Source organism: Dermochelys coriacea, chromosome 1 (assembly GCF_009764565.3).
Source record: "Dermochelys coriacea isolate rDerCor1 chromosome 1, rDerCor1.pri.v4, whole genome shotgun sequence".
Taxonomy (NCBI): domain Eukaryota; kingdom Metazoa; phylum Chordata; order Testudines; family Dermochelyidae; genus Dermochelys; species Dermochelys coriacea.
The window spans coordinates 266,498,415-266,556,790 of record NC_050068.2 but is presented as its reverse complement, the minus strand read 5'-3'; the positions used below and the strand labels follow the sequence as shown (position 1 = coordinate 266,556,790).

Here is a 58,376-nt window from a genome sequence, read left to right as displayed (position 1 = left end):
AAAGCCTTTCAGCCAACAATCCCTTCTTCATGAGGCTTTATTTTTTTCGGTAAAAGATGTCTAATTAATGGCAAAGGAAGCACATACCTTATATGAATATGAAGGTTAAAAAAAGCTCATCTCAGATTACTGACTGGCCTTTTAACAACTGAGTGAGACTCTGTCTTCCAAGAGGTATCTTCTCCACCAACTATGAGAGAAGTTTTTGAGGCATTCCATGACTTGCCTCAGAGATTATGGGCCTTTAGTCATCATTTGGCACCTAGAGGCTTTAATAGAGATCAGGGTCCCATTGTGCTAGTCATTGTACAAAGAGTGAGAGAGAGAGAGAGTGCCTGCTCCAAAGAGCTTACCGCCTAAATAGACAAGACCAGACGTAGGACAGGAGGGGAAACAGAGGTACGGAGAAGTGAGGTGACTTGCTTAAGGTCATATAGCAGGTCCATGACACATCTGGGAATTGAAGTTGAACTTGGATCTCCTGAGTCCCAGACCATTGCCCTGTCCATTTTGACCACACTGCCTTTTGTGCTACTCTTTAAACGTGGGCAAGATCTAATCTGGAAGTTAATTCCCTGTCTGCCGATCATCTGATTCGGCATCTACCATCAGTCACAGAGGCTGCTTATTTAACTTTATATCTCGAGGGACCAGGGGAATCTTGGAAAGTATAAATCCACCTATTTTCCTATTGATTGTGAATTCAAAACCAGGAGAGTTTTGGGTCTCCCCACCCCACCATCACCAGGAAAGCAAAATATACTGGCAGCATCCCAGCACCAATCAAAAAGAGGCAACATTTTTGCCTTTATTTCCATAACCAAAGCTTGACAACTAAGGCCTTGCCAAAATCCAGGCTGCCTCAGGCCACCCCAGCTCAATGCCCACAATATGCAGGCGTTAGGGATTTGCCAGGTAGTTGCATTTTTACAAGAGCTTTTGTTAAAAGTCTGAACTCAATGCTAGAAAAGACATTTTGTCCTAGCAAAGCCATGCTGAGTGGGAAAGGGTCATCTCCCTCATCCTCTTTGCCTGTAAATTGGGTTAATTCTTTATTTTTATTTTAACACAATTTTTCATTGCCTGTTCAAAGAGCAGCACTTTAGAACTCTTCTGCATCTGCCTGCCTGAGGCCCTAGTGATATCAATAATAAATGATATGTCTTGGAAAGACATTTCTGAGCCCAGATCAGGCAGGTGCATGTGGGTAGGAGGTTTATATGGACCGGGGGATAAACAGTGACTGGGAACTGTAGCCTGTAATTCCCATCCTGCATCAGAGAGAACTTGTAAATGTTTAATAAACTTTGCTTCTTCCCGTTGCTTTGGATGAGATCCTATTAATAAATTTGAGTGGCTTGAGGACAGGTTTTGTGTCCGTTACTATAGCATCACCTTGCATAGGATCTCAGCATGAGAGAGGCAGCGGGAGGAGAGAGGGAGGGAGAATGAGACTGAGCAAGCCAGCGTAAGGTGCAGCAACAGCACCAGGTCCAGAAATACAAACCTCAGCATCTCCAGCTCCTCCAGCTGTAGCCCTTTGGACTAGCCTCCTTCTTGCCAGGTGCCAGCCCCTATAGCACATACACAGTGGAGCTGCAGCAATTTTGCTGCTGAGTCCTTACTACTTAGAAGATTTCACACAGGAGCTCTGCCTGTCTGACTTTCTTGTTCTGGAGGATCTGCATTGAATTTTGCCTTCTGAGCTACTTTCTAGACCAACTGGTTGTTGTCCCAGAGATCAACAAAGTGACTAACAGGGACCCCCAAGTTTGAAAACAGCAACTATGACTGCAGCAGTGAATAACTGTTAAACAAAAGGATTTATTTAGAAGACAGACAAGATGCCTTTTGAAGGGTTTAGTTCACTGAAAGACAGATTTTTGAAACCAGGAAAGGAAGAGGTGAAGACCACTGTTAGTGACTCTCTGGGGAATCTGCAAAGGTAAAATCTTATGGAAACATCCAAGAGGGATTCATATTTTGTTCTAGTTAAAGAAATGTTAGGGTTCTGTTTATTAAAAAGGAAAGATGTGAAGAAAAATCTGTTAAGGTTGCAGAAAAAATAGCTGAGCACACATGAGAAGATACAAACGTTAGCAAATAAAATAATGTTACAGCATTGAGTCTATATAGACTATAAAGTATGTTATGCTGAACAAGAGTTGAAAGTAAATTTATGAAACATTACTCTAGTGTTATGTAGAGCATGAAAAAGGACCACAGTTAAACACAGTTTTAAATATTTAATGGAAATGATTTCTATTTTTGGTTTGCATGAGAAATGATGATCATTGTGCAAATTACGACATGCAAACTGTATGGGTAGATGTTTAAAAAGATTTAGGGTAAAATTTTCAAAAATACCCAGTTGATTTAGAAGCCTAGTGACTTTCAACGAGATTTAGGCTCCTAAATTGCCTAGGTACTCCTGAAAATTTTATCCTTGATCAATAACAGAAAAGCCATCCAGTGAAAATCGTGTGTGTGTGTGTGTGTGTGTGTGTGTGTGTGTGTGTATTTTAGCTAGGGCAAACAGGAGTTTGAAAGACAGAAAAGAGAATCGGAGGTTTATTAGGGGCAGGAAAAAAAAGTTCACCATTTTCACCTTAATTTGGAAGTTTAAAATAAAACAAAAGCTTGAACATTTTTACTTTTGAATAATAATTAAAAAAAAAAAAAACTATACACACAAAGGAATCAAATTGATAAGTAAAGAGAAACATGGATATTAGTACAAAATAGTATTATTATCAGTAAAGGCCTCTATCCTGCAAACCTTTACACACACGCTAACTTTAAAGACACGGATAGTTCTATTGACTTCATTTATTTATATATTTTATGCATAATAAAGTGCCAATAACTTCAATGGTCCTACTCACATGCTTAATGTTTAAGCACATACTTAAATGTTTGTAAGATCAGGCCACTGTTTACAATTTAATTTATTTTTAATTTATTTTATTCTATTCAATTGATATGTGCTTTTACATACAAAGATCAAATTTATGCTTTTTAGTTTTGGGAGTGCTGGTCCAGGTATAATTCTTGGTGCATCTATGCTTGTCTTCTATTCAGAGAAAGGGGGAAAAAATGAATTCATTTATATTACATTGTGGTACATATATGCAGAAGAGTGGGAGAGAATGCTTTTTTTTAAGGAGCCACTAATATATCTCTTGCTATAGTGAGGACTTCTACACCAGGGGTGGGCAAACTTTTTGGCCCGAGGGCCACATCGGGTTGCAAAACTGTACGGAGGGCCGGGTAGGGAAGGCTGTGCCTCCCCAAATAGCCTGGCTCCCACCCCCTATCCGCCCCCTCCCACTTCCCGCCCCCCCTCAGAACTCCTGACCCAACCAACTCCTCCCTGCTCCCTGTCCCCTGATTGTCCCGACCCCATCCACACTCCTGTCCCCCAGACAGACCTCCCGGGACTCCCATGCCTATCCAACCCCCCCACGAACCTCTGCCCCCAGACAGGCCCCCTGGGACTTCCATACCTATCCAATTTCCGCTGTTCCCTGTCCCCTGACTGTTCCCTGGCACTCTCTGCCCCTTATTCAACCCGCCCACTCCCCGCCCCCTTACCATGCTGCTCAGAGCAGCAGGAGCTCACCGCCTGGCCAGAGCCAGCCACAGCGCCCACGCTGCCCAGCAGGAGTGACGGGCCAGAGCACTGGCAGTGCAGCGCGCTGAGGCTGCGGGAGAGGGGGCACAGCGGGGGAGGAGCCGGGGGCTAGCCTCCCCGGCTGGGAACTCAGGGGCCAGGCAGGACGGTCCCATGGGCCAGATTTGGCCCGTGGGCCATAGTTTGCCCACCTTTGTTCTACACCTTGTAAACACACTGCAGCATACTCAAGAGTATTTATTCCCTGGATAGTTTCTCCTGAAGTTTTCTCCATCTTTTATACAAAGCCAGGCATTTGCTTTTTGACGTGCAAGATATATAAACAGTACGTACACACACACACACACACTCACACTCACACTCAACCAAGGAGCGTGGTTGTACAACTAAATCACAAGTCATTTTGCTGTGAATCCTGCTGGTCCATATGAACAAACGTACTTAGGGTTTATAGTGTAACATTCAGGTGGCCTATCCATGTGGCTTGTTGGCAGTGCATTTGGTTGCCATGTGGAAAACTCACTCAAGCTTAGAATTGTCTTTGTTACCCAAATGTTGCTGAACTCTAATAAAAGCTGGCAAACTGGTTCAAATACCCATCAGTAGGAACTGGTCTCAAGCTTTGCCCAGAACTTGTTGTGAGCCAAACCAAGCCCTATTTGAGGTAGAGAAAAGTCTGTTAGACTTTTTCTTTTTTAAATGTTCACATGCTTCTGCCCTTCCCAATTTTAATGCCAAGGGTGAATACAATGCAAGGCTATTCTCATTGTGTCTACAACCAGGCCCAAACCAAGAAGCATTGAAAGTTTAATGACAAAATCTGTTCTTGGGAGATCTGGAGCCCAAACTAGTTTGTTTATGTTTGAAAAAGTTCTGTAAACTATTAAAACATAGCTGTTTACTTGAGGTTCACCCACAGCTATTTAAAACAGAAACTAAAAATATGAACTTTGCTTTTATGATGGTAATTGTGCTGGGCCAAATTCAACCTTGACTTTGTTCCCCATCCAACCACACTGACTTCAACAGTATGTAAATCAGCACAGAATATTACACATTTTCTAATATTTGGTTGATGACTGATTACAGGTTGCTATTTAGCCCTGTAGAAAAAATTACAGGCATTGGAAAATATGATGGGTTAAAGGTGTGATTTTTTTTTTCCAAAATAATTGTATAAACGGTATTCTTCTACTTGCCATTCAAATATTTTAAAATGATCCTTGCAATTTAAGATCCATTGATCCAATAATTCCCTCCTGTGTGATCTTATGGAAGCTCAAGTTGCTGTTTGTCATAGGATGACCAGATGTCCCGTTTTTAAAGGGATAGTCCATTTTGGGGGACTTTTTCTTAAATAGACCCCTATTGCCCTCCCCACCCGTGTCCAGTTTTTTCCACAGTTGCTATCTGGTAACCCTAGCTTGTCATCAGTTGGAATAACTTAGCTAGAGGTTTTAGAAATTGCTTTAACCATTCCAATTTACAGCAAGTTTAAAGTGCAATAATAGCACATTCTTGATTAGCCTAATATAATGGGTCACCTGAAATTCATTCAGCTGATTTTGGATTTGGATTAATGGGTGTTGAGGCCAGGATTCTGCAGGCTTTTCTGCATTTCCCAGGAAAACAGGCTTTCTCCTGCAAAACTTCTAAACTCTGCAGACGTATGCGCTTAAGGATTTCGGTGTAGAAAACATACGCTACAGCACAATCTCAGGACTTGTATATCATGAGGATCTTGGCTGTCTTTGAGCAGCCACTTGTGTAGCTGCACCCCTAGTTTAGACAACCAAATCTACTATTGTGCCACTCCGTGTAGTTTACCCCTGCTTGAAACGGGGTAAACTGCTGTGTTGCAAATCACAGTTTGCATAGCGTTTGCCTGTCTACACTAAGGTTTTTGCATTGGGGCTGCTATTTCAAGAGTTGGCCATCAATGACTAGAACCTGGGCAAATCCCGAGTGATTGAACAAGACCTCAGAAGGTGTGTTCATCTTTGGATAAATGAGGGTTTTAGTTGACTGATATTTGAATCCTTGAGGTTACACTGAATCTGCTAATTCTTGCTGCCATGATGAAACTGATGAGTGTGTTGGGGATGGTTAATGAAGTTAAAGAGAAAGATGTGAGATTTGAATGTTGTGTAATTGTCTCATGTTGCTACAGCCCCCTTGTATCAGGTAATGGTTATTCTGAAATGTATCAATCTGATCTAATTTATTGTAGATATTTATAATTTTTCCATCACTATAACATCTATGCAATTTTAAATAATTAAAAAATGAAACTGTTTAAATTTTGCTCTATCCTTGTATGTAATTGCCTATCTTTGCCAAATGTGGTTTAGTTTCTACACCAAAATTAATTAAATACAGTGAGGTGAAGGTGCACTTACTCTAAAAATTATTTTGTTAGTAATTTTGGGACTTTTTAAAAGTTCATTCAGGCTGTTTAATCAGTAGTTTTAGTATGAAAAATCCAAAGACCTTGTTCAAGATGAAAGCAAATGACTAGAGAAAGCAGCAAAGGATAAACGAGTACCGTGTCTATGAACACTAAATATAGGAGCTCTACTGAAGTTCTGTTTTGAATAGATTTTCAAATATTTAGTGTATGAACTTTAAGGTGGGATACATATATCCTTAAAATTCCCAGGTGGATTGTGTCCAAAAGTTTAGATGGCTATCTGCGGGGTAGATGAATGTGTAATAAATCTGAAAGTCTGTGGATAATGTCCCTGAGAAGTACGCACACACTAAAAGGGGACATTTCTGAACATCTAAAACTAATCCTTCATAAATGATGAAAATAAGAAGGCTTGTAGGAAAATCCAAGAGACTTTTGTATAGTAAGTCTGACCTATCCTGGCAAATGCATCCCAGCATGCAGCATTAAGCTCTCCTCTGGCTTGGACCCATGTGCAGACCCAGTCGAGAGGAGTGGAACCTTCCCACAGGAGAGGAGATGTGGAGTGTTCTTTGCTTGCTCCTCTCCCCATATGGGACTACCTACCTGTATGGAAGAAGTGAGTGAAGCCTAAGGCCTGAGGCTCTGCATGGGGAGTGGTAGGGCAGAAGACAAGGCAAGATAAGACTGCTGAAGGGGTGAAAGATTGGCAATCCCTCAAGAAGAAACATGATCAGATTCGAAGATAAATAATTTACAGTGCACAACCGGAAATAGCCTTAAAATCCAGGGGCTGTGGAGAGAGTGGCCATGCATGCCAGGTGGCCATAAATGTTTTTTAAACAAAGCCCTATTTTAAATTATTATTGTAACCACCATTTTGTTTTCTTGTTTCTGAATTTTAGGAAGTACCAGTGTAAAAAGGGCGAGCAAGTGTGTGAGGCCATGCCTTGTGGAGATCTGTTCATCCGTGCTTGATGTCCAAATGTTCATTCTCATATTTTATTTTTCAGAACTTAATACCAAAAAGAAAAAAAAACAGTGTGAAGGGCAAAGAAATGGCATGTTATACAGGATGATCATGGCCTGTATGAGCACAGGTGAAACAATGTCCTATAGCACTCTGTTCAAATTAAACTAGACAAAATTGCATGTATTCTGAAGCATCTTGCAATATGCCTCAGATGTAAGGCATACACATTTTTAATTGGGTTACTATGCTATAAGGGAGATTTGAATATTCGACCTATACCTTCTTAGGTCCCAGTCCAGCTCTCATTGAAGTCTATAGTAAAATTGTGACTCAGTGGAAGCAATACTGGGCCCAAGGTCCTAGTTTTCCTGGTTCACCAAGCACCACTTTTAACACCAAGTCTTGGGTCAGAGGAATGTTTTCATGTCTATGTGCATTGTCAGTCAGCTGAAAATGTATAAGTGTGAACAGATGTTTCAGCTTTGCACAATCATCTCATCTATGCCAGCTGCCCAAAATGCTCTTGTTACTTAAAACCTTACTTCTTCCAAGAAAGTGGAGCGAGAGGCAGGCAAAAATAAATTAAAGAACAGTTCTTTGAAATATTTACTTTGTTCATCAATAACTTCTGAGTTAGATTGTCAAAGGAAGATAATTACATACTTTGGCTTACTAATTACATATTTTGGCTTACTAATAACTACTTTTACATAACAGCAGTCTTAATAATTTAACCTTTTCACTTTCTATGGTTGTTTACTTCTGGCATTTCACTCAGCTTGGACAATGAAACCAGATGGATCAATTTCACTTTTACGTACAATTTCCCCAAAGAAAAAAAGTAATTAAAACCAGTTGCTTAAAGGGCAAACCAACCCACACAAACCCTTAAAAGCAAGAAACTGTCCATTGAATGTGTCCTCTTGTAATATATCTTAATTTGCACCCATTACTTTCGCTGACAAACTCTGATCCTTTGTCTATAAGTCCAACATTTATACATCCCACATTCTTTGTGATAGTACTATAAAATGAAATTTTAACTCCAACCTCATCAAGATGTCTTAGAAATCCATGCAGTGGCAGACCGTATGATATGTTGTTTATGATGTGAGGAAGTCTGAGGCTGGGGTTAAACTTTTGTGTTACAGTGAAAACATGAGACATACAGCGTGTGATGTATCAGTTAGCATTGTCATTGCAAAGTGTAAAGACTTCAGAGCTTTTAAATGAAATCTCATGTTTGAAAGGATATAGTAAAATCAATAGGAAACTGCTAAATCTATTATTTTTGCATTATGGATTTGCACAGTCTTTTGCGTGGGACACTACCTGCTGGTTAGGGAGGGATGGTAGGTTACAATTATAGTGGTCAGGAGGATGTTATGCTTAAGGCATTACAGCTCTCCCAGGATGCTTCAGCTAGCTACAGGTAGATCAGCTGGAGACAGCCCAACTGCATGTGCTCTGGCAAGATTTCTCTGAATCTGATTTCAGTGTGGTAATGGAATAGAATCACTCAGTACTGTTACAGCTATGGTGCTGTTAAAGCTTTGGCAGGACTGAAGGTTCAAAAGGGGCCTTGAATTTCTTCCAAGATTTAAATGTGTTGTTTCTAGAACAGCTTTTCTGCCACACACCCAGCTAAGAGATGCTATGGAGGTTCCACTGGCAGACAGCTATATTTTAATTGTGTTGGAAAAACAGCTTCATATTGTCCATATAAGTGACAAAACCATTTCTTTTAAATGAGCCTAAAATAATCAGGAAACAAAATCATCATTTAAATACAAAATATGTAAGATCTGCAATGGCTTTGTTCAGGAATCTCCACTTTTTAAAACTCTGAATTCTACTTTTGTGTCTATTGAAAGCAGGGGGGAAAACGCCTGCTTCTGATCAAGTTTAGTAACTTTTGAGAAGAAATGAGTATTTAAAAAAATGTAGCAAGCTATAGTTAAGTCTAAGTTGCTTTGTGCCAGCAGGATGGCCCTCAGCACAGTTTTGTGTGTGAAATTATTTCTGTTTTAATCATATCCCATAATTACAGCGGTTATTTAGACTGTGAGTAAATAGTTCTGACAAGCCCCTAAAGGCTACGGAATGGTGTAAATTAGCCATTTCTTAAGCAACCAGACCAACATCACTGTGACATCTTATCAGAGAATTATGTGAAAACCAAAACTTTTTTTTTTTTTTTTTTTTTTTACTGTTTTATATGAACGAACATCAGCCAAGGGTGAATGTGACTATACAGCAGGAGATATTAACAAGGGAAAATAGTGATGTACTGCAAATATGCTACAGGCCGGGTACCTGGAAGAAGGAAATAACTAGCTCTTATCAGAAAAAGTTAAACCATTTCATAACCTTGCAAAGCAGTTCAGTCTTCCTCGGAGTTAATAAGTAATTCTGCTCATCATTTCACAGCGATAAAATCCTTCTATAGTAATTCCTCAGCAGATGCAAAGAGAGTCGCATTCTGAGTCTGTCATTTCAAAGCTGATTTCCAGGTGACAAATAACATAAACTGAAAGGCTTTGTAATGCAAGGGCTGTCTAAGGGCTCCAGGCTTCATTGGATTAAGCACATGCTTAAGTGTATGAATTGGCTATTGACTTCAATGTGGATATTCGTATGTTCAAAGTTGATCATGCTTTTAAGTGTTTTGATGAATTGAGGCCTACGGCCCAGATGCACAATTTTAAAGGAATGAATAAAAAGTTAATGTTGGGAAAGGAAAAATTTAGCTTATGTACAGAGAGTGCACTTAAAGTTCATTCTGCTCTTAAGGTTACTACCAGTTCTACCAGCGACATTCTTGTAGATTGGGCATGATGAATATGAAATGCATAACCACAGAAAAATGAACTTGCTGTGAAAAGACAAGAACCTAGATTGTTATGCTAGTTGGTTTTGCAACTTTTTAGTTTTGTTAAAATGAAAATTCTTGCTTAGCTAGACTTTAAGATTCAATTTTGCTATGTATAGTTTTATATTGGGTGAACAGCAAGAGATGCAGAGCTGTGATGAATCCCCCAAAGCAGAGATGCTTTTCCAAAGCTTATTCACACCTCTTCAGTCTGCAAAATGTGGTTGGAAATCTCACACTAACAGTATTTTTTTTTTCAATATTTCTAAAAAATCCTGCTTCTGGTTGGATTGGAAAGCAACGCCCTACATAACAGCATTGTCTAAATGTAAGAGATTTGACACATCTATTGCTAGGACCAGGAGTAGTATCAGAAGTAGGAGAGTGCTTTGAAAGGAATAATACTAACTATAATGATAGTTAATGTAAATACAATCAAGAGCTAAATGAGGTTTGGTTTTAAAGACATTTCTTTTATCAATAATTTAAGCTGAACAGGAAATGCTCTCATGTCTTAATGATTTCTGATAGGTGGGTGTCTTAGGGCAGTGCTTCCCAGAAATGGAGGATAGGCCGCCTTGGGGAAGAGAGGAAGACTTAGCCCCCAATCAGCTCCAACTCTCATTGCAAATGTGCTCACGTGATGACAGTTGAAGCAGCAGCTGGCTCCTTGAAAGTCACTCAACTTCCTTCCCTACTTCCACAATGACCCCTAAAGCAACAGGCCACAGGAACAGTTTGCATGTAGAGAACTAGTCTCTCACTGGCCCAAGGGAGCACATATAGTCTGGCCCCAGGCAGCCACCAATAGCTTCCTCTAAACCAGATAGTATGTTGCCTTCTAGTGAATGAGGATCCAGGAGGGAGAGACAAAGCAAACGAGCAGAGGAATAATAATTAGAATGCACATGCACACGACACACACATGCATGTAAAAGATGCAAAGGAAAAAGAAGGACTAGCGGCCAGGAGACAGAAAATGAGATTAGAGGCATGGTGCTAGAGCGTAATGTGAGGAAGCATAGTAGAGGGAGTCACATCTTCCAATCAATCCAGTACAATGGGGGCTCAGGAAAAGTCTGGGAACCACTAGGTTTAAGGAGATTTTTAAGTGGGCTGTAGAAGTGAACCTGTTACCACTAGCTCACTGGGTCAAATCCAGGCCAGGACAGTACATTGTTACTATTTAGTGGTGATTTATTGCCCAGTGTGAATGAAATTTCAATCTGGTTGCAGTGGACAGTGTTTACATCAGAAAATTTATCACCACAACAGGCAATTTCAGCAAAGAGGCTAAGACCAGGAGATTAAATTATTTTCTTACCCTTCAAAGCACGCTCAAGGCATGATATAGGAACAGTGAGGGAGAAGTTTGCACTGTCACTGCAGATGCTGGATCTTTCATGTGGATAAACAGAAGGCTTGGGAGTTCCAGGCTGCCAGTATGGCACTTTTCACCAGGACTGAGTTCACAGGAGTTCACTATTATTCTTTTCTAATACTTACATTCAGAGGTGAAAGTAAGCCGATATGGGCCGATACGGTGTACTGGTAAGAAAGTGGCTACCGGTATGGGCCGGTACACAGCTGACATTAAAGCGCTGTCGTGGCAGCGCTTTAAGCACCATACCGGCAGGGCTGCTGGGAGGGGGGGCACAAAAGGGGCAGCTGCCCCAGGGCCCGGTGATTTAAAAGAGCCCTGAGCCCTTTAAATCGTCACCAGAGTCCCGGGCGGTGTGGGCTGGGCAGTGCTGAAGGGCTGGCTGGGGGAGTCTGGCCCCAACCCCACCCTTCTGCCCGAGGCCCCACCCCTTCTGGGGTCCCAGAGCCACCCCCTCCAACCTTGCCCAGGACCTTGGCGACCCTGATTATTGGTAAGTACTTTGTTACTTTAACCCCTGCTTACGTTACTGAAGAACCCAGAGCCTCCATCAAGACAGGGGCCTCATGGTGTTAAGTGCTGTAAGCTGGAGCAGTCATTGCCCCGAAGAACTAATACTTCTGATAGCTATGAATTCATTAAGAAGAGATGATTGCACTAAATAAAGCGAAGTTGCTTTTGTCTGATCAAATAGGGGGATAAGAATTTATTAGAGCAGTGTCTCTCAACTGTTTGGTCATGACCCCTGAGGGGTCAGGAGGTGTTAACAATTGAAAGCAAAGAAAATCTTGCTTGCCCACTCATTCTTATCCTTCAAATTCTAGTATTCCGTCAACCTTTCAAAACATGCACACAAATAAATTATATAGGCTTATTGTTAGTATTGATACACTTTTTACTCTTACTTTTATAATACGTTCAAGGACGTCATGAACATTTTTGTTTTTGAATAAAGGGTTGCCCACCTGAAAATGCTGAGAGACACTGTATTAGAGCAATCTGAGTGTGCCCAGAAAGGTTGTTAATAAGAGATGTTACAACATTTTTATATTAAACAAATTGTGTTCCACTTGTATTGGGATGTTTTTGTAAATGCTGTCCAGATATTTGTATAATAGTGTAACCTGAATACTCTGCATGCCTCCCTTAAAAAAAAATTATTTGAAACTGAAACAGGCGCAGAGATCTGAATACCCCTCTGTCATTCTGTTTGAGAGTGCCAATCTCAGGGACAACTGTAAGAAAACAGGGCAGACACCCCAAGCAGGTGGTGCGTTCTATAATGAGTAGGGCCCTATCAAATTCACGGCCATGAAAAACGCGTCACGGTCTGTGAAATCTGGTCTCCCCATGAAATTTGGTCTTTTGTGTGCTTATACCTTATATTATAAAGATTTCACAGAGGAGACCAGCATTTGTCAAATTGGGGGTCCTGACCTCAAAGGGAGTTGCAGGGGGGGTCGCAAGATTATTTTAGGGGGTCACGGTATTGCCGTCCTTACTTCTGCTCTGCCTTTAGATCTAGTCAGCTGGAGATCAGAGGCTGCTGGCCAGGCGCCAATCTCTGAAGGCAGCACCCTGCCAGCAGCAGCACAGAAGTAAGGGTGGCGTTACCATACCAGACCACCCTTACCTCTGCGCTGCTGCCTTCAGAGCTGGGCAGCTGGAGAATGGCAGCTGCTAATGGAGGGCCCAGCTCTGCAGGCAGCAACACAGAAGTAAGGGTGGAAATACCCATGGGTGATGTGTCACATAGGCTGGGGAAGGCTTTGCCTTCCCAAACAGCTCAGCATGGACCTGCGTACACTCCTCCCTGAGTGAGCCACTTCCTGCTTGCCCTTCCCCCTGCCCCAGCCCAGGCAGGCTGCTCCTGTTCAGGGAAGCCAGCTGGGGTAGCTTGGACTTGGGGTGGCTGGGGGATCCCGGGTGCTGGGGCTGGATTGCCTGGTGCGGGGAGGGGGGCTGGAGGCGCTGGGGCCAGGAAGGGGGGCCATGAGCCCTATGCTTTGGGGGCCAGGGGAGCCCACCCTGTGCTCAGGGGGTGGGGCTGCATGCTGCCTGCCCTGCGCTCTGGGGTGGGCACACACTACCCACCCACCCTGTTCTCAGTGGCTGCACCGCTGGCCAACCTGCCTGGTGCTCTGGGGCTGGGGTGGCCGCAGGAAGGGGAAGGCTCCTGCGGGGGAAGGGGGCAGGTCCTCAGGTGGTGGGGTGGGGCCAGCTGGGGACTAGCCTCCCCCATCTGGCGGTTCACCAGCTGCCCATGGCAATACCATACCATGCCATCCTTACTTCTGCACTGCTGCTGGCTGCGGCTCTGCCTTCAGAGCTGAGCTCTCGGCCTGCAGCCACCGCTATCCAGCTGCCCAGCTCTGAAGGCAGTGCCCCTGCCAGCAGCAGCTCAGAAGTAAGGGTAGCAGTACCACAAACCCCCCCCCCACACACAATAACCTTGCGACCACCCCTACAACTCCTTTTTTGGTCAGGGCCCCTACAATTACGACACCATCTGTAAAATGGGGCTGCTAATACTCTCCTTCTGTATAGCACTTTGAGATCTATAGATAAAAAGAGCTTTGTGTGTGCTTTCAGTATAATTTAGAACATTTGGTAATTATAGTTAAACCAGAGAGCATTGACAACGTGGAGTTTATTTTCCTTTGTGGAGTTCGTTATTTCTGATAACCTCAGCACAGCTTCCATATTTGTGCTTGCAAACAGCAGTTGCATGAGCATCTGGCCAGTTAGATGTCCAACTACATGATGTGGGTCTGTGGACTTGGAAGGTTTCACATGCAAAAAATTTCAGGCAGCTTTTGAAGATCTAGCCCTTTAAAAGTATAACTGCTTTTTAATTCACTGCATTATAGCAAGAGTTGAATCTCTTCTATGGATTTAGTGTGTTGTGGCCGATTAGAGTGTGTTGCTGCCATGCACATATGAAAGAGTGTTACTGACAGAATAATATATTTTCCTTTTCTCCTTCATATCCTTTTAGAAAAATTGATGGAACCAACACAGAAGAAGATCACATTGAATTGACTGAAGAGGGAAGGCCTGTGCTGGCAACTACTCACAAACCTCCCCTATGTGACTGCTATTGCTGTGGACTACCCAAGCGCTACATCATTGCCATAATGAGTGGTCTGGGCTTTTGCATTTCTTTTGGAATTAGGTGCAATCTGGGTGTTGCCATAGTGGAAATGGTTAACAACAGCACAATCTATGTGAATGGAAAACCAGAGCTTCAGGTAAAGAAGCATCTGTTGGTCTTCGTTCTTATCTGGCCTCTACCACCGCACCATCAAAGTACCTCACAAATACTTATCTTCATAACACCTCAGGGAGGTAGGGAAGTGCTATTGCAGATGGGAAAACAGAGACACAGACAGACTAGCCCAGGATCACACAGGAAGTCTGTGGCAGAGCCATAAATTGAATTTGGGTCTTGTGGGTCTCAGCCCAATATCTTAACCACAAGATGGGCCTACTTATAGAAACCTACATCTTTCATACAATGCATGGGCATACACTGGTCCAAAGAAGGTGCTGAGCACCCTCTACTTATAATGGCTTCCCCTCAAAAATTGCCTTTCAATTCCAGAGGTGGTCCCCTCTGGGTCAGGGTTTGGTCCCTCTGGGTCAGGGTTGAGCATACCATGGAGCAGCATATAGACAAGGTTGCCTTGCTGTGGCCTGTAGAGGGCTTGTTCTGAGTCCAATGGGCTTTTTCTGAGTTCCAAACTGCTTAGTTTAACATTAGATTAAGCTGAGAAATTGGAATGCGAAGATTTTTAGCGTTTCCATGCAAGGTACAATTAACATTTTTTGGATTGTTTTGCCTTTAGCCAGAAGTATTTCATGACTCATGTTTTATTTAGACTTGGGCATTTTACTGTTTAATAGCCAATTTATTGGTTCCCTTATAGCTCAAGGTATATTGTCAGAAAAATGCATGGGGATTCCTGTGCATTGCCATGGGAAGGGGGGCGCATGGAGGTAGAGAAAACAAATCTAATAGCATTGCTTCTAAACTTCTCCCCACCATGCTTTAAAAAGACATTGTTTTTGCAGCAGTCACTCCCAAAACAAAGGGTGTTCTGCATCCAGGTCTGGCAGGTGAGAAGCAACAGAGAAGGGAAGTTGAGTGTGCAAAACCTAGTAACTCTCGGGAGACAGGGAGCTAGTTGTATACAAGGAGCAGCAACCCATCCCACTGATTTTCCCTCATTATCCCTTTTGCAGAAATAGATAAGATGCTAAATGGGGAAGAAACATAAGGGTTATCATGATCAGAACAAAAAAGAAAAGGAGTACTTGTGGCACCTTAGAGACTAACAAATTTATTTGAGCATAAGCTTTCGTGAGCTACAGCTCACTTCATCGGATGCATTCGGTGGAAAATACAGTATCCTGGCTCTGATAGCAGCCAATACCAGAAATATCCAAGGAAGATATAAGAACCTCCATAATATACAATTATCAAGAGTATAGCTAAGGGGGAAGGTCTTTCCTAATCCTCAGTAGTAATTGGTTGTTTTATGTTCTAGAGCAAAAGGTTGATATGCCCTATACATTTATCCTAACTAGTGTAACTCCGGATGATCCTATTATGCATATAGGGCCAAAGTTTTAAAAAACAGGTGCCTAAAGATAGGCTCCTAAATCCTAATTTTTGAAAATCAGGTCATTGATGAATTCAGTGCTGAGAACCTAGCAAAGGGGAGCGATAGGCAGATATGCCAAACCAGTGGAAAAAAAATGCAGAAATTGGGCTTGTTTTTGGCTTAATTAGCTTGAGAGTTGCTTGTTGGCTAGTTTTTGGCTGTAGCTTGTTGCTTGTTTGGCTTGTTGCTTCTTTTTTTTAATCCGGTCCCAGCAAAGGGGGCAAGCAGGGGCAAGTGGCAAGCTGGGGCGAGGGAGGGAGAGAGTCAGGGGCGCACAGCGGACCCACCACAGTCCCAGACTGTATGCCAGGGGGATCTAGTCACATAGAGTGTTGGAGCTCTTAGGGATTGACTTGTTTTGGCCTTGTTTTGAAATGGGATTAGCTTAATTTTTGGTTTATTATGAAAGTCGGGGTGCTTATTTACCATGTGAAAGTTGGCAACTGTGGCAATAGGGTGCCCAATACTTTTGAGAATCAGGCCACTGCCTCAGTTTGGTTTTAGGGGCCTAACTTTACAAAAACTCATTTAAAAAAAATTTAGTCAGCAATGTCTGATTTTTTAAAAAATCCTACAATTATTCTTTACTGTTGATGTCTTCCATCGTTCCATCAGTGGCTGGGTCTTTAACTTAACTGCAGTGGGGGGGGGGAGAAGTTTGTCGTCATCAAGTACCCCAGGATCAAAGTTGCTGGTCCCACAACCAGAGTGACTTCTTTAAGACCACACATCAATGTCTTTATTTAAGGAGAAAAATAGTCCTTTCTCAGGTGTATTCTGTTGACTTCTTGACTTCTATGGGAGAAGTAGTGAAGTCCAATAGTCAGGGTTTGATTCTGCTCCATTAACATCAATGAGAGGTTTTCAAGTCCTTAGAGCATGTGACTAATACCTTAGGGCCAGATTTTTAAAGAGATTTGGATGCCTTCAGGTGCAGATTTATGCCTAGTGGGATTTTTAAAACCACTTAGCCGCCCAACTTCCATTCATTTCAATTTGAATTAAGCATCTAGATGCTTTGAAAAATCTCACTAAGCACCTAAATTCCTGTAAAAATTTTGCCATAAGAATTTTGGGTCTAATTCCTGGCTCTGCTACTGGCTCCCGGTGTGAACTTGACTGTGTTACTTACCTTTTCTATGTCTTTTGACTGATTTTCTAAAATGGGGATAATAATAACCTACTTCACAGGAGTATTGAGCTTTAACTTACATTTTTAATGTGCTTTGTGCTCCTTGGACAAAGGCCATTCGCTAGGAACTGCAAAGCATCATATTACTCCCAGACGTAGCAGGAGAGCATAGCCTTGCCTGCCTGCCTATAGATAGCCTTTGTTTTGCCATTGTACGCACTTTTCCAAGTCATCAGCTCAGCTCTAATGGGAAGCAGGCACTTCCTTGCTGCTACCAGTTTGTTACTAGAGCTGCTTGGAAAAAAGTCAAAATCTTCATAAATTTTTTTCAAAATTGTCACCAGTTTTTAGAAAAATGTAAAAAGGGCCCACAGTATTTTTCAAGACTAAAAAATCCTGATCAGTTCTACTTGTGATCACAGGGACATTCCCACCGCTATGACTCTAAAGACAAGAAGCTTCTTTCTTATTGTTCTATGTGGAAGATGGGAGCTGGATAAACCCTTCCTATCATGCTGTGGCTCCACAACCTTTCCCATTCTTCTCCCTCCTTCTACTCCTATCTGCTAAACAAACTGATCAGATTCGGCAAGCACAAAATGAGCCCCCCAGAAGTGGATGGAAAGCCTACTACTTCTTCCTCTCTGGTAGTCAACATTTGCCAGTCCCTGAGCATGGAGCTGCATGCTGGCCCTGGGTTTATTCTGTCTAATTCCTGATCTCTAGGATCCATCCAGCCTATGCTGTTTCTCACAATGAGGCAGGACTTGGTAAGAAGCAGAATATATCTCCTACACAGGCCAGGGAAGAGAGGGAGCTCCCAGACGAGAAGAGGCAGGTTGAGATTGGATTGCCTGTGCCCACAAGTCTTGATTTAGTCCTTACCCTGCTCTGGGCACAAATCCTCCCTTCTTCTTGACCAGGTGCCCTTATAGGTCTCCCAAACACCAAGACACTGGTCAGTCCTTTTTGCTTTCAGGACTGACCATTATTTTAAGCTTTAAACTAGAAATCATTAATAGAAAATGGGGACATTCTGCAAAGTTAATTCATGCACTTGGAAAAAATAACCATAAAAAATACTCCAGCTAACTAGCATGATCTCATCTGAGTTTTGTATCGATGACTGAGAGCAATGTTTTCAGCTCTTTGTTAGAGTGACTGGCTAATTAAAGTGTCTGATCAAAATGAGAAACTGTTTTGCATTTTGTTTGAAAAAATCTAACAGGGTGAACTGAGTCTGCCTTGTAGCATACAGAAAGGCACAAACATAAACCAAAATGTCACTGCTAAGGACTCTCTTTAATTTCCATTTTTTGGGTAGTGTTTTAGTGAGGCTTCCTGATTCACAATACAAATGATGGTGCTGTTTTCGAAAGATTCATCTGAAGGCTAACCACCCCTCCTCTCTGTTACCATACCATGAGGATGACCATGAAACAGAATGTCACACTTTTCCAATGCCCAGCAATAGAAGGTTGATCCAAACAAAGGATGTCACACAGGCTCATTTAAGCATTCTTACAAAAAACAGTAACAGCCTCGTGCGGGGAGAGCTTTGAGAGGTAGACTGAAAATATTTCCTAATATAATTACATTAAAAGGGACAGATACACACAGTTCAGGCATGTGTCTGTTCATCAGATATTTGTAGGCTATGGATCATCTGTGTTGATTGCGCTGGTACCCAAATTTAAAACTAATATAATTCTTATCACATTTAATCTAATATAAAATACCTAGCTAGCTATTTTTATCCAGGTTTGTTTTAAGGAGCCATCTCTCCCCTCTAGCCAGCAGAGTGTCTACTCTTTGGGCATTTCATCCCCATCTTCCCACCTCCCTCACACATACACACACATACACACACACCTGAACACAGATGGTTGATGCTAGGACTCTAAGGGCTCAACAATAAAAACACTGCAATCAAATAAAAAGGAACCAAATGGTCCAAATATGCATCCCACCCAAAACAAAGGATGTGTCACAGGGGCAAACATGATAACTGCCAGGGACCTAACTCACCAGATGAAAGAGATCAGTTCCCTATTAATGCAAAGAAAAGGAATTTAAAAAGGGGATTGCTATTAGGGCCTCAAAAATGGTCAAGGCAGATCAGCGGCAGGAGGTAGTTGCACAAAGACTTGACTGAGGAAGGCCTGTCCTTGGTTTTATCCTGCTTGAACCCCAGAATCAAAACTTGACTGCTAAAGAGATTAATGAAAAAAGAAAAGGAGTACTTGTGGCACCATAGAGACTAACAAATTTTAGATTAATTTGAGATTAATGTGCTCAAATGTATTTCGAGGCACTATTTAATGAGCTAGTTTCATACCCCTGCTGTAATGGGTTGAGAAGTAGTCTGTACACGTCCAGTGTATGGCATCCATGGTACTATGAAGTGTGGCTCAAATGGTGACTTTTAAACAACTTCCAAACAGGATTTATCCAGGAATCAATATGTTAAATATTCACCTTATAGTTAAAATGCTGTTTCATTTGCAGAAAGCTCAGTTCAGCTGGGATCCAGAGACAGTAGGACTTATACATGGCTCATTTTTCTGGGGTTACATTGTGACACAAATTCCAGGAGGGTTTGTCTCGAACAAACTAGCTGCTAACAGGTAAGATAAAATAATGGGGCATATAAATATTTTTTTCATGATCACTGTTACATCATTTAACATAATATTTTATTGTGATAAATGTATTTCAGGGATATTATGGGTAGTAATCAATATGTGGTATTTATGTCTATTATGAAGTGGTGCTACTCCCTCTGTAGCTAAAATTGGAGCTAGTTTCCCAATCTAAGCTTTATTTCCGACTCCGTTCTAACAGGTTACTACATTGTGCTCATCACAATAGTACCCGAGTGCATTCGAGTAGCAAATTAAGTGACGAGACTACCATCTATCACATGTTGTTTGTTCTCTTGTGGGGTTTCCATGTACTTGTATTGAAAAAGTACAGAATATGTCCATATCAGCTGGTATATGTATTCTGTGGCTCATGAATCTAATTTATGGTCCCAATATGCCTATTTGATCTAATAACCAAACTCTACCAATTCAACAGATAAATTGGTGCTGGGATGGGAACCTTAAATGGGTGTATCACTTACTGTACATCACAGACAAGAAGTCAGTTAGGTTTTATGCAGGAAGTGGCAAGCTACTGTTATGGTTTCTAGCATTAATTATTCTACTTGGTTATCATGTTCACTTTGCATCAGAGCCTCCAAATCCTGTTTCTAAGTTGCAGAATAGATTCTCAGAGAAACCAATACAGACGTAACAATTTTCTCCAGTTTTTACTGACTTTTTAAAAAAGTACGTTGTACTTTGCTCTTTGGTCAAATTTAATTTTTGGTTCTGTATCCTCTATTTTCTTGTAAACAACAAAATCATAGGTAATTGTGACATAACTGCATTTATTATATCCATCCATAGGCACATATTATGCTATTGATGCACACAATGTAATACTTCTGTGGCCACATGATTTTCATAGTCGGCATCTATGCAGTATATTGTGGCCTCAAGGACTTGACCATGATAAGTATGTTTAGAACTCAGGATGTCTTAAGATAGACTTCAGAGTAGCAGCCGTGTTAGTCTGTATTAAAAAAAGAAAAGGAGTACTTGTGGCACCTTAGAGACTTGCCACAAGTACTCCTTTTCTTTTTAAGACAGACTAGGTCCTTGAAAATTCTCTAAAAGGGAAATTTCTATTTGCAGTAGTAGTATTAAGGTTTATATCTAGAGATACTCCAAACTCCCTTGTTTTCACTCATGTGTTCATGCAACCATTTTCTTCAGATTCAGTCCCAGTGGGTTCACCATCCATCCCAAGTTTCTCTTTTAGAAGAGGAAGGATGGCCTTGTTGTTAAGGTCCTGGATAGTATGTAGTAGATCTGGGCTCAGTTCCTGACTCTGCTACTGACTCTCTTGCAAACTTGGGGTGATTGTTTGATCTCCCTGTGCCCCTTCTATAAATGGTGATAGCATTTATTTTTTCCCCCCTACCCTTTGTTGGTCCTGTCTGCTTACACTCTAAGCTCTTTGGGACAAGGACTATCTCGCCACATGTTTGTATTGAGTGTAGCACCACTGTAGAATCTCGAACTCAGCTGAACTCTCTAAGCCCTACTATAATGCAAATAATTTATAATAATAATTTCAATTCTCAGTGCAAAGCTCAGCTGAAAACTCACTGGGTAACCTGGTTTTGCACTGGAAGTGATTCAAAACCACTCAAACCCACAAATTTCCCTTCGTTATGGTGTGAAATCATAAATTACCCAACATTTTTACAGATCCACATTGACTTGAAAAGTTCACATCAACCATTTAATGACAGTGCCCTTTAAGTTACTGATCACCATTACAAAATATGTCTGACTACTGTAAAGCACCATTTTAACTTGTCCATTGTTATTTCCTAATAAAGAGACACTGAAGCTGAGGTGCATCCTGATATCGGCTTTCAGGAATAGAACACCATTGGTCAGCAGAGTCTATCATTTAAGAGCTCTGTTCTGATTTCACAATGGTAGCTTGCCAGGGACCCAAATAATGAGGCAAAAAGAATACATGAATGAATTAGAAACACTGGGCTATTTTTAGCCAAGGAAGAGACTAGCTTATGCTAGATACAAGGTACTACACTGCTGGCAAGATGATGGCTGTTTTTGCAAACATGCCTCACCCTCATAAAGAGTAGCAAAACACTACTACTGGCTCAGCCACTCTTATTTATATCTTTGGCATACAAAGAAACTATATGGAATGAAACAATACAGAATGTAAATTCAGTTATTAGAACTGTGCAAGTGGAAAATAAATCCTACTCTTTCCCTGTAGATAATTCTTTCCCTTGCTTTTTTACCTACATTCTATGTAATGCACTGTAATTCCCTGAAGTGTGAGAACTCCTACCGCACTACAATAAAGAATACATTTCCCTTGATGGCAAGGCGTGGCCAGTGTAGCCAGCTTCCTCACCTCCTTTAGTGATAATGGATGTAGCACAACTAAATATTCACTCAGCTTTGAAAATGGCCCCTTAAATGTTTGTGGGTGACCATTTGCTTCCACCGTCATTTTTTGGCATTCTGATTCTTAGAACACTTTTCATATTGACTCTGTTCATTTTATTGTTACTGTCCCCTCCCGCCCCTTTATTTGTTGTGTCCCTCAGCTGAATCCTGCTTGTCACTGAAGCGGTCAAAGGCTGAGACTGTCATCTTTGCTGATGTATGTACAACACTTAGCACCCAAAGGAACCTTGGGTTCGTAGGCACTACTGTGATTGTGGAGAATGAGGGAGTGATGTGTTTTAATTTTATCAATATCAGATGCACTGCAATTTACCTGTTATCATGCCAGACTACAAGGAGCTAACTCAAAGGAGTCTGTTTCGAGATGAACAGGAAACAAAACAATGGCAAAGATAAGGTACAGTCCAGGTAATAGCAAAGATCCTTGAGGAGACAATGGGGAAGTTATTAATTGGGCAATACACCCTGCATGGTTACAGCGAGGCAGGCAAGGTTTATTTGTCCAGACATGAACCTAGGACTAGTGGGGATGCTAAAACCTTAATGATGCTGGTCTGGCAAAGAAGGTGGGGAAGGAATTGAGTGCCCAGGGACAGCAATTGACAGAGACATTGAGAGAGAGGGAGAAATGGCAGCAAAAGGGCTGTCTTTCTTGGATAGAGACAGGGGATAACTGGGCTGAGGGGAACTTACAAAAGCTGGCAGGGAAACAATACAGTGTAGGTAAGACCCCAGTCAGATAAGCCTTTTTTTGTTTTTGTTTTTTGTTTGATCCCTTTGCTTTGTGTGCTCTGTACATGTGGGTGAATAAATAAAGCTTTGTTTTGAAGAAGTTGTTTTTGAGCTACTTTAATCAGCTATTGTCACAGGACAAAAAGGGCTGACAGGTGCCAATCACAGTTGGGCCTGTCAAGTAACATGGTTGGTAAATGGGGGAGGAGGGGATGCAGCCTAGAGATCAAGTCTGAGAGTGGTAGAACTTGTGGTTCTACCCAGAGAGGGGTGAAGGCATGCTGGATATAAATCTAGCTTTGGCATGCGGGGGAAGAACTAGAGGACCTCTTGAGGTCCCTTCCAGACCCACATTTCTGTGATTCTAAGGTAGCAGCCCTGGGGGGCTGCTTTAATGTCTGCCAACTGGCTATGGTCCCTGTGCACCAGGGCCAAATATGTGCATGAGTGGATGATGTCACAGGGACCTGATGCTTCAACTTTGCACTAGGTGACAGCAGACTAGGATAATTCTCAGTGACCTGGATCTGGCTGATTTGAGACTTAGGCAGTGCAAAGGGCACAGAACCCAGCCAAGAATCTGGCTCATTAAACTTAAAAAGGTGGCCTGCAATGTCCTACTGTAGACATCTTATCGGGGATCACTACTGTGATATGATCATTAAGCTGGTTCTTGGTGATATCAAGTTTAATAATTTCCAGAAACATTGGATTAGTGAACCTAGGAGATGCATAGTATATGTAATGCAATTCACAGAACTGATTTGTTGTGTACAAATGAAATTCATAGATTTTGTCAAAAAGGTATGAAAATTTGAGAAATACAGTAAGTTTTAGTTAATTCTTATATTAATAATACTAACTAAATAAAGATTCCCATTTTTTGTCAGGTACCTTCTTTCCACCTTATTATTTCCACTGTCTGTTTTTTCTATTTTCTTTCCTATGGCACTGTGGGTCCAGTTTTTCAATGAATTCTTTAAGAAGGCATCCAAATGCCATATATGAGGACTCAGACAGACAAGTAGGTGCTTCAGCTATGCCATGGCCCTAGAGATTGGCAAGCAGTGCTCAATTTGTGCCAGGGCTGAGCCCCAGCACCTCTGGGGCTTGCCACATCAGTTATAAAAGTAAAAAAAAAATTGCTTGAGCATTGGCACCTAATTGCTTGAACCATGGCTCTTCTTTCATTAGAAATTAAGCATTGCTGGCAAGCATCCAGTTTATGCCAGGTAGAAAATGATTGTCATATGATTCAGTTTCAGACACTTTTTCTGTCACTTCTATTGTTACTGTTATTTACTATTTTTATGGTGCAGTAAGTGTTGAACTGCTCTCTATTTACACTCAGAAAACCCCAGGCTCCCCTGCCTGAAAGGATTCACAGTCACTCAGGTGTACTAGGTAAACCGGCACTGGAAAGTTGGGTTGTCCTGTCCTTCAACTCCAACTATGTTGGGCACCCAAGAATATTGCCTATATCTGTAGTCATGCCACAGACCTTTCTGCTACTCTTTTCTTTGCGTCTGAAATCGAATATATAGTTTGGGTGACTGCAGCCAACATAAATAATTTTCAGAACTCATCTAGCCCTATGTGAATTCAGATTCTTGATTAATTTGAACATAGCCGTGCCCTGCCTTATTAAGAATTCAAGAGTATGGATTCATAATTTTTCTGTAGAGTGCACCATATCTTATTAAAGATGCTGCCTCTTAGACATGTCCCCTCCCAGTCACTATCACATAAAATCCTCATAGCAATTGTTGATATGGAAAAGTAATATTAGGAAAGTAGTATCTTTTATACTGTTTTCTAATGCATTTAGCTGCTGAAAACTAGCAGAACCAGCAACATGGCTCAGGAAAGCACTTAAGCCAGTGCTTCACATTAAGCATGTGCTTAGGTTCCCTTGAATTCAATAGGATTTAAGCATGGGCTTAAGCACTTTCCTAAACAGGGATGCTTTCCTGAATCAGTACTCATGGAACCAGTCAGTTCACCATGAACGTCCAGCAAGTGCTCTAAGGACCCCAGTTTGAGAAGAAGAAAAATACCAGTAGACTTTTCTGTAACAATTTTTGAGTTTATGCAAAACTCTTGTTTTAGGTAGAGGACTCATCCCAGGGATAGATTCAGCTCTGGTGTTTGTAGCTGCAACTCTGTTGACTTCATATTGAGGATTAACTTTGGCTCATTGTGCAAGTCCTTTGCAGGTGAAATGGCACAAAGTATGGGCCAATGTCTTTTCTGCCTAGTGAACAATAATTCTATCCACTTTTATGTTGTTTCTTTCCACAGGGTATTTGGAGCAGCTATTTTCCTAACATCTACACTGAATATGTTCATCCCGTCTGCTGCAAGAGTACATTATGGCTGTGTTATGTTTGTAAGAATTTTGCAAGGTCTCGTAGAGGTAGGAGCACTCAGCATTTTTGGCCTGATTATGTTTACTCATTTTGGGGGGTTCCATTTTATAATGTCGGAAAAAGATTCACTCAAGTTTTCTAAATCTTATTTTCTAAATAATCTTATTTTCCTTATTGTTCCTTATAATTTCCTTATTGTTCATTTTTATCAAGTGATGTTAATTTGTTTTACTCCTACCAAGTATTATTACTGGGGAAAAGCCCTATCTTTATAACGTTTTTTATGCTTTTTAAATTGATTAAATTTTAATTATACCCATTTACATATTTTAATTAGTCTAAACTATAAAGGCAAAAGACCAGGATTATGGAATGGAAAGTAGATCTACCACATTTTAATACTATGATTCACTGCATGCACTATATATGTAAACATTTCCAACACAGCACTTTACCACTTAAATTCTTGTTCAAAGCCATTTACAATCTTCATAAGCAACCAACAAAGTTCTTCATAGCTCTCCTCAACCCCTCCTGTACCTCTTAATATTGAAGAGCAATTATAGCAGTTGAAAATAACAGCAACTGTATACAGTAAAAGCAAAATCATGTGATGTGTGTATGAATTATTTGCTAGGGTGTGACCTATCCAGCATGCCATGGGATGTGGAGCAAATGGGCTCCCCCGCTGGAGAGAAGCAGGTTGGCAACCACATCTTTCTGTGGTAAGTTTAGTGATTTCTAGATTTTCTGACCCTGTGTTTCTAATGTATTGGAGTTTCCATTTAGAAATGCTTTATTGTATTTATTCTTGTTGGTTTGCAAGTGAAATATGGAGGGGGAGGATAGTGATGGAGAGGAGAGAGGCCCAAGGACGAGGTAGAACTGGTGGGTCGGTGGGTGGGGAGAGAATGCTGCAGAGAAGCTGGGACAGAGAGGTGAAGAGGAGAGTGAAAGCAATGAAAGTAAAAGTGGACAGTGGGGGGGAAAAACAAGGAAGAAAAATCACAGAAAAAAATAGCCTGCTAGCAAATGCAGGCATTGAGGGACTAGGGGGTCTATAATATCAAATACAGGATGAAAAGAGGGAGTCTAGGAAAAGGCAAAAGTGCAAAAAAGGGAGACTTTTTAAAAGAATGTACAGGAATTTTTCTCTACACATGTTTTGAATCTACAATTTAATGGATGGGAAAATCCTGACAAACTCCCTCAGACCCCCAGCCACTTTGGATGCTGTGGAACACACCCCATTTTATATTTGAAAAGTGAACTGGTATGAATGAAAAATTAGGAAGCCACAATATTTCTGAGTAGCTGCCAGATTTCTCTGACTAAGCGTCAAAGATCCACAGGACTGATGCTATGGCTCCAGCTTTGGAACAGTCTCTGGGAAGATCCCTTCAATATGCTAGGCCCCCCTAGGAGTCTCACTTTTCCTCTAGGGTAAGCCACACCGCTTCACTGCCTCCTTAGATTGGACCTCTGGGCCTTCAGCTCTGCTGTTTCACACTGTAAGCTCTATTTGATGAGTGCCAATGAGACAGACCCCTGAGGGAGACTTGTACAATCTTAGGGAGCAATGCACCTCTGCAAGTATCTGCAGTGACACTCAGCCAGCGTTGTCAAACAGTAGGGTCTATCAGTCATTTGGAACACAGCATAGGAAGTCCTTGGTTAGCACAGGGAAATGAAGGTTAAAGTGCAGTCCATTCTGGGTAGCCAGAGCCCAGCCAAGCTGCAGCAAACCCTGTTGTTCAAGTTCTGTCAGCCCGTCCATCTGATCTCTTTTGTGTGCTCCCAACTGTTTCCCCCAGCCAACACCTACCTTTTATCTTTTCCCCCCGCCCACACACACACAGTCCTTTGTTCCCAAGCTGGGGAGATGAGAGGCAAGGGACGTCCATATCTCTCTGCATCATTGGTTGCTTGGTATCCATGTTCAGGCAAGTGGATTTGCCACTTTCTTCTCAAAAGCTCCATTGATATGGGACCTAAGAGCCCAGATAGCTAGGCACCATTCACACCTGTGTCTTAGCCTGCCCTGAGAGCACACGGTCTCTTTGCATCCACTCTGTAACAATGCTGCATGTAGGGGAAACTGAGGCACACGTGGGCTTCATAAAAATGCTAAAAAATTCCACACTTTGTCATAGCAAATCCTTGCATTCAGCTTAGTTAATCCTGCAGGAGTAACTTGGGACATAGACATGAAACTGCAGTCTGAGTAGTCACCAGTGAAAAGTATTTGCAAATGAGTTATTCCAAGAAATTAGTAGAGTGAGGTGTTCTCTGCATGTCTGACAATAGTTTGTTCTTAGGTCAAAAGTCTTCATTAACAAAGTATGAACTAATGTCAAACAAACAGTGAAGACCTGAGTCTGCTCCTTCCTCAGAATAATTCATTAGCAACACTTGTTACCTATGCCAGAGTTAATCCAGGAAGACCTCAGAGCCAACTGGCAGCAGCCCACCGTACAATAACTCCTATCAGGCCGGACACCCATTCCCCCCAACGCATTGTTGTCATAATATGTATCTAAAAGGTGCCATGTAAGGCATCATACATAAGGTTATGATTTTGTCACGGAGATCGCGGAAGTCATGGAAGCCATGACTTCCAAAGACCTCCGTGACTTCAGCCCACGGTGGCTGGGAGCTGCAGGGTTCCGCTGCAACCCACAGCAACTGGTAGGGTCCTCCCACAGCTCCCAGCTGCCGCAGGGGCTGGGGTGACCCTGGAGTTCCTGGTCACTCTGGGCAGCAGGGGGCTCCAAGCCACTGTGGAGCTCCGAGCGGTGGGGGTTTCTGAGCCACCATCAGGAGACCCCGCAGCTCCTGGCCGTCCCCCACAGCTGCCCAGCAGCTCCCCATTTTGTCATGGATATTTTTAGTAAAAGTCAGGGATAGGTCATGGGCTTCAGTGAATTTTTCTTTATTGCCCCTGACCTGTCCGTGACTTTTACTAAAAATATCTGTGACAAAATCTTAGCCTTAATCATACGTAAACTGGTGACACACTGGTCCCAAATATCATCCGTGATGTGTGTACAGGTTGTAGAGAAAGAATATGTGTGTGTGTGCTGGAAATATGTTCTTAAAATGTGTTTGGAAGACAGAGCAAAAACTCAGCTTGCCTTAGACAAAGGAATGTGGACTTACCTGCCTGAGCAGCTTGGTTACAAGCAGAGGACCATGAAAGTACATTTACATATAGGGTAAACAAAGCTATCAAGCAGCAACTTAGAGAGCATACTAGGGGACAGAGTCTGCACCCCAGGAATCCTTCCTGGCTTTTGAGGCAGAGACAATGGACTTTGGGTAATACAATGGGAGCAAACAGGTTTTTTAATGATCTTTGGGAGCAGCACCTTTTGATTCTCTCAGTGCTGTGTTCCTTAGCCTGGAGTTGCTGATAACTTGATGTGAGTAACAAAACTGCTTACGCAAAGATTGTAACTTGTGAGGATTAAATGTTTTTGGTCACTAGAAATCATGTTTTTTGTTTGTAACCATACCTGTCTCTTTTGTTCCTGCTTAGTGTCACTTAAATCTCTGGTCTTTTGTTACTAAACTTATTCTTGTTTTATTACAAAACCATCTTAGTGCTGAGTATTACAGTGAAGTGCAAGACTTCAGCTAATCTACCAAGCAGCATGTGTGCTCTGTGTCTTTGGAGGCAGCGACCCTAATAATTTCTGTGAGGGTCCAGTAAGAGGGACTGGACACAGGAAACATCCCCGGGCAACGAGGTTTTGCTGATTGTTACCTGCAAGACAAGATTTAGACTGGCAGAGACTTGAACGGTTTCAGAGTAGCAGCCGTGTTAGTCTGTATTCGCAAAAAGAAAAGGAGTACCCGTGGCACCTTAGAGACTAACAAATTTATTAGAGCATAAGCTTTCGTGAGCTACAGCTCACTTCATCGGATGCATTTGGTGGAAAAAGCAGAGGAGAGATTTATATACACACACACACAGAGAGAGAGAGAACATGAAACAATGGGTTTATCATACACACTGTAAGGAGAGTGATCACTTAAGATAAGCCATCACCAGCAGCAGGGGGGGGGAAGGAGGAAAACCTTTCATGGTGACAAGCACAGAGACTTGAAGACTTTGCTGGTGAGGCAGACAGGCTGGTGTGTCAGGGAACTGACCCACAGCTTAGCAGGTGCAAAGCTCTCACTCTCGCTAAGGCAGTGGGGTAACCCACTGGTTCACAGTTCTAGGTATTCTGACTAGAACAGGTCAGATACCCACTTGCCAATGCTAAACTAGAGTTTCATCATTAATCTACATAAGTTCTCAGTGGAAATTCCTTGTTCAAACACTTAAATGCTCATGTCCTTTTCCACATCCCTAACCAATACATCACACACCTCTTTTGGTCTGGAACTCAGACTTGTTAACCTGTTGCCATGTTGAAAATTGACTCTTTATTTTAACCGTTTCTTCATACTATTGGTATAGTCCAGTAGTTCTCAAACTTTAGCAACCTGAGGACCCCCATTTTGATTTACAATTTTTCAGGGACCCTCAAGTCCTCCACTCATCCCTTGCCCTGCCCCCTTCCCTGAGGCCCTGCCCCTCCTCTGCCCCTTCTGGGAGGCCCCTCCCTTGCTCACTCCATTCCCCCTCCCTCTGTCACATTGTCTCCCCCACCCTCACTGACTTTCACCAGGCTGGGGCAGGGAGTTTGGGTGCAGGAGGGGTGAGGGCTCTGGGTTCTGAGAGGGAGTTTGGGTGCGGTGTGCAGACTTTGGGCTCTGAGAAGGAGCTTGGGTGCAAGAGGGGTGTGGCTCTGAGCTCTGGGAGGGTGTTTGGGTTTGGGAGGGGTCAGGGGTGCAGGCTCTGGGATGGAGGGAGTTTGGGTGCACATCCTTCTGGCAGTGGCTCCTAGGCGGAGAGGCCAGGGGGGTCTCCATGCACTGCCCCTGCCTGCAGGCGCTGCCCCTGCCTGCTGGCACCACCTGCGCAGCTCCCATTGGCCACAGTTCTCAGCAATAGGAGCTGCAGAGTTGGCACTTGGGATGGGGGCAGTGCTTCCCTCCCCCTCCCAGGTCAGCAGGGTTGCTTCTGGGAGCAGGGCGGGGCCAGGGGAGGTAGGAAGCCTGCCTTAGTCCCATTGTGCTGCTGGACTTTTAGCATGCAGGAGGTGCTGGGAGGGAGAGTAGTTGATCATAAGGGCCTGCGGACCCCAGTTTGAAAAATGCGCCCATAGTCAACATATTGTTGAACATACTGATGGCAGGTCTAGATGAGCAATCCACTGTTGCTAGCATTGGTGGAGTTTCACGGGTGCTAGCATAACAATGGGAGAATGTATTTAAATTCTCCATGTAAAATTGTGGCTACTCACTGCTTCTGAAAATCAGGCTCTTAACTTCTCTGTAGCGCAATTCATCCATATGCATAATACAGATAATACAGCTTACCTACCTCAACATATGCTGCCACATGATAAAGGTGCCACCTGGACTTTGTGATGCTGGTCTTAAGTGCACACTGTAGTTTCTGCGTGGTGGAACCAGGGGTGCTGGCTTGAAGTGGTTTCCATCATATACAGGGTTTACAGTTTGGTACACAAGTTATTCCAGCCCCCCTGTATATTGTTCTAATTCCTATAGGAAACAAGTTGGTGGAATTAGGTAACATAGCTGACATGTTTTCTCAATCCTTTGATCTTCAGGTTCCTACGCTGGGGCAGTGGTTGCCATGCCCTTGGCAGGGATATTGGTACAGTACATAGGGTGGCCATCCGTCTTTTATATTTATGGTGAGTTGTTTAGTGTAAAATGGCACACAGTTGGATCAGCATTGTTAGACAGTGTAGTACAAATCTGATTTAAAAGTCGTACCGATCAAAATTGTTCAGTCTTATTGTCAGCTTTCTGTGAAGTGTTATAAGATACTATGGTAACATATTGTAAAATGCTTTTAAACTCTAATGATTTCAACATATAGTGCAAGGCTACATACTGGCAAGCCCTTGTGAAAGCCTGCTTAACCACCCAAAGATGCCCCAAGCATGCTGATACATTCCTGAAGTTGCATCTTATTTGTGCTTAAACGCTTACCCATTCACAAAAAAGTAGGGGCTCCAAAAGCCACACACAGTAGGGAAGCACACCCCTGCATGTTTGTTTGTCTGTTTCAGAGGCAGGATAGTTTACACTGATCCTTTGCACAGAGTGTGCTGCAAGGTTTGCCAATCAGGATCTGCTTTGCATAGGCCATACCAATTTTTTTTTTTTGATTAATCACAATTCTCCCGGCCCCCAAGGAATATCCCATGTAGATATGTGCTTCTGCCTTCCCCCACCTCCCCAGGCACATAAGTATAGTGTGCTGAATAGGTGCTCAGATACCACTGTGTTGGGCACAATATAAATACACAGCTATAACTTTTCCATGTGAATTTGTGCAGATTTCCTGCCAAAGTTTGATTTGATTTGGTCCTCAGATAAATAATTGAAACATTAGGTATTATAGATACTTTATCATTACACAATGGCATTTGAAACCAATCTGTTTTCTTTCTACCTCTACAGGAATGTTTGGAATTGTTTGGTACATGTTCTGGCTGTTTCATGCCTATGAGAGCCCTGCTGAACACCCAACAATAACCAGTGAAGAAAGGACATACATAGAAACAAGTATAGGAGAAGGGGCCAGCCTAGTTAGTGTAAGTGCAAATGTAAGTATAATTTAATGGTCATAGACAGAAAATACCTGGGTTTTGGTGGTCATTGTTATTTATGGCAAACAAACATATTAAAACTTTGCATTATATCAGTGTGTGAATAGGGATACAGCGTAGAACTTTAGCATACATAAGGGAAGCTTTTATTTTCTTAAAGACTACAAAATCCAGCCCATGCATAAAAATATAAAAATCTAATCAATATATACAATTCAATGTCCTTTCAGCTCAAGGGTTCTACTCCTGCCTAAAGTTAAGGGGACAGATTCTGATCTCGCTTATGAGTAATCCAACTGAGTTCAGAAAAAATGAAGTCAATTTTGCTACCTAGATCAGAAGCTGCCTACAATTCTTGTCAGTGGAAGTTCTGAATGCACAGTCAGGGTTCTCTGGCACTCTGGATCTTAAAACAGCCTATGTTTTTTTGTTTTTGACCCCCCCCTTCCACTCCCCAGATCTTTTCTTAGCTTTGTTACCAGTAACAGACTGGAAACCTAATTCCAAAATATATTTTCCAATCAAATTTGTCTTCCTCCATTTATGTAACTTGGTTTTGCTGTTGTTTGTAAAAACAAAAGCTGTTTCTTCACAACCTATTCCTTTCTGGCTTACATTCTTTAACATTCTGTAACAAAATAACCCAAATTGTCTTTGGATTATTGATGATTTGGCTAACAATCGTGCTGATTGGATAATTTGTCAAATTCTACCCTTGGATGCACACCTGATGCATTAATTGAAATCAATCAGACCTTGGCTAGAGATACACATGCACATCCAAGGTACCATTGCACCCTTAATATTAATTGGATCACATAAATACATCCATGTGGAGTTCATACCATGCTGTGTACGCAATAGATCCATTTTAAAGAGAAGAAAAAAATATATATCCATGTTATCATCATTACAAATTGTTTCTTTTAGGAATTCTATTGTAAATAAGCGTGGTTCCGAAGTAATTTCCTTCCTGCTGTACAGATTACTGAAGCATAAATGGAAACTCAAAGTGAGAATAGTGAATTGCATAAATTCCATTTGATCCCAAGGACTTTAGTTCAAGTCCCAATTTAGACATTGAGGGACATATCAAGGCTTTCCCGCAATTTACTTTATAATTCTTATTACCCACTGTACCACTGTTGCTCTACACCAGTGGTTTTCAAACTTTTTTTTCTGGTGACCCAGTTGAAGAAAATTGTTGATGCCCATGACCCAACTGAGCTGGGGATGAGGGATTTGTGGTGTGAGAGGGGCTCAGGGCTGGTGCAGAGGGTTGCGGTGTGGAGGTGAGGGCTGAGCTCGTAATGAGAGGTTCGGGGTGTGGAATGGGGGTCTGGGCTCGGGCAGGGGGTTGGGGTGCAGGAAGGGCTCCGGGTGCAGGCTCTGGGGTGGGGCCGGGGATGAGGAGGTTGGGGTGCAGGAGGCGGCTCTGGGGCAGGGTGGGATCAGGGCTGGCAGGGGGTTGGGGTGCATGAGAGGGTCAGGACTCTGTGCTGGAGATGCAGGCTCTGGGGTGGGGCCAGGAATGAGGGGTTTGGGGTGCAGGGAGGGGCTCTGGGTTTGGGGGGCTCAGGGCTGGGGCAGGGGATTGGGGCGCAGGGTTGGGACATGGGCTTAACTTGGGTGTCTGCTGGTCAGCAGTGCAGGGGGTGCTGCTAAGGCAGGCTTTCTGTCTGTCCTGGCACCGTGGATTGCGCTGGGCCCTGGAAGCGGCCAGCAGCAGGTCCAGCTCCAAGGCAGAGGTAAGCATGTGGTTCTCAACCGCAGGCACCCCCCACAAGCTCCCATTGGCCAGGAACTGGCCAATGGGAGTGCAGAGCTGGTGCTTGGGGTGGGGGCAGCACGTGGAGCCCTGTGGCACCCCCACCTAGGAGCGGGACCTGCTGCTGGCCGCTTCCAGAGCACACAGTGCGGTGTCAGAAAAGGTAGGGGCTAGACTACCATAGCTGGGCAGCACTGCCAATGGGACTTTTAATGGCCTGGTCGGCAGTGCTGACCAGAGCCAGCGTGACCCAGTGCCTTACATTCTGCAACCCAGTAGTGGGTCGCGACCCGCAGTGTGAAAACACTGCTCTACACAATCTCTCAAAAGTCCTAACCCTTCAAAGAAAGAAGCTCTTTCTTGCTCCCAGCCACAAACCAAGGAGCTGATTCTCCACTTGTTTAGACCAGTATAAATCAGGAGAAACTGTTCTGAAATCAGTAAAGTTGCACTGGGGGATACAACCAATATGAAAGGAAAATCTGTCTTTGCCTTGCTTTTACCTGTACAAAACATCTTCTTCAATTTGTCTGTTCTAGAAATTTAGTACCCCTTGGAAGAAGTTTTTCACTTCAATGCCAGTGTATGCAATCATCGTGGCAAACTTTTGTAGAAGCTGGACCTTCTATTTGCTGCTTATTAGTCAGCCTGCTTACTTTGAAGAGGTCTTTGGCTTTGCAATAAGTAAGGTACATTTCTTAATTCCAGCTCTTTCACTTTGGACCTGGTCCTGCAAGGTGGTGAGAGGCCTCAACTCCCTCCAAAGCCAGTTACAGCTGATAATATCAACATTTCTCTTTAAGCTTTTTTTCTTATTTTATCTATTTAAATTTTCACAGTTGTGGGAAATTATGAGGGGAGAGGGTCAGACAATAATTGAATGACAGCAGACACTGAGATTGAAAAAGGTAAAGCTTTTATTAAACCATTAAAACACAAATTGTCAACATCACATGTCAAAATATACAAAATAAATATCCTTAAATCAAACCCTAGTAAGTGCTCAAGTAGCATTTTTCTTTCTTTGCCTAGCCATAAATTTCAGTTATTATAGATGGAATTATTTTTGTTGGTTGCTGTGTATATGGTGAAAACAACGTTTACTGACATTTACCAATAAAAATCTAATCCTTCCAAGTTTATTTATAACAAGTGCAGGGGTAAGTGGAATTTTAACTTTCTTCTAATTAACTCCTTAGCAAGAGGAACTATAAGAAAAATGTATGAAATGTATGAAAATACTAGGGTGAGATTCCCAGCCATTCTCTGGCTCCTCTCAGCTGATAGAGAGGGACAGAGTGGCATAAAAGGGCCCTAAAAGCCCCATTTCAGGCTGAGGGAGAGTTCCCCTGGTGCAGAAGCTATGGAGAGAGCCGGAAAGCTGCCACCCAAGGACCCCGTCACAAGCCCTGGTGTAGGGGGACCCCCAAAGAGGCAGGATAGGGGCAGTAGATTTCTGGCAGTGCTGTGGCCTACTGGCCAGCCAAAGGAGGCTGCCATAACTTAGGCCTCCAGGGCTGTCTAAATTATGCCAAGGCCTCTCCAGCTCCTAATGCAGCACAAAACTGGTATGGACACAAAGGTGGCTTAAAGATACCATAACCCCTTTCTCCCTGGGCTGAAAATTCAGTAAAAGGTGCAGCCCAGAATCCTCTGCCTTAGTATCTGTTTAAACAAATAAATACCAGAAGAAAAAAATATTGCTGAACAAAAGATAAAAATAGAACAAGAGAAGACATTGGCTTACATATACTTTATTTAATTTCAGGTTGGCCTTTTGTCTGCCGTTCCACATATGGTCATGACAATTATTGTTCCCATTGGTGGGCAATTAGCTGACTTTTTACGAAGCAGAAAGATTTTAACCACTACCACTGTAAGAAAAATCATGAATTGTGGAGGTACTGTTGGGTTTTACAGATCAAACATATAGGCATGTGTTGCAATTTCTGCACAAATCACAACTTCTCTTTTCATGGGTTTCCTATTTTTCCCTCTCGAAGCCCAGAGAGTGACTGCCATCTTCCACATTGCAGCCCCTTTCTGCTGCAAACTTCCTGGCTTTATATCTTAGCTATGCTCTCCCCACCCTGCCAGAGTTACCCGCAGGGGGCTCTGTCTTCCTCCCACTGTGTCTACCCCATGGCACGTTTGGCTGCTCTCCCTGGTAGCTGGGCCTGGGTGGGGAGCGGGATGGAACCACTTCTCACACTGGCTGAAGCTGACTGCTCTGGGTCATTGCTCTGTCCAGTGCAGCAACTGGCTGAGAGAGAGCCTGGCTGGGGAGGCTGCAGTGGCCCATCTCCTCTGCTCCCTGCCCAGACCTGGCTACTGGGGACAAGCCAGAAATATGCTGGGATGGACGGCAGTGGTAATTCTGGCAGGGGCCGAACATATCGAGGGAGAGGCGCAATGGAGAAAAACAGAGCCCCTCTCTCACTTCGGGTATGGTCAAGGCAACAGAAATGGGTAACAATTTAACAGTAAAGTATTACAGGGTAACTCGGAGGCATTGACACTGACGCGCAGGCTGGGTTGCCCACTGGGGTGAGTCAGTGGGTGGAGGTGGTTCCTCCCCCAGCCCCACCACCCAGGGCTGAAACCTGAACTGATGGGCATCTCTTAAAGTCACAGAATCCGTGACAAAATTGTAGCCATAGTTATTGCGTAATTGCTCAGCTGGGGGTTTACACCTTCCTCTGAAACATCTGGTACTAATCACAGTCAGAGAAAAGTTACTAAGCTAGATAGACCCTGGAACTACTCTAGTTTGTCAGTTCCTTTGTTCTTATGTCCCTATATATGGCACAGTATGAATGAAGTAAATCAAGAGCTGCATCTGCTTGGAGCAGGTCTGAATGTGACTCTAAATCATCAAGGAACATTCTCAAATTAACTGACCAGGGGATTGCCATTATGTCACCCATACTTGATGCACCTGGAAGAATGGTCACTACTTCTTAACAAAGACAGAAGTTAGTTTCCGGAAGTTCCTTGTAGTACTTGATGATTTATAATATTAATGTCTCACAGCTGTCTGAGAAAATCTCCATTTACTATTGTTACAAAGGCCATCTCAGATCACTAGAATTGAAATGAATTACAGGAGAGAAATATTTTTCTCTTTTTTCCAAGTTTGTTTACTTAAGGTATTTGACAGTACCTTGCATATAATCATGTTCACTGTTTCCCCTGTATAGTCAGTGTGTCAGTTTCCCTGGTTTTTTATCTGGGTCTCTCACACAGCAACAGGGAAAAGAAGAACTATTAAAATAAATAAACATACAAACAGTAAAATCTTATAGTGAACCCACAAAAAATTGGCAACTGATTTGCATTAACTCATATTTTAAAACTCACTAGATTGATTTGTCATTATTGGTGTCTTTTTAACCAGTATATTTTATAGAACTTAATTTAGTCCTGTGTTTCTTTTGCAGGTTTTGGTATGGAAGCAACTTTGCTTTTGGTAGTTGGTTACTCTCATACAAGAGGTGTGGCTATCTCCTTCTTGGTGCTGGCAGTAGGATTTAGTGGATTTGCTATTTCAGGTAAAGCTTCATCTTATTAATCATCATATTAGCTACTTACATGGCTGCTTATGGGAAAGCCCTGTTTCCTGCTCCAATAATTATTACTGGATTACCTGCATTATATGGAGTTTGTGAGAATCTGAGTCTTTATCACTCTAGGTTTACAATACTTCCATGCTCTTCAGATTGCAACACACATTTACCTCAGAATATTGGGCTATCATTCAAAACATTAAACCTAATAGGATACAGGGCTAACTATTCTGAAACTCAAATGTAAGATGAGAAGGTTTGAAATGTGGTTTAAACAGTCAATATAATTCTCAGACTGTAATCATGCTGGTTCCATCTGTTTGCTCCTCTGACAGCCCCCTTCAGTCCTTCTATAACTCTGATACTTGCAGAAAGTGTATGAATTACTTCTCCACTGCCTGAAGTTGTCAGTTGGCTTTTCCCCTGCCAGCTGCACCTGCTGGGTCATCACGCTGTGTGTCCTATAACTATCTCTGCCCCTGGGCAGGTAGTTACTTTCAACTCCATGGGCTTATCCAGCACATGCTGGGCTCTGCAGCTCCTTGGACACCATTGTTTTCCAGATGGTGACTCGTGTTCATCAGGAATTCCTGGGAACGAGCATGGAAGGCTGACCACAGAGAGATCCTGATAAAGAGGAAGCTTGTGTTCCACTGCAGAAATATCAGGATTTTTCTCATTGGAAAGGAGATTTTATTTCTAATTTCTATTTTACCAGTACTCAGCCTTTCTAGTGCTTTCAGTTCCCTGGAACTCTTAAGAAAATACAATTTGGAATGTACATGGCTTTTCCTTGCAGTTATCCACAGCTGATACACACAGCTTTTGTTACCTACAGTATTACACTGCTTGACAATCACTTAAATTGCTTTTTATCTTGGGGTTTCTTTTCTAATAAAATATTTATCCACTAGAAATCTACAGGAAATGTAATCAAACTTTCCACGATATATTCTGGCTGTCTGATATTTTGGCAAATTGTCACTAAAACTACAGGGGAAAAAGTTCTGAAAATGCTCCCTAAATTAAAGCATGAAAATCAGTTGAAGAATTAAAGAGTCTCAAACTTATGAGTTGTTAATTCTTTAATTAAAAATTCAATGTTGGGTACAACACTTCAGATGCTAGGTGACTGCAAAAAGAAAAGGAGTACTTGTGGCACCTTAGAGACTAACAAATTTATTTGAGCATAAGCTTTCGTGAGCTACAGCTCCCTGCATCCGATGAAGTGAGCTGTAGCTCACGAAAGCTTATGCTCAAATAAATTTGTTAGTCTCTAAGGTGCCACAAGTACTCCTTTTCTTTTTGCGAATACAGACTAACATGGCTGCTACTCTGAAACCTGTCATTATGCATAGGTGACTGCAGGTACTGAAGCCTTAAAGGATCAAGTAGTCAAAATAAGCAATATCTCCTGTACTCTGTTATGCCCCAAAAGTGGAGCTGCAGGGGTTAAAAGAAGGGGGAAGCAGGATAAAGGGGTGCAGGTTCCCCTTTCTTTGCTAAAAGCAGAGGAATTGCTCCCCATTCTCCCTAGTCAATGCAGTGTGGATTCCCGATCCTTTTTCAATCTCCTTTAACCACTGTTAAGAAAATCATATTAGCCCCATGGCATGAAACTGACCGTGCAGTTGATTGTTGTTGCTGCTGCTGTTACAGGATTTAATGTCAACCATTTGGATATTGCACCCCGGTATGCCAGCATTCTGATGGGGATCTCCAATGGTGTGGGGACGCTGTCAGGAATGGTGTGCCCACTCATTGTTGGTGCGATGACTAAACACAAGGTAATGTTTCCTTTCTTGTTTCTAGAATGAGGATTAAATTACGTGCAAGATTAAGATCATTTCAAAGGTTATTGGATCTCTAATTTTTTTCAGCAGTGTGTGTGTGTGTTTTTTTTTCCCTTTACCAAAATACTAGGTGCTGTATCCTCAGCTGGTATCAATGGAAGAGGGATACCAGTTTATACCTGCTAAGAATCTTGCCCTGAAATTTCACTAGGATACTGTCTTAGCGTGGTATCATGCTCTCCTGCAGAAAAACCCGCAAGAGTTACTTGGAAAACTGCAGTGTAATACTGCTGAGGTTCCTGAGCAATCATCGCTCTGAAATTGGGTTTGCCTCCTCGCATTTAGTAAGGGCCATGGTCTTCTAACTTCATGAGTGTCCTACAACCTGAAGGGAAATCCCATTAGTATTTTATTAGCTATCATTATGGAGGAAAAAGAAATATTCTTTACAATTATTTTCTTCAAATGTTTTATTTATAAAATTAGGAATCAGACAATCAATCAGTATACAATGTGTGCTAACTCTGGTCTAATCCAGCGGTTAGGATTTCCATTTACTGCAAACCTAATGAGTCCTATATCATTCTTTCAGACCCGGGAAGAGTGGCAAAATGTCTTTCTGATAGCAGCTCTCGTGCACTACAGTGGAGTGATATTCTATGCTATCTTTGCTTCTGGTGAGAAGCAAAAATGGGCTGATCCTGAAAGCCACAGCGAAGATAAATGTGGCATAATTGACCAAGATGAACTGGCTGAAGAAATGGAACTGAGCAGTGATACTTTTGTTAGTGCAAAGAAAACATACGGCACTACCAGTCAAAACAATGATGTGCAGAAAAAGGCATGGAGAAAGCAAAAGGGAGTAATGCAGGACATAGAGGAACAGACTTCCTACCATTATGAAAATGGAAATTTTCAAGATAGGTCATAATATCTGAAAATGACAGGTTTCAGAGTAGCAGCTGTGTTAGTCTGTATTCGCAAAAAGAAAAGGAGTACTTGTGGCACACTCTGAAAATGTGTGATTCGTGTGACAAGTGTCCCAGCCCCTCCTGCCCAACTGCCTCTTAGTCAGACAGTATCCATATGTACTTGCTTATTCATTCATGGAAAATCCTGCCAAATGGCTAAATGTAAGCTGGAGTAATTCTCTCCTTGTAGCACAGAAAAAGAGCTAATAGAAATATAACTGGCAAACCTAAGTTTGGCTTTCAATCAGATCTGTGTGGGATGGACTGAGGGCTCCTTACACAGCCCTATTGAATTTAGCATTGGTGTAGCAGGTCTGTCTGCTTGGCTGTGATTGTGGGAGCAGGGCCCTTCAAGTAAGGAAAAGGCCATAATGGGTTGTGGGATTCATGGTAATTTAATGACATTCCCCCTACCACAATGTGTGTTTACTAGGAAGCCCATAGACACAGAAGTCTGGCCATGGTTGCCTATGTAGGACAGGGGTTCTCAAACTGGGGGTCGTGACCTCTCAGGGGGTGCAAGGTTATGACATGGGGGTCATGAGCTATCAGCCTCCCCACCCAAACCCCACTTTGCCTCCAATATTTATAATAGTGTTAGATATAAAAAATGTGGTTTTAATTTATAAGGGTGGGTCGCACGCTTGCTGTGTGAAAGGGATCACCAGTACAAAAGTTTGGTCAAGTTTTAGGTTCCTGCTGAGCGAAGAGAGTGAAGAAAATTTAAAATTATTAAATTAAAATATAGTCAAATATGGTCACCCAACAGCAACAGGGGAATGTGTAACCAAGATTGCTGAAACTATTATTCCAACAATGCTTTCATTCAAGGAGAGAAACTTTTTTCTTTATACATGATGCACCCAGGTTGGATAAAGCAACATAATGGTTACTGTAGAGATTATTTCCCTCAACCTCCCCCACCCCTGATTTTTGTGTTTGCATGAAAAAATAATTTTGAAACGAAAATCATCTTCCTATTCATCATAGTCCCATAAAGATAAAATTTTCACTCAGTTCCTTATTGTGAAGCGCTTTAAATATATTTTTCTAGAATAAAATTTGGGTAAAATTATAAGCCTTAGCCTAGCAGCCCTTGTTTCCGTGAATCAGATCATTTATGTGAGTAAAGTCTATAGTTTTGGGCCTATAGCTCTTTCCTTTTACGTATTGCTGCAGTCTCTCCATTGCTGTGAATGAGGTATGGTATATTTTTTGGGAAAAAGGGTTTCTATTTAAAGAAATGACCCGATTCTCAGATATTCTAATTTTACACTCTCTCTGCCATCAGTATATGTTTGATATCATAAAATGGCTTTAGATTTTTTTCTACCATCTTTGGAAGCTACCAAGATTACAATGGAGCATGCTATATCATCTTAAACCTTTAGCTGCACTCAAAAGCTCATTGTGGCAATAATAATATTTTCTTAATGAAGAATTTCAGTAAACTGTTTGTTTTACATTATGATAAATGTCTCAGTAAAATCAAGTAAAATGACCCTGTTTACTTTGTGATGTTTTATGTCCTATATCAATCTTGTTATGTGGGGTTATAATGCATCTTTTATAGCCAATGTAAAGTGGATGATAAGATTAGAAATTTAAAACATGATATAGGCACTAATCGGGCTGTTACTGTAGTGCAATTGAGTGCATAAGTGGGACTATCCTTAGAGTATCCGTTCGCTGAATGTGGGAGGTATGAATTTCAGCTAAAGTAGACATACCCATGCTAAACATAACAGTGTAGTGGCAGAAGCAGGACAGGATAGCTGCCCAATTGAATACCTAGGGTCTCAGACTGGCTAGCCCATCCTGCCACCATGCTGCTGCAGCTGCACTTCTATTTCTAGTGCACTAGCTAGATCAGAGCTAGTGCAGGTATGTCTCAGTAGGGTGACCGGGTATCCTGATTTTATAGGGATGGTTCCAATATTCAGGGCTTTGTCTTTTATAGGCAGTAATGGCCCTTCACCCTCATTCCTGATTTTTCACACGTGCTACCTGGTCAGCCTACATCTCAGCAAGCTGAAATTACACCTTCCAGCTCCAGTGTAGGTTCACCCTGAGACATATTCATTTGAATCCACAGATGACTTATCTTCCACACACATAATTAAACAAGAGAGACAAGGAAGTCAGCCAATCCTCTTTCCCTGACCACAATCACTTTCATATACAGCAAAATCCAGTCCAGAATATACAGATAAAACCAAATAGAATGGGCCAAATTCTCTGCTGATGTAAATAAATGCAGAGAATTTGAGCCAGTCTCTTTACCACTACATCAAAAATATAGTTGTCCTTTTACACAATATGGTCTATTAAAAAGCAATGGTCTATTAATTTTGTAATAATTTGATTATCCAAATCATACAAACCCCTTTTCCTATACATTTAAAAATGCCACAAGTAAGTCCTGTTCTATTAGAACAGAAGAAAACCCAACACACTTTTTTGCTCTTTTAGAATCCTTTCAGCTAAATTCTAAAAGGGTTAGTTGGCTACCTATTTGATTAAATTTGGAATAGTTACAAGAAAAAGCTTTTTCTAACAGTGTATAGTCAATCTTTTGGGATTTAGCATCACAGGAAGTAGTCAAATATTGTGATTAGATTACAAAAAGGGTTGCATCAACCATTCTCAAATTATTTCTTTGCATCCACCATATCTTACTTGAGAAAGAGAGAGTGAGCAAGAGCATTATCTCCCTTCATATTCACAACCTCACAGACAATCTCCCCTTCCATTTACAATCACATAACATGTCTGTGGCAGCTACAGCAAATGTTTACATGGAACAGTTAGTTATATATATAATCTGTCTTTTTAACTTGGTAGGGAGGAACAAGAAAGACAGCCAGCCAGCATTCCACAGTTTGAAAATCACTGGGATAAACTACTTTATGAACAGTAATAGTTGCACTTCAGCATGCTAAGGGTAATTCTTATCTACAGGGCACATACATTAAGTGCAAATTATTATTAATAAAGAGAGACACAAACACCTCAGTTTGGGAGCCAACATATCTGAGCTTTATAGGACAATCTCTAATGATCATAATTATTATTTTTAATTGTTTGATCATCCTAGAAGTCCTCAGTGATTTCCTTCTCCTTATACACTATTACACATTTAGCTAGGAGCTCAGTCCTAACTGTGAAATAGACTGCACTGATTCCGTGGAAGATCCGTTCAAGATGACTTCAGTGGGAGCTGAGCCTTTGTCAGAACCTCAAATACAGTGGCTCAGACCCTTTCAGGTTTAGCTGTTCGGTGCAACTGAGTCTTTTCACCTTCCTCTGGAAGTTCTAATGGTTATCACAGGCAGAATACAAGAATCAATGATAAATGTGTTATGGCCACTCCTCTGTTCCTCAGATAAGTCCCTTTAGCCAAAAAGAATAAGACTCCTTAAAGACCATTCAATTATAGGGGAGTGAGAGTGTGTGTGTGGGTGGGGAGGTGGAGACAGATACAGGGCAGGGAACAATATTTATATCTGAAGGTTCGCTTGAATCAAACTTCTCTGGTATAAAACCCAAATAACCACTCTGTTGTTGCTAATTTTGTTTAATATTTGCACATGTTGGAGGGGTGGGGGCTGGGGGCATGATAATCTTCACAGGCTCAGGACTGTGGCACTTCATGTAAGTCCTCATACTCAGTAGTTTAATCATATCAAAATCATATATTGCAGCTGAAACGCAACATTTCCCAAGAAGGTAAATAACTTCTAGCATCTGTTGAAGTTTCTGCCTTGAGCAATATCATCAGATAGTAGCAGAGAGGGAGTGGAAAATCCCAAGCATTAAAACGTTTTTGCCAATAAAAGCACTGGCATGAACATCTGACCTCTGTCTATCACTACGAGGAGATCATTGACCCTCACAGCCAGTGCATCTCTGTATGATTGTATGCCCAAGCCTAAAACCAAACTCACTGGGATCAAGCGGTCTCGAGGACTCCAGAGCTTTGGACACAACCTTTTCAACTCTCTTGTCACAGGACTCAAGACAGAGAAATTATTGCAAGAATGTCAGTGTAAAGAGTGTTGTGATGGGTTGGATCTCAGAAACCCCCTTGGGAGCTGCCACCTGATGTGCCAAGACACTTCTGCCCCTGCTTTCCTGCCCTGTCAGCTTAGGACTTCAGTGCCCTGCCTGGTTTGAGCCAGACCTGCTAGCCTGCTGAAAACCCAGACCCAGGTCTGAACCATCTCCCCTAACAGCTGTAGGCTTAACTGAAAGCAGTTTACAGAAGTGTTCCTGTCTTTAATTCTCAGACGCCCAATGGGGTCCAAACCCTAAATAAATCCATTTTACCCTGTATAAAGCTTATACAGGGTAAACTCATAAATTGTTTGCCTTCTATAACACTGATAGAGAGGTATGCACAGCTGTTTATCCCTCTCCCCAGGTATTAATGCATATTCTGGGTTAATTAATAAGTCAAAAGTGATTTTAGTAAATACAGAAAGTAGAATTTAAGTGGTTCCAAGTAATAACAGACAGAAGATAGTGAATTGCCAAGCAAAATAAAATAAAACACGCAAGTCTAAGTCTAATACAGTAATAAAAACTGAATACAGATAAAATCTCACTCTTAGAGATGTTTCAATAAGTTTCTTTCACAGACCGTACACCCTTCTAGTCTGGACACAATCCTTTCCCCGATATAGCCCTTGTTCCAGCTCAGGTGGTAGCTAGGGGATTTCTCATGATAGCAACCTCCTTGTTCTGTTCCACCCACTTGTATATCTTTTGCATAAGGCAGGAATCCTTTGTCTCTCTGGGTTCCCATCCCACCTTCTCAATGGAAAAACACCAGGTTAAAGATGGATTCCAATTCAGGTGACATGATCACATGTCAGGGTAAGGGTATGTCTACACTACGAAATTAGGTCGAATTTATAGAAGTTGGTTTTGTAGAAAGCTTTTTTTTATACAGTCAAGTGTGTGTCCCCCCACACAAATGCTCTAAGTGCATGTAGTCGGCGGACTGTGTCCACAGTACCGAGGCAACAGTCGACTTCTGGAGCTTTGCACTGTGGGTAGCTATCCCACAGTTCCTGCAGTCTCCACCGCCCATTTGAATTCTGGGTAGAAATCCCAGTGCTTGATGGGGCTAAAACATTGTCGCGGGTGGTTCTGGGTACATATCGTCAGGCCCCCATTCCCTCCCTCCATAAAAGCAAGGGCAGACAATCGTTTTGTGCCTTTTTTCTTGAGTTACCTGTGCAGATGCCATACCACAGCAATCGTGGAGCCCGCTCAGCTAACCATCACAGTATGTCTCCTGGGTGCTGGCAGACATGGTACTGCATTGCTACACAGCAGCAGTTTATTGCCTTTTGGCAGCAGACAGTGCAGTATGACTGGTAGCCATCATTGACATAGTCCTGGGTGCTCTTTTAACCGGGTGCCTGGGCAAACATGGGATGACTCAGCCAGGTCATTTCCCTTGTTTTGTCTCACAGCGATTGAGTCCTACCGCCAGTGCGCTATCTTTTAATTTGCAGCCAGCAGAAGACAATGGCTAGCAGTTATACTGCATCGTCTTCTGCCGAGCACCCAGGAGGTGACGATGGCTAGCGGTCGTACTGCACAGTCTGCTGCCAGCATGATGTATAAAGATAGATGAAGTGGCTCAAAACAAGAAATAGACCAGATTTGTTTTGTATTCATTTTCTCCTCCCTCCCGTTGTGAAATCGACGGCCTGCTAAACCCAGTTTTGAGTTCTTTCCTTGAGGTTTTGAGTTCTATCCTTGAGGCGGCCATTCAGTTTCTCGCAAAGCCACCCCCTTTGTTGATTTTAATTCCCTGTAAGCCAACCCTGTAAGCCATGTCGTCAGTCACCCCTCCCTCCGTCAGGGCAACAACAGACAATCATTCTGCGCCTTTTTTCTGTGCAGATGCCATACCACAGCAAGCATGGAACCCGCTCAGATCACTTTGGCAATTAGGAGCACATTAAACACCACACGCATTATCCAGCAGTATATGCAGCACCAGAACCTGGCAAAGCGAAACCGGGCGAGTAGGCAACATCAGCACGGTGACAAGAGTGATGAGGACATGGACACAGACTTCTCTCAAAGCACAGGCCCTGCCCATGTGGGCAACATGGTGCTAATGGGGCAGGTTCATGCGGTGGAACGCCGATTCTGGACACGGGAAACAAGCACAGACTGGTGGGACCGCATAGTGTTGCAGGTCTGGGACGATTCCCAGTGGCTGCGAAATTTTCGGATGCGTAAGGGCACTTTCGTGGAACTTTGTGACTTGCATTCCCCTTCCCTGAGGCGCAAGAATACCAAGATGAGAGCAGCCCTCACAGTTGAGAAGCAAGTGGCAATAGCCCTGTGGAAGCTTGCAACGCCAGACAGCTACCAGTAAGTTGGGAATCAATTTGGAGTGGGCAAATCTACTGTGGGGGCTGCTGTGATGCAAGTAGCCAATGCAATCAAAGATTTGCTGATATCAAGGGTAGTGACCCTGGGAAATGTGCAGGTCATAGTGGATGGCTTTGCTGCAATGGGATTCCCTAACTGTGGTGGGGCCATAGACGGAACCCATATCCCTATCTTGGCACCGGAGCACCAAGCCAGCGAGTACATAAACTGCAAGTGTGCTTTTCAATAGTGCTGTAAGCACTGGTGGATTGCAAGGGACGTTTCACCAACAACAACGTGGGATGGCCGGGAAAGGTACATGATGCTTGCAGCTTCAGGAACTCTGGTCTGTTTCAAAAGCTGCAGGAAAGGACTTTCTTCCCAGACCAGAAAATAACCGTTGGGGATGTTAAAATGCCTATAGTTATCCTTGGGGACCCAGCCTATCCTTTAATGCCATGGCTCATGAAGACATACATAGGCAGCCTGGAGAGCAGTCAGGAGCTGTTCAACTACAGGCTGAGCAAGTGCAGAATGGTGGTAGAATGTGTATTTGGACGTTTAAAAGCAGGCTGGTGCAGTTTACTGACTCGGTTAGACCTCGGCGAAACCCATATTCCCACTGTTATTACTGCTTACTGTGCGCTCCACAATATCTGTGAGTAAGGGGGAGACGTTTATTCCAAGGTGGGAGGTTGAGGCAAATCGCCTGGCTGCTGGTTACGCACAGCCAGACACCAGGGTGGTTAGAAGAGCACAGGAGGGTGCGGTGCGCATCAGAGAAGCTTTGAAAACCAGTTTCATGACTGGCCAGGCTACAGTGTGAAAGTTCTGTTTGTTTCTCCTTGAGGAAATCCCCCGCCCCTTGGTTCACTCTACTTTCCTATAAGCACTAGCCACCTACCACCCTCCCCACCTCCCTTCGATCACTGCTTGCAGAGGCGATAAAGTCATTGTTGCTTCACATTCATGCATTCTTTATTAATTCATCACACAAATAGGGGGATAATTACCAAGGTAGCCCAGGAGGGGTGGTGGAGGAGGAAAGGACAAGGCCAATGCCAGCCTTCTGTTACTTGGGCAATCCTCTGGGGTGGAGTGGCTGGGTGGCCGGAGGCCCCCCCCACACCGCGTTCTTGGGCATCTGGATGGGGAGGCTATGGAACCTGGGGAGGAGGGCAGTTGGTTACACAAGGGCTGTAGTGGCGGTCTGTGCTCCTGCTGCCTTTTCTGCAGCTCAACCATACACTGGAGCATATTAGTTTGATCCTCCAGCAGCCTCAGCATTGAATCCTGCCTCCTTTCATCACGCTGCTGCCACCTTTCAGCTTCAGCCTTCTCTTCAGCCCGCCACTTACTCTCTTCAGCCCGCCACCTCTCCTCTCAGTCATTTTGTGCTTTCCTGCACTCTGACATTGTCTACCTCCATGCATTCGTCTGTGCTCTGTCAGTGTGGGAGGACAGCATGAGCTCAGAGAACATTTCATCGCGAGTGCGTTTTTTTCGCCTTCTAATCTTTGCTAGCCTCTGGGAAGGAGAAGATCCCATGATCCTTGAAACACATGCAGCTGGTAGAGAAAAAAAAAGGGACAGTGGTGTTTAAAAAGACACATTTTTATAGAACAATGGGTACACTCTCTTTCATGGTAAACCTTGCTGTTAACATTACATACAGAGCACATGTGCTTTCGTTACAAGGTCGCATTTTGCTTTCTTCCCCCCCCCCTCGCGTGGCTAACAGCGGGGAACATTTCTGTTCAGCCATAGGCAAACAGGAACGGGCACCTCTGAATGTCCCCTTAAGAAAAGCACCCTATTTCAACCAGGTGACCATGAATGATATCACTCTCCTGAGGATAACACAGTAAGATAAAGAACGGATGTTGTTTGAACACCAGCAATCATACACCGCAATGCTTTGTTCTACAATGATTCCCAAATATGTGCTACTGGCCTGGAGTGGAAAAGTGTCCTACCATGGTGGATGGAATAAGGCTGCCCTCCCCAGAAACCTTTTGCAAAGGCTTTGGGAGTACATCCAGGAGAGCCACAAATGCCAGGGCAAATTAATCATTAAACATGCTGGCTTTTAAACCTTTTATAGTATTTTAAAAGATACACTCATCAGAGGTCCCTTCTCCGCCTGCTGGGTCTGGGAGGCAGCCGTGGGTTCGGGGGGTGGCTCCAGGTCCAGGGTGAGAAACAGTTCCTGGCTGTCAGGAAAACCGGTTTCTCCGCTTGTTTGCTGTGAGCTATCTACAGCCTCCTCGTCATCGTCTTCCTCATCCCCAAAACCTGCTTCTGTGTTGCCTCCATCTCCATTGAAGGAGTCAAACAACATGGCTGGGGTAGTGGTGGCTGAACCCCCTAAAATGGCATGCAGCTTAACATAGAAGCGGCATGTTTGGGGCTCTGACCTGGAGCGGCTGTTCGCCTCTCTGGTTTTCTGGTAGGCTTGCCTCAGCTCCTTAAGTTTCACGCGGCACTGCTTTGGGTCCCTGTTATAGCCTCTGTCCTTCATGCCCTGGGAGATTTTCACAAATATTTTGGCATTTCAAAAACTGGAATGTAGTTCTGATAGCATGGATTTCTCTCCCCGTACAGCAATCAGATCCCGTACCTCCCGTTTGGTCCATGCTGGAGCTCTTTTGCGATTCTGGGACTCCATCATGGTCACCTCTGCTGATGAGCTCTGCATGGTCACCTCTGCTGATGAGCTCTGCATGGTCACCTGCAGCTTGCTACACTGGCCAAACAGGAAATTGAAATTCAAAAGTTCGCGGGCCTTTTCCTGTCTACCTGGTCAGTGCATCTGAGTTGAGAGTGCTGTCCAGAGTGGTCACAATGGAGCACTCTGGGATAGCTCCTGGAGGCCAATACCATCTAATTGCATCCACAGTATCCCAAATTCGACCCAGCAAAACTGATTTCAGCACTAATCCCCTTGTCGGGGTGGAGTAAGGAAATCGATTTTAAGAGCCCTTTAAGTCGAAAAAAAGGGCTTCGTCATATGGATGGGTGCAGGGTTACATCGATTTTACACTGCTAAATTTGACCTCAACGCCTAGTGTAGACCAGGGCTAAGACTTCATTACCCACTTGCCAGCACACACGTATACAGGAAGACTTACAAGTGAAACAGAGCAATCTACAGACAATTGTCCTGGTTAATGGGAGCCATCAAGATTCCAAACCACCATTAATGGCTCACACTTTGCATAATTACAATAGGCCCTCAGAGTTATATTTTATATTTCTAGTTTCAGATATAAGAGTGATACATTTATACAAATAGAATGGCCACACTCAGTAGAGTATAAGCTTTGTAATGATACCTTACAAGAGACCTTTTCCACGAAGCATATTTTATATTCACACTCATCAGCATACTTTCATAATATGATATAGAGTGCAACATATAGCATTTCTTCTAATAATTTCTTCTTTAATAGAAATCATCCTTTGGTGCACTTACAACCAACTCCAGGAACAGATCCGCAGTAGCTAGGAGAGGCATGGCTCTAATTCACAGGTCATAGTCCATTGCTGTCTTAATACCTCTAGAACATTGATAGGAGGACTATGCATTTGTTTCTACTAGGCATGGTTCTGTCATATTGGCCTGAGTTGGATCTGAGCAAAATTATTCAGAAGTTCCTCATGGTGAGAAACAGCCGACTCAGTCACTAGATGCAAATGACTTGAATTAGCCATGTGGTTCATGATCCTAGAACTGCTTTTATTAAATCAATTTTTGAACAGTGAGTTTAGGCAGCCATTTTCACAAAATAAAAGCCTGACACTATATGTACCTGTGAATGTACATTTTATTGCAAACTCACTGCATTAAGGGTTTTTCATACATACTTGTTCTGAAGTGATTCAGCTGGGTTTTGTTCCCTTTAGTACAGTAAACATTAAATCATGCCCGTCTGAGGCAGAGTATAAATGTGAAACATTATTGCCTAACCCAGTGAATTTTAGATTATAATTAACAGATTTTAATTAGCGGTAGAACCATATACCTACTCACAGAATCTTGGCAATAAGATTATCACTTCAGGTGGGTTTGCGATCCAATTGCTTATCAATAGAAAAGGCAGGCTGATCTTTAGTCTCTGTCCACACTATAACTTATAACTAAATTTGTTTCAGAGTAGCAGCCGTGTTAGTCTGTATTCACAAAAAGAAAAGGAGTGCTTGAGGCACCAGAGACTAACAAATTTATTTGAGCATAAGCTTTTGAATGCAATTGAATGCATCCGATGAAGTGAGCTGTAGCCCACGAAAGTTTATGCTCAAATAAATTTGTTAGTCTCTAAGATGCCACAAGTCCTCCTTTTCTTTTAACTAAATGTGTGTAATTAGTTACTTAGGGCTTGGATACACTTGCAAGTTCAAGAGCATTAAAGTAGCCTTAGGTGTCCTAACTCACGACACGTCCACACTGGCAAGGCACGTAGAGCGCCCAGACTCTGTGACTGGAGCGCTCCTGGTACTCCACCTTGGCGAGTGGAATAATGCTTGATTCATCCCAGCTGGAGCGCCGCAATGCCGGTGTGGACATCCTGGTCCATTAGTGCGCTCTGACTGGCCTCCAGAAGTGTCCCACAATGCCTGTTCTAGCCACTCTAGTCATCACTTTTTGAACTCTACTGACCTGCCCTCAAGTGACCAACCGTTAGACTAGCCCTTTAAATTCTCTGGCAATTTTGAAAATCCCTTTCCTGTTTGCTCAGCCAGGCATGGAGTGCTCTCAGCACATCTTTTCAGGTGACCATGCCTCCACGTGCCAGGCAATCCTCACTATGGAGCAATGGCGAGGTGCTAGACCTCATCAGTGTTTGGGGAGAGGAAGCTGTCCAGTCCCAGCTGTGCTCCACCCATAGGAATTATGATACATTCAGGCAGATATCAAGGGACATGATGAAAAGGGGCCATGACTGGGATGCTCTGCAGTGCAGGATTAAAGTGAAGGAGCTGCGGAACACCTGCCACAAAGCCCGCAAGGCAAACCGCCGCTCCAGTGCTGCCCCCACGACCTGCCATTTCTACAAAGAACTGGACACGATACTTGGGGGCAACCCAACCTCCACTCCGAGGACCACAATGGACACTTCAGAGGCCAGTTCAACAAGGCAGTAGGAGAAGGAGGAAAGCAGGAGCGAGGGGTGCTGAGGAGGAGGAAGACAGCCCGGAATCCCTAGAGGTATGCAGCCAGGAACTGTTCTCAAGCCAGGAGGAAGGTAGCCAGTCACGGCAGCTGGTGCTTGGGGAAGGACAAATAGCAGAGAAGGTTCCTGGTAAGCAGCTTTTATTTTGGGAAGGAAGTTATTCGATGCACGCTCTTGGGGCAAGGAGGGTTAGGGCTGCATGCATGCCTAGATGCAGAATAGGGTGTTGATGTGCTCTTTCACATCGCGGTAATCAGCCTCAGTGATCTCTTCAAAGGTCTCATCCAAAACTTGGGCAATGCGCTTGCGTAGGTTTCTTGGGAGATCCACTGTGGTCCTTGTCCCAGTCAGGCTAACATGTCTGTGCCACTGTGCTGTGAGGGGCAGGGGGACCATTGCTGCACACAGGCAAGCTGCATATGGGCCAGGCCAGAAGCCGCATTGTAGTAGAAGACACTCCCTTGCTTCCCAGGTCACCCTCAGCAGCGAGATATCTTCCAGTCATTCTGCACCAGCTCAGCCTGTTGTTGAACCACTCCTTGCTGCTGTCAAGGCTCCCTGTGTAGGATTTCATGAGCCATGGCATTAAAGGGTAAGTGGGGTCTCCAAGGATCACAACTGGCATTTCAACTTCCCCTACAGTGATCTTCTGGTCTGGGAAAAAAGTCCTGGCTTGCAGCTTTCTGAACAGGCCAGTGTTCCAAAAATGAATGCATCAGGCACCTTTCCGACCCAGCCTGCGTTAACATCAATGAAATGCCCACGGTGATCCACAAGCGCCTGGAGAACCATAGAGAAATACCTTTTCCGATTAATGTACTCAGAGGCTAGGTGGGCTGGTGCCAGAATTGGAATATGCGTCCCATCTATTGCCCCTCCGCAGTTAGGGAAACCCATTAGTGCAAAGCCAGCCACAATGTCATGCACGTTACCCAGAGTCACGGTTCTTCTGAGCAGAATGCGATTAATGGCCCTGTAAATTTGCATCAACGCGATTCCAATGGTCGACTTTCCCACTCCAAACTGGTTAGCGACTAATCAGTAGCTGTCTGGAGTTGCCAGCTTCCAGAATGCAATACCCACCCGCTTCTCCACTATCAGGGCAGTTCTCAATCTCGTGTCCTTGCACTGCAGGGTGGGGGTGAGCTCCTCACACAGTCCCATGAAAGTGGCTTTTCTCATCCGAAATTTCTGCAGCCACTGCTCATCATCCCAGACTTGCATGACGATGTGATCCCACCATTCAGTGCTTGTTTCCCAAGCCCAGCTGCAGTGTTCCGCTGTGGTGAGCATGTCCTTGAATCCCACAAGCAGTCTCGTGTCATATGTGTTACTCGCATTGATATCATTGTCGAAGTCCTTACTGTCAGGTTGGATCTTAAGGAGTAACTCGACTGCCAAACGTGACGTGCTGGTGAGACTTGTCAGCATATTCCCCAGCAGTTTGGGCTCCATTTCTGCAGACCGAAAGGGAAGACAGAGTGCGCAGTACAAAACCCATTGAAAGATGGCACCAAATGTGGATGGAAGCACAGGGATTCCTGGGATGTGAGGTGACCTTTAAATCTACTATTGTGTGTCCAGTGAGGTTGAAGTGTTCTCCGAACACTTTTTTGTATCGCCATTCCTAATATCTGATTTGTGTCCATTTATCCTTTTACGTAGGGACTGTCCAGTTTGGCTGATGTACATAGCAGAAGGGTATTGCTGGCACATGATGGCATATATTACATTGGTGGATGTGCAGGTGAATGAACCGGTGATGGTGATCTGGTTAGGTCCTGCGAGGTGTAGATATGTGGGAAGAATTGGCATCAAGGTTTGTTACATGGATTGGTTCCTGAGTTAGAGTTACTATGGTGTGGTGCGTAGTTGCTGGTGAAAATATGACCAAAATTGACCAATCTACATGGGAGGTCCACTTCCTAGACACCACAGTGCAAATAAGTGATGGTCACATTAACATCACCCTATACCGAAAATCCACCGACCGCTATGCCTACCTTCATGCCTCCAGCTTCCACCCCAGACACACCACACGATCAATTGTCTACAGCCAAGCACTGAGATACAACCACATTTGCTCCAACCCCTCAGACAGAGACCAACACCTACAAGATCTTCACCAAGCATTCTCAAAATTATGATACCCACATGAGGAAATAAGGAAACAGATCAACAAAGCCAGACATGTACCCAGAAGCCTCCTGCTGCAAGACAAGCCTAAGAAAGAAACCAACAAACTCCACTGGCCATCACATACAGTCCTCAGCTAAAACCTCTCTAACGCATCATCAGTGATCTACAACCCATCCTGGACAACAATCCCTCACTTTCACAGGCCTTGGGAGGTAGGCCAGTCCTTGCCCACAGAAAACCTGCCAACCTGAAACATATTCTCACCAGCAACTACACACCACACCATAGTAACTCTAACTCAGGAACCAATCCATGCAACAAACTTCGATGCCAACTCTGCCCACATATCTACATCAGCAATACCATCACAGGACCTAATACATCTGTTAGTCTGTAAGGTGCCACAGGACTCTTTGCCGTTCCTACTGTGCTACTAATAAGGACTTCATTTCTCTAGGGAAGCTACCAAGAATAGCTTCCCTATACAACTGATGTTTTCTAGCTATTATGTGGTAGAAGTTTAATACAATCAAATATTCCCTCTTCTTATGCTTGGAAACAACTAAAAGTGGGAGTTAAATGAGATTTCACTCTCACTGAGAGGAAAACTATGGATTAAAGATAGAAAGAATGGAAACATCAGCTGTGTAGGAATGGAACCCACAGAAATAACCTCCTTGTCCAACGGGATACACAGAATTTTGGTCAAAAAATAGCAAGAGCAACCAGATGTTAAATGAGCTCTCCAGAGGGGTCTCATATGGTTCCATGAATGTAACATAACTTGAATTGAAATTAGCAAGGAAAACTAATTCAGGGTCATGCAAAGTGTGTCCTCCAACTCAGATGCTGCTCTGCATGCATGTCTCTGTCTTAGGACTTGTCTATGCTTGAAACTCTACAGTGGCACAGCTGCAGTGCTGCTCCTGCCCCAATGTAGTGCTGCAATGTAGCCACTACATACACCCAACAGCAGGGGTTCTCTCATCAGTATAGTTAATCCAACTCCCAGAGGTAGGAGCTAGGTCAATGGAAGAATTCTTAGCTGTCTACTCTTGGGGTTAGGCTGGCTTAACATGTCGCTCAGGAGCATGGATTTTTCTCACCCCTCAGCGACATAGCTAGGTTGACCTAACTTTTTAGTGTAGACCAGGATTTACTTTGATCTTATTGTCAGCTGGTTACAGAGATCCTGGGAGGTTAGTTATCAGTTTAAAAACAAGTTTGTAACAGGGAATATTGGCAAAACAGATTCATTGGTCTGTATTTCTTTCCAGTTTTCTTTCAAACAGTTAAACAATGGACCTGAGGTTGCAATTAATTTTATTTTTGCTTTGAGAGGTCCTTGCAGGAAGATAAAGTTCTTCTTGAGGAAGGAAGGGGAGGAGGAAGGAAGAGAGCAAGAATAAAGGGGAGGAGTAAGGGGCTGGACAGAGTTGGGGGCATGGAATAGCCAAATTTCTACTTCCAAATCCTGGAAACTGAGATTAACCTTTTCCAGATTTTCGATCTAAAATCCATGAAATGGAGCTGGTTTAGGTATTTTATACACTTCCAAAGTTCAGGAGAGTTTGAAGCTGGAGTCCCACTTTGGTTGCATTTCTAAATGTAACACCTAACAATTGCCTGGAAAACAAAAATGGAAAAATTTAAACCACTCCCAAAGATAGTATTACCACACAAAGTGCCTTGGCTATCTATAACCATGAGGTCATTCTATGACTAAGTAGTAGAAATTCCATCTAAACTTTTCCTTTTTAAAGCGGTCTAGAATTACTGACATACTGAAACTAATTATTTCTTAACTTTTATCTGATAATGATGCTTAGACAGGGCAAGAAATTCATTCTGGGTTTTATTAATCACAATATGTTCTCTGGAGTGTTTATGTTATTTAGCATATGTTGTTTTTAAAGCTTCTGTATCTGCTAGATTACACAGCTAAAGAAATAGCTTCACATGTCACTGTTAGAAATGCAGTAATATTTGATTGACTAGTTTATCAGTACAAAGTTGCCTTTGAAACAGTGAAGTTAAAGAGCCTGTTTTAAACATGCTTTCTCCCAAGAACATATAATGCAGACATTTTAATTTTCCAACATGATAAAATCTGGCAAATGAACTGTCAGCTCAGCTGAACTTTTTGCAAATGGCTTTCATTCATGTATGGAATATCTGGAACAGTCAATAGACTACATTTTATTAGTGTATAATTATGGGTATTTTTTTAACCCACTGAGTTAAAAAAAAAAAAAGTGTCCAGATTCTTACAACACAACATACCCAGCTAGTGCTGGCAGCTGTTCTGCTATACATGTTTGATTTGGTTTTGACTATCTGTACTATAGACTGCAAGCTCCTTGGAGCAGATCAATGTTCTGTTCGATATGTTTGGATAGTGCTGAACAAACTGTGGAACTCAATTTTGTGAACAAAAATATTGCTAAGCATTTTTTCTCCCTCTGTTCTTCAGAGTTTATGTAGGGGTGGGAAAAGGATGGAAAATATTTAATGATTTATATAAAGTTTTTGATGATTTGGCCATTTACAAAATGCTTGTATGTCTGCAATTCTATATACAAATACGGCCATGATTAAGTGAAATTCTGTATCTATATACAGATACAGCCATGATTAAGTGAAAATTGGTCTGGAATTTAGTACACGATGTATCTATAATTCAATATACAACACTATGGAAAAAAGGCCAATGAACGAACTGAAACTATCTGGGGTTTAGAATGTCTAATAGCTTCATCTGAGCTGACAGGGCCAAATGCTCAAGGACCTGCTCATATAATCAAGGACACTTCTGTCAGCAAAACAATCTAAAGCATTGACACTTTTTTATCACAACATATAACTTTTTATTAACGGCCATATAAAAATAACCAGACTGTCAACATGAGACTTGCCATGATCAATAACTTTTAGAACTCAGGATGACAGTAAATGCCCAGCTGTATTTTTTGCAAGGCACCTAGACAATCGCTGATGAATAAATAGGTGCCTAAGGAATATGTTTATGGATAAGATTTTCAGAAGTGACTAGTGATTTTGGGTTCTCAACTTAAGGCAACTCAGAGAGACCTGATTGTCAGAGAGTGCTGAGCACCCACGCTCTGAAAAGGCAGCTCTTTTAAGGTGTTTCAAGTTGAAACCCCCAAAATTGAGGCATCCCAAATCACTAGTCACTTCTGAAAATCTTGGCCATGATGAATATTGCTAAATGCAGTCAATTTGAAACATCAGAAAGGTGGCTAGATGGATCTGGGGACTAGTAAGGGAGTGTAGAGCTTATCACAACTCCATTGATGGCTTGAAGTAACCTAAGATCAGTTGTGTGAACTAATGTAGATGGGTGTTTGGTTGGCTAAGCAGCCACATTTCTTTTAGTGTCTTTTTGATAGGCACCCATTTTACAACCATCATTCCTCCAGTGTGGACTCTTACTGGTAATCTCAGCAGAGAAGCCTTAGGAACACACTCCATCCCCCTTTCAAAATGAAAACCAGAAATCGACCTGACCCACCACATCATCCAGTTTTGTCACTTGAAGAACTGAAGAGTGGTATTATTTACATCATAAACATATAAAACAGCCAAGAGGCTTAAAGTGTTGGGTTAATTACTGTTAAATTCCTGGAATAAATTGACAGCATTTCAAACAAGACGTTATCAGCTTCTTTGCAATACAGTACATTTTACTGGCATGCTGTTCAAAGGGTTCTGTTGCAACTCATTTTTAGGACATTTACGTAAAACCTGATGTAGCAGTGAGTGACAAAGGTTTTATTTATTTAATGTTATCTGTTGACTTTTAAAGGCCTAAGTACTAGAGACAAATTAAGCAACAACTAGTCAATTATTAAGCTGATACAAGTATGAACTGTACTCATTTTAAAGAGCTTTTATGCTACAACTATAAAAAATATAAATCTCTGTTGCACGGAGGCTGAGCCAGTAAAATTTGCTGTTGCAATAAACGTTTTTCAGTTCCTAATACTTATTTACAGACTCCAGTGTTTCTAAACTATTATTTTCTTCAGGCAACTATTACTTGTATAAACTAGTTCTAGATTTTAATGAAGTAGAAACATATGTTCCATAAATTTCATTTTAGATAATCTTTAAAGCAGAAGTGGGTAGCTCTTTGGCAAATTTTCCTAAAATGATTGAGGTGTTGTGTATTAAACAATTCATATATATCTTCAGAGTGGCATGGTAGCATATTAGTGGTATTAAGGTTCAGCACAGATCAAAGTTACATTACTTAAGTATTTGATTAATCAACACTCTAGTCAGGCTTTTCTGAATTTGAGTTATCTTCTTTCTTTGATTCAACTGAAAGGGCTAAGAATTACTTAATCTTTTCTTTAACCCCCCTGTAAATGAATCTGATGTGTAGAAAACAGAATGAAATTACGTGGTTTACATGTATTTCCAAATCAATATTCTATATTCAACAGGGGATGGATTCTGTTTTCAAATAACTGAATTCTTTTTTTCTCCATCAATCTTTTATTTGACAGGATGTATATTTGTTGGCTTCATTCAGTAGATAGACTATCTGAAGTACAAAGCCATGTGCTAATGTCTCTACAAGGTTATTTCAGTGCAGGCATGAGAAAA

General features: G+C 42.6%; 1 protein-coding gene across 1 annotated transcript; it reads left to right on the top strand.

The window, feature by feature from the left end:
* The first annotated feature begins 1,274 nt into the window (after positions 1-1,274).
* On the top strand, positions 1,275-41,503 carry SLC17A8 (solute carrier family 17 member 8). Its single transcript, XM_043491522.1, has 12 exons — positions 1,275-1,945; positions 14,269-14,521; positions 19,578-19,696; positions 25,169-25,283; positions 25,874-25,961; positions 30,924-31,010; positions 31,786-31,925; positions 34,242-34,391; positions 35,471-35,603; positions 37,143-37,253; positions 38,928-39,055; positions 39,654-41,503. The coding sequence occupies exons 1-12, from the start codon at positions 1,845-1,847 to the stop codon at positions 39,990-39,992; spliced, it is 1,764 nt and encodes a 587-aa protein (XP_043347457.1). The 5' UTR covers positions 1,275-1,844; the 3' UTR covers positions 39,993-41,503.
* The last annotated feature ends 16,873 nt before the right edge of the window (positions 41,504-58,376 follow it).

Excerpts from the sequence above, each read along its gene's own strand:
- SLC17A8 (XM_043491522.1), top strand. The coding sequence starts at position 1,845 with ATGCCTTTTGAAGGGTTTAGTTCACTGAAAGACAGATTTTTGAAACCA. Across the intron at positions 1,946-14,268 it reads TCTCTGGGGAATCTGCAAAG|AAAAATTGATGGAACCAACA; the intron begins GTAAAATCTTAT and ends ATATCCTTTTAG. Across the intron at positions 35,604-37,142 it reads AAAAATCATGAATTGTGGAG|GTTTTGGTATGGAAGCAACT; the intron begins GTACTGTTGGGT and ends TTTCTTTTGCAG.